The sequence below is a fragment of the Photinus pyralis genome, unplaced genomic scaffold (assembly GCF_008802855.1).
Source record: "Photinus pyralis isolate 1611_PpyrPB1 unplaced genomic scaffold, Ppyr1.3 Ppyr1.4_LG5, whole genome shotgun sequence".
NCBI lineage: Eukaryota > Metazoa > Arthropoda > Insecta > Coleoptera > Lampyridae > Photinus > Photinus pyralis.
Genome location: NW_022170596.1, coordinates 26,706,373 through 26,775,214, shown reverse-complemented (window position 1 = coordinate 26,775,214; position 68,842 = coordinate 26,706,373). Strand labels below are relative to the sequence as shown.

Sequence of the window (68,842 nt, the reverse complement as noted above, 5' to 3'; positions counted from 1 at the left end):
TTATTATTATTATTATTATTATTATATTATTATATAGGAGGTACCTACCAGGACATTTCTTATACCAGTTATATCCTTAAGAATACGTGTACCAGTTTTCAAAGCGATCGTACGCCTTTCTGAAATTAATCCTAGAGATTTTGGAACAGATCCATTTTTGACCATCCGTTTGTCCGTGTGCATGATAGTTTGTTTAGAAACGTGCGATCGCTTTGAAAATTGGTACACATGGTCTTAAGGATATAAGAAGGGTCCCTATTGTTTTTAAGTTACGTAGACTATCGAGTTCGGTATTCAGATGTATCGGATTTTTATATTTGATTTTGTGACAATGGAAACTTTCCCTAAACATTTCTAAATTCTTCTCAAATATTTGAATAACTTAAAAGTACTTCCTTTTTTTGAGGCCCGAAAAAAAAATTGTTTCAGATCGACCAGGAAAAAAAATTTTCTTATAGAATGTGGCCTGTAGAATCCATAATTTCAAGCAGTTCCAAGATTGGGCTACTAGTTCAAAAGTTACAGCCCTTTGAATTTTCTTTCGAAATTGGTTTCTAGTCTATAACTTTTGATTGAGAAGTCTGATCGAAAAAGTACGAATTGTTTAGGATTCTACGCACCAAAATTAATAAGAAAAAGTGTTTTCCCGAGAAATTTTGGTGCAGTCGATTTTTGGTAAAAAAGGAAGGTTTGTACACTGCCTTTTTTTGAAGCCCTCAAAAAAAATTGTCTCAGATCGACCCGGAAAAAAAATTTTCTTATAGAATGTGGCCTGTAGAATCCATAATTTTAAACAGTTCCAAGATTGGGCTACTAGTTCAAAAGTTACAGCCCTTTGAATTTTCTTTCGAAATTGGTTTCTAGTCTATAACTTTTGATTGAGAAGTCTGATCAAAAAAGTACGAATTGTTTTGGATTCTACACACCAAAATTAATAAGAAAAAGTGTTTTCCCGAGAAATTTTGGTGCAGTCGATTTTTGGTAAAAAAGGAAGGTTATACACTGCCTTTTTTTGAGGCCCGAAAAAAAAATGTCTCAGATCGACCCGGAAAAAAAATTTTCTTATAGAATGTGGCCTGTAGAATCCATAATTTCAAACAGTTCCAAGATTGGGCTACTAGTTCAAAAGTTACAGCCCTTTGAATTTTCTTTCGAAAATGGTTTCTAGTCTATAACTTTTGATTGAGAAGTCTGATCGAAAAAGTACGAATTGTTTTGGATTCTACGCACCAAAATTAATAAGAAAAAGTGTTTTCTCGAGAAATTTTGGTGCAGTCGATTTTTGGTAAAAAAGGAAGGTTATACACTGCCTTTTTTGAGGCCCGAAAAAAAAAAATTGTCTCAGATCGATCCGGAAAAAAAATTTTTCTTATAGAATGTGGCTTGTAGAATCCATAATTTCAAGCAGTTCCAAGATTGGGCTACTAGTTCAAAAGTTACAGCCCTTTGAATTTTCTTTCGAAATTGGTTTCTAGTCTGGATTGAGAAGTCAGATCGAAAAAGTACGAATTGTTTTGGATTCTACGCACCAAAATTAATAACAAAAAGTGTTTTCCCGAGAAATTTTGGTGCAGTCGATTTTTGGTATAAAAGGAAGGTTATACACTGCTTTTTTTTGAGGCCCGAATTCAAATACTATGCGAAGTATTTGAATACTTCTCAAAGTATTCAAATACCTTGCGAAGTATTCGAGTACTTTACGAAGTATCCAAATACTTTGCGAAGTATTCGAATACTAAATATTTGTGAAAGTATTTGAGTTACAAATACAAATACTGCTTCCATAAAATTACAAAGTATTTGAATACTTTAAAGGTTTTGAATACTAAAAGGTATTTACAAAATCGAAAACTGCCCAGCTCTGTTTATAGATTATTTAAATGTAATTTATCAGAGAAATAAAGATGTTTGGCGGACTACAAAAGTTACAACCCCCGCAATGATGGACTGATATACATGTCAAGTGTGCATTCTCTAAAAAATTACCAAAAGATTAATTAGAGGGCTATTTAAACATAATTTTCCATAAAAATAGAAATATTTATTTTACTGCAAAAGTTACAACCCCCTCAAACGAGGACTGCCATACATGTCGCTGTGAATGAAATTTATCTTTGGGGTTGCAGTTTGAGGGTTGGATATACACTACTTAAACATCCTCTGTCAGAGAAATAAAAATATTTGTTGTACTGCAAAAGTTATAACCCCCGCAATCGAAGATTGTTATACATGTACGGCGGAATTTAAAAAAAAATCCGTAAACCGGAAGGAAAATTATTCTCACATGATCCCCCAGCAGGGGTAGTTATATATTATTATTTCAACATAAAGACCAGAAGAAAATCTATTTTTAGAGCGCAGTTTCAGGGTTCGTTAGAGATTATTTAAATATAATCCGCCAAAAAAGTAATATTTTTTCTACTGTAAAAGTTACAAACCCTGCATACGATTATTGCTCCTACATGTACGTGTGGATTCTCAAAAAAATTCGTAAACGTAGACTAGAACGAAATTTATTTTTAGAGTGTAGTAACAGGGTTTGTTATAGTTATAGATTATTCAAACACAATCTACCAAAAAAATAGTAATATTTGTTGTACTTCAATACGAAAAATTATGCATTTTTTGTAAAATGTTAAAATTCAAAAAAGATGGGGGTGTGGTTGGGTGTTTATTGGCCCTAAACTGTCCTTAGATGGTAGTTGCAGTAAAGTTTTCGATTCATTGTGCTAAATAAAGGACGATTTTGTTTACATAGAAAAACATTTCTATGATTCTTCGGAATTTTCCGATTTTTTTCAAAATCTCCCTCTTCTTTAATTTTTTACACGCAATTCGGATTCTTAACTTTTTTGAAGATCTTAGAATTCAAATTCTTATAGTATTAAGGATGTTTCCGATCCTTATTTGTTAAAATAATCAGGATTCTTGGAATTATTTCGAGTTTTTGTATTATTCCATCTTTCATCGTGTTTCGATTCCTCTCCAATTTTACGTGCTCCACTTAACCTGACGTAAGCAACAATTGATTTGATGACTTTAGTTCTAACACACGCACATCTGGAAAAAGCCATAACAACCAATAAGCAATTTGTATGTGATATATTCCAGTCGAGGTAACCTTTCCTTTCTCATTGAAAATATCGTAACGTAGATATTCCCTCTGTCAGCTCTCATACATTCAAATCAGGGCACACAGAAAGCAGCACCGTTCGATTTTCTATTCAATTCCATACCAAACACACAGACTTTGTCAACAAAAATAATCGTAAAAAGTGACGCGGGCGTTACGATCGTCCCATTTTCTCTATTCTTAAAGCGTGCATAAAGTCGCGAAATATACTACCAGACCAATTTTGCAATCATTCCCCGTCGAAGTACAGTTTTAAAACCACCCGAATACTTTACAATGGAAATACTGCAACAAACAACGACGGAATAAAGACTTTGGCTATATGCGCCGGCGTTTTTTTTCCAATTTAATTTTATTGGCAACGACGCGTGTAAATTTGAAAATTGGTTTTATTTTGTGTATTGTCCATGTGTTTAGTGGCAGCGACTCAGCGGCTACATTTATATACAATTTCAGACTTTTTTGTCTTCCAACCCGTCGAATTAAAAATGTAACCACTTCCATTGCCACTTTCTTTTATACCGAAGGACCAAGCAACATTTTTCTCTATCTAGATGCAGTTTGTGAATTAATTACAGTCAGACTCAGACTTTTAAGAGGATTTCAAAAGAATATTGACACAATTTCAGAAGTAGGAATTACGTGTATTGTGGTAGTTTACGTTTACACTGCGATACATGTTAAATTTGCTACCATTTTCATTATTTTATCGCGTTTTGCTACATTAGCTGATAAAACATTCGTTAGTTTCATTGTATAACCCAGAAATGCCATCGAGTTTACCAAGAAAAAGTAAGCAACTTATTCGCTATTTTGAACAAGCGAGAGATAACGGTGGTTCACTTTTAACAGTGGTTACTTTAGTAATACATATATTCGTATACGTAACAAGTTTTATTTCACAGAGAGTTGTGGATGCCTTAGATGCGAATAGTGACTTCTATTTCACAAATTTCTAAATCGAAGGTCCTAAAAAACAAGGCAATGTAAGAAGAGAAAGAGAAAGAGAAATGCCAACTGTGCAAAGATTACATTGTATTAAATTATTATTTGGATTTTCTTTTGCTGTTGTCGTCTTTGTTAATTTAGTTCGTGTATTTATGTGGGCTATGCCAGGGTTTTTGTCCCGAAGAAGGTTTCTCTGACATCGCTTGGTTGTGTGCGTAATATATTTTATATGTTCTCGTCTTTTTCATGCCATGGTTTCGAGTGAAATTTTCAGGCTACCATGGTCTTTCTAACATTTTTCAAAATTTATGTTTAGAAGCTTAGCATGAAATTGTTTTTGCACGTTTCCGCGTGCATATTTTTAACTGGAAATTAATTCTTATACACGATAAATTTTTACGACCACTTGTGCACTACACATTTTTATATCAATTTGTTTTTTTGCATAAGCAAATGGCACATCAAATGAATAGTAAAATAGTCGATAAAATATGGAAATTCCAAAAATACCAGCATTTTAAACGATGGGTAATTCAAAAGAAATATTGGTACGTTACGTATTTCGATGGGTACTTCAAGAGAATGTTTTGCGTTAATTTAAACTAATTTTTCAGCAGACTTGCACGAAAAAGGCACCATTTTCCGAAAATTCGCTATTTGGACCACTTTGGATCATTTATACTCATGCTATTTTAATTGTTTTTGATGATACATAAAGCTAAATAATTTAAATCAAAAGTCTCATTGCTGCACTTATTCTCCAGTAAGACAAAACCATATGTTAACAATTTGCACATTGTTCTTAAGGCAACCCTAGGGGCTAGGATCACATAAAGCCTCCTGCTGTTTTTCAAAATGATATTTTCTGTAACCGTCGGATACCAACATTAAGCTGGGTGACTTTAAATGGAACTTGTAACGAAATGTTAATATTATACCGTCATAAGCACGCCAAAATGTTAAATACAACATTTGAAACAATTTGGTAACGTAATTAAATTACTTTAAACTAGTTTGGAACGGTGAAGTTCGCCGCAAAGAAAATTTAAGATGAGCTCAAAATTTCTCCCCCTAATGTCTAAACTTACCTTATTAAACTTGTCCCCAAGCCGTACTTAAGATCATTAGTAAGACAATAAAATCTACTTTATTTGCGTGTACCAAGAAAACAGTTTTCCTACTCAAAACCACCGGGAGACTTTAAGCTCCGTTAACTCCAAACCTGACATATCATCTTTTCCCATTTATTCCATCAATAATTGCTCTATTAAAATCGTGCACAAAGACGCAAACCGGTAAAACGGAAATTAACGCAGAACTTAATTAATGTGTCTAAAATGCGAATTCAATCGATAACCCCCAGTTATACACACTTTTAGCATAGTGATCGCGTTCGGTGTAGGTACGTACATTAAAAAGAAATGGAAAAACTCACAATATTTGCTTTTCTCTGCGGCGGAAAGGGTAGCAATTCCCAGCAGGAAAGATATGGAGATTAAAAACATTCCCCAAGGGGGTCCGGGCCCCCTATTTTCCCGTTGCATTTCTTCTACTCGCCACTAAAGTCACATCACACTATATACACGGTTCCTGGCGGCACTCAAAGAATATTTTCAATAACATCGCAAGCCCCGGCGGCGAGGTTAAAAATTCGATAAACAACACCGACACGTTTATTTCATCCTGCGAACCAAAAAGGCGTCTCGCTCACCTCAACGATATGACTCATTGCTATTTAAAATAACGATATTTGCACATTTAGTTCAACGTTAACTGTATTGAGTTCAGATATGTGTGTTTGTAACGATGTTTAACCCGAATGTGATTTTACACGCGTTTTTCGCGCAGGACTCCTGGAAAATCGATGTCTCCACCGACGTCGCGACTCCTTTCGGTACTATGTGGGCTATCTTACAGCAGAATCTTTAATTACGTTTAGGAAGAGAGCCTTATCACTGACTAAAATGTGTTGTAAAATTTTGAGGAACCAAAGAAAAAATATACTTTTTTTCTTGTAGTTATAATTCGTATATTTATGGGCGTCATGTTTCGTTGCTAACACAATAGGAAAGCTGAATTTGGTGTACAGAACATTTTTCATGGATATATCCCGGCTACATTGTAGAAAGTGTTCATTAGTTATAATTATTTATTTATTATATTAAAGATACAACTAAAGCTGAATGCTCAATGCGCACAAAAAAGACCGTTTAAAATTTGATGAATTGATAACGCTAAAAAACGTTTTTATTCATACAATATAGAAAACCAAATTCGGAAGATGAGTATCAAGGAAAGATTACATACATAGGAAAGTCAAGGTATTTATAAAGCACGTAACAAGATCGATGAGGACACTTACGTATTTTAACTGACGAAATTTTAAACAATGTTTTTAATAGTACACTTTGCAAGTAACTCAGAAATCCGAATAAACATCGTTAGTACGAAGGCGGATGTGACGCAATATTTCCGGAAATATGACGCGTTTTATTCGAGAACATTCTAGAACACTCGGAACTTTCGAGAAAGAGGGGCGTTTGCTACATAAGCAAATCGAATCAGACAATTACAATTTTCACACCGACGTAAAAATAGTTCGCGCTGTTATAAATTGTTTATATGTGAGCGATAAATAATATTTTTAACTGTTATAATTTATAAATAAAATTCATTTGAAGTGTTATAAGTTTATTGTTAACTAATTTTTGGAAAAAAAATCACTTTTTAACACTTACAAATAGCGCACCACTGGTTTGTATGTGATGTACTTCAGTCCACCATAGCTCCCAGCAGGTTTCATTAAATCTTCACTTCACAATTTTCAACGTTTGCAATGAAAGATTTTCTGAATAGTCCTGGCGAGTTGAAAGACTAACACTGCATCTGAAACAAACTAAAGATCTTCCCATAAGCTTGAAAACGAAGTTCATAAACCATTTTAGCCTAATTTTCCACATCCGTATTGGAAATTTCTGAAACTGAAACAGGTCTAGCGGGTTGAAAGACGACCAAAATTGTATCTAAAACAAACACAAAACTTGAAAAAATTGTTCATTGAACTTTTTATCATCCATAGTGGAAATTACGGCCTTTAGAAGGTCTTCGGAAACTCTGGCAGACTTTGTGGGTTGACGGATGCTAAAAATTACATCTGAAACAGGCTTATACAATTTATAAGGTCCTCTAATTCCCAGATATCTTAAAAACGAAGTTGATTTAATCTTTTCCAAAATCCGTAATAGAGATTGTAATTTTGAGAAGGTTTGAAAAGTGAAAGAGGAACTTGCTAGTTGAAAGAAGTCTTAAATTGCGTATGAAACCAAACTTAAGCAATTTAAAAGGTTCCTTAGACCCAAACTTTCAAACCGAAGTTCATGCAACCTTCTATAATCATTTTTAACATACATAAAGGAAAGGTTTCTGAAGCTAAAATAGACCTGACTGTTGAAGAAAGCATCTAAAACAATTCTAAGCAAGATATAAGACACTCTAGCCTCCAAAACTTGAACAGAAAGTCCAAGCAGAGTTCTATGTCCATTTTCCACACACGTAATGGAAATTCTACTCTTCTGAAGATTTTTTTAAGCTTACGGAGTCTTGGGGACGCCGCGAAATTTCACCTGAAACAAGCATAAGCAACATAAATGGCCCTTTAAGTCCTGAATAATTGAAAAATGGTTCATAAAACCCTTTTATCGTCATTGCCCTGTTCCGAAATGGACCTAATAAGATTTTCTGAACCATAGGCACACCTGGCGCATCTGTAACAAACTTTAATTTATAAGATCCTCCAATGGTAAGTTTATACAATCATTATCATTAGTTTGCTATCATTAGATCATTAAGAAATATCAAATAGAAACAAAGGTATAGTTTCGTTGGTTAGAGACGTAATGATCTAATGATAGTGAACTGATGATAATTATTATGTTGTGCTATGGGTATAGTGGAGGTTATTCTTCTATAACCAATAATATATTATTATCCTCAATATATTTTTAGTATAATGATTTAATGGAATAAGGATAATCAAGTAATTAATAATTTTAAATATTTCGGGAATATTTTGTATTTGGGTGATACGCTGTCCAATTTTGTGGACAACCTTTTGCGATTTGATATCGAGAAAAAAACCAGTATTTCTTTTGGTATCTGAATTGATTTTATTGTTATTACTACCCTCGTATCTGCTCAATTTCACACGGAGGGAGTTGGAGGGGGGGAAGTAGAGTGGCGCTTAACCCCATTGGTAAGTGGTAATGGAGGATGAAGATCTCAAGCTTTTATTTTATTTTCTATCCCTGAGCTAGTTGGCCGTTTATGCGGCGGGTTTGAGTTTAAGCATCAGTGCGAACTCTGACTACTGTTATACAATGTGAGCAAAAAAGGAGCCCCCCCCCCCCTCCTCGCCCGGAAGTGCGCGACGGCCTTAAATCTTACGATGGTAGACCGGAATCAGGTGTTCTGTGACCGGCATTCTCTCCTGGCGAGCAGAAGACTCGTCCCGACGGTTTATGTATCACCAAAAACCAAAATCGCAGACTTAGTGAGGATTTCTGAAGCTCAAGCAGACCGTCTACTTGAAAGCAACTAAAATAATTCCCTCCACAGTCCCAAAAACTTGAAACTTGAAGGTTTATTAAAACTTCAATCATCATTTCAAATATTTGTAACGAATATTGCACAATTTAGAAGATTGAAGCTAACGTAGCCCTTGCGGGTCGAAGAAAGTCACACATTTCAGCTGAAACCATCGGAATTTCTGGATTGCGGCCGACCTGCAGTTGTTTAGTCGCCTCTTACGACACGCAGTGCCCTCTGCGGTAGGGGTATTCTTTCCCGCCCCTACACGGGGAAAAACTGACATATCTAACTATTTTTACAGATCTTGTAGAATAACTGAAACCGGTAACGATGAAGCATATAAACTATTTTCATTTTAAGAAGGTAGCGGGAGAAAACATGGGAAGCTTTGACATTCACTGTGATTGGTTAAAGCACGAGTCAGTGTTACGGTGAAAAATAAACTGAGTGAGAAATTTTGTTAAGTTTGTAATCTGTTGCCAACTAAACTGCCCTACCGTCATTAGTTGTCAATGTCAAAGATCCAAGCGTGAAATCGTTTGATTAATTTCTGTTTTTTTTTTCAAATATGGTGCCTAAAATCACTAAATATAGAAAGTACCGCAATCCTTGGGCTCGTGTGTTAGAGAGAGAACGCATGATTTTTGCCCAAAAATGGCGGAAGTTACCAGATTCTAGTAACTTTAATGTTAGGGATTGTTCCACCTGTTTGGAGATATCTGTACCTATATATTTTTATAAAACATGACCGTACTATGAAGTTAGGTTATACAAAATTACAGCTATTCAGATTTTAATTGTCAATTTTTTTAAGTTGTCAGCAAATTTGCCCAAAAATGGCGGATGACTTTCTATATCTAGTGACTTTAATGGTGCCGTTTTATATTTTTCCTGTGTGTGATTTTCTTCAAACACTGCGCCACCCACTAGCTCAAATAATTAATGCAGTTTAAAGTCAAAGATACTAAAAGTAAAAGAAGTAGTTTGCCGAAAAATGTAATGCTAAAATTGCAAATACAATAGGACTGCTTCCTCGGTAAGCTTTCCATACCTTAGGCTAGGGCATTAGAGGGACAAAAGATGCCCCCCGCTGTAACTATGTGTACCAGGATTTCTCGTAATTTTTAACCACCCGAAAGTAGTTTCAATTTCAACACGTTCTCTCAATTGCACGATTCTTGGGTAGACGGTAAATGACCAAATTATTAAATCTTTCAAAAAATAGGGTTTCCAGTGCAGGAAAGGAAGGCTTTCTAATCATATGTTAGTTGTCTTATCATGGTACTTACAGTTTTAGAGATAGTAACGTTAGAAATAAGAGAGGAAATTAGTGAGGGATTTCTCCTCCTCAAATTTAAAATTAAAATTTTCGAGCTCTGTTTCGTTTTCATTGGGCCACCTATCCTAAAAGTACTACGACGATGTAGCCGTATACCTACCTATTCAACTAGTTTTTTGAAGAAGCATCTAAAATGTGTAGTTTCCAGACTACCTTTTTAAAACTTAAAGAAGAATCATCTGGTACGATGGAAGAGATCGATATTCTTCTGTCAACATCTGCCGGTCGCTTTTACTAATTTGATTGTAGTATTATGGAAAAGCAAGTCCCACAAAGTAACATAGGTATAGGCCATGGGGCCAGTAAAAAGAATGGTTACAATTTTCCACGTACCAATAGCCAATTATTTTGATTGGGATTAACAAAAACTGAAACCAAAATATCTAACAAACTACAATATGGTTTCAGTTTTTCTCACTCATGGGCTACAAGAGTTTCAGTTCTTCTACTTCTAGGTAAAGGGAAACTTAGATTGCAATGCCATCCTGGTCACAATTTCCAGTGGTAATCAAAACAATGAGGTCTTTTGGAGAAGTACTCCAGTTTGGGGCCACTTCTAGATCCGAAACTGGTTTTCCACTGGGTATCTACTGTGATTCCATGTTTATGGCTAAAAAATTAAACAAAATTCACACTCATGAAACTTACCCAGCTACGACTATTTTACCAAACCGTTTTTAACCATTTCTTGTGGCTACTGTTCAATGCTACCGAGCTTAACGGTTGTTCTTCGACACTATCACCTAAAATTACTAAAATCCCCTACGCATATGACAGATTATCAGCGAGTAACAAAAAAACAAGTACATTTATCAATTCAACCAATTCAAAACCTAGATTAATTGCGATAACATTTACCTGTAATTGGTCTCGCGTACCTTAATATGTGAAGCGATTATTGAAGTTTTTGTGTTGGTATTCGAGACCCATTAAGGTTACGGATTTTTTTAGTCTTATCATATGGGTGTATTATAATTTTTTTTGTTAACGACTCTATTTTGGAAGCTTCACCGGACACCATCCTACCATTAACTTGCGGTTGGGTCATACATTTTTCGTGTTTTTTTTCAAGGTGCGGGCGGGCTAGTACACGTGTATTTTTATCTTTATATCACTATACACGATTAGGTCATTTGAGGACCTTTGAACCGAGTAGCAAAATTTATTAGGTACACATTACAAGTATCACTCATAGGAAACGCTAAACGGTCTGTAGCGTAATTCTTCATCAAACGGAAGGGCGAGAACTTCCTTTTCGGCGGCTTTTTCGGGCAGCGCCGGAGGTGGTTTGACAAGCGGGGACTCGTCCTTCTGGACGTCGCCCAACTCCAAACTTTCGCGTTCAATTTCGCCTCTCTGGATCAAAATCTCCTTCTTCAACTCTGCCGAAATCAAATCGACCAATTCTTTTGATTTACACCCGTGCATTACGTTCACTATCTCGCCTTCCTGCCGAAAAAAACGAATTGGCCGAAACTCTTGAATGGGTAGAGATACTTACACTAAGAAATAGCCATGTCGGTTCGCTTTTGTCGCGAAATGGCGCTAGATGCGAAATGTCGTCCGAGTTTGCCTGCAACGCGCAATTGTTGTTACTGTGAGAGCTAACAAAAAGGCTTACCACGGCAAAATTGGCATCGTCTCCAACTTGCTGCTTGATTCTTCGTATGGTAGGTTTCATTGACGTGCAAGGCCCACACCAGCCTGCATGAACCTCCACGACTAAAGTGAACAGTTTTATTTACGATATTGTTGTTAGAAAAGCTTACCAATGAGCGCTTTTGTTTCCAATAGCTTTTCCCATTGGTAATCATTGATAATTTCATCTTGGGCGGGAAGCTTTAGACGTTTAGTCATGACGTATAAAAACGTTTTGTGAATAATAGCAGTTGGCCATTGATCACATGATCGGTAAAGTGGCAGTACTTTCAATGGCTCAAGATCTTCAATTTATGAAAAATTGTTGAACTTATGACTTATTCAGTCGTTGAGGAAAACCCCCAAAAACAGTCGCGTTGTAACAACTGATAAAAGGCAATATGCAGATTTTAATAACTAAAAAATTGCTTCTTCTTAATAAATTATCAACCGCAAGCTTGTTCTTCATGTGTGACTAAGCTAACCTTCTTGAAGGAGAAGAACGTTCAAGTACCACTTATAGATATTGGATGAACTAGATACGGTTTATCGCTTTGGTGATGTGATCTGGTGTTTATCGCCCAGAAATCTATGAGCAGGGCATAGTAATAAAAATTGATGATGTTGAGAATTTAATGTCCTCTTAAAACATCTGGAGAAGTATGGAGATTTGCGATAAACGTCTTATGGATAGGTCCCTGTAAAAATCTGTACCTAACATTATTTATAGAATTTTTGAATATTTATTTTATTCCGGACAACATTTAGTGCCCTTCTTAAAAGATTACTTGGAGATTACCTGTGGGGGGTTGATTTATCTCAAGAACAGTCCAAAAATCTCCCAAAAATATTAATAATTTTAAAAAACTTTGAGAAATCGTTGTCTGAGATTCCTGTAGTTGTGTCACATCCTGCATAACAGTATGTAACAGTAACTCGATTTGCGGATTTAAATTTTCCGAGTTCATATTTCATTAAAGTATAGGAAAATTTTATGTACCGCTTCATATGAAAGCTGAACTCGAGATTAGGTACAGCAGTAAGACGACGGTATTTAGAAAAGCGCGTTGGTTGCATAGAATCGTTCGGTGAGAGGTGTAGGGAAATGAAATACGGGTAGATTATTCGATTACAGGGCAAGCCATCGGGGCATTTGCTTTGGTTCCATTTCTGTTTCTTGCTGGGCGACATGCGTATAAAAAATAAGAAAAATATCGCAATAGCGTGCGAGTTCTCCGTTCAATTTTTACGATCGTCCATGTTAAATCGCACGATTTGAAGAGCGATCATCGCGTATTGCAAGATATAAAGAACTAGACCTAAGAAAACCTGGGATGAAGTGATTGGCGATCTACTAAATAAAAAAGTGAAAACTTGACGTGGAGCGATAGAAATGGCCGGTGGACAGGAGAGTTTGGAACAATAGTGTACATAGAGTGCCAGTCACCCGAAAGGTAAAACGGGCTTGTTTTATTATTATTATTCTGCTATCGAAAAAACTCAAATATTAGGCGGAAAAATGAGCATGTGCATGGTTTATAATTTGTTTTTTCAAATCCTGTGCACCAACAACACCTCAAATTATTTCTTTCAGAATTTGACGAAAGTTTTGAATGCGGTCAAAGTAAAATAACAGCTTCATTATCTTGAAAATTTCCATACACCGAGAGACAATTTAGCGAAGTAATATAATTCAACGTTAAACTTTAATGAAAATGATATTATTGATTACAAGATTGTGCGTTATTACATGTGACAGTTACGGTAAAAATTCTAATCTTTCTAAACTATGAAATATGCCGCCTATTATTTTTTATCTAACACTAACTTTAACTGACTTTAACACTTTCCCTTGTTTGATAAAAATTAATAATTATACAAGTCCCATCTTTACACAAAGGATATGTAATCTTGTTTGAGCGAGAGACTTGGTCATAATGTCAGCTACCTGATGTTCAGATGAAACCTTTTCTACAACCAAAGTGCCTTCACTAACATGCTCACGAATAAAGAAGTGTTTCCTTTGAATGTGCTTGGTTCTGCGATGATTTTCGGGATTCTCATAAAGTCTAACGGCTGCTGCGTTGTCAATCTGGATAACTGGAATTTCCTTTAAAAATGTAATTTCTTGCAAAAGTCGAGTAAGCCAAATAACTTCCTTTGCGGTTTCACTTGCAGCTACGATTTCTGCTTCAGCTGTAGATTCTGTTACGGAACCTTGTCGCTGACTAATCCAAGAAACAGCTCCATTGGCATATTTGACCAGTACTCCTGATGTTGAACGACCTGTTTTACTACAACCACCGTAAAAATGCAGTTGAGACATCAAATTGGGCCAAATGCATTTTCTCTGTTGCAGCAATACCAAGTATCAAACGAATAGTTTGCAACTTTGCAACTGGACTGAAAATATTATTGTAATCAATACCTTTCTTTTGATTGTATCCTTTTGCGACCAATCTTGCCTTGTATTTTAAAATACTTCCGTCTGGATTTAATTTTAATTTATAAACCTACTTACAAGCAATTGCTTTACCACCTGTGGGTAATTTTACTAATTCCCATGTGCTATTTTCCATCAAGGAAGCCATTTCATTGTCCATGGCATTTTTCCAAGATGCACGATTTTTATCTTGTATAGCTTCTTCATATGTTTGAGGATGGAGCTCTGTCATCATCGCCATAACGTAATCTTCAAGATACTTTGGAGTGCGGATAATTTCTCGATTACGTAACGATCTTTCATTGTTATATTCACTACTGCACTCATCATCACTTTCTTCTTTGCTTTCTTTAGTTCTTGTGCTGCCTTCAGGTTGAGTAATTTCTGGTTTATCAATCTGGTCTTCTTTTTCTGATTCATCTTCTTCTGACAATCTATTCCTGAAAAATACTTTTTCTTTTTCTTCGCATTCTTGAGTTACTTCATTAAATTTTACATCTCGAGATAAAACAACGCATTTCTTCTCTGGAACGTACACTCGATATCGTTCATCTCCATCATAACCAACTAAGTAGCCTTTTTCAGCTTTTCTATCCATTTTTCGTCTTTTCTGATCTGGAACATGGATATAGCAGGCCGAACTGATGATTCGAAGGTGTTTTATCCTGGGTTTCTTCTTATACCAAATTTCATATGGAGTAATACCATCTTCTGACGACTTCCCAGTCCTATTCAGAATGTAGATCGCTGTTGTAACTAACTCAGCCCAAATCGCGTCCGGAAACTGCACATCAGAATTGGAATACTTGAACGTACGTGCCATCTCGACAATTGTTCTATTTTCTCTTTCACTACCGCCATTTTGTTGTGGTGTATACGGTGCTGTCAATCGCTGTCTGATACCCCGTCTCTGCAAGATTTCTCGAACATCTGCGTTGTCAAATTCACCTCCATTGTCGCTGAGTAGCTCTTTAATGAAGTGACCCTGAGTTTCTGCATGCGTTAGCATTTGTTCTAAAACTACTTTGACATCAGATTTATACTTAATAATAAAACCGTAACGATATAGCTATAACTGTCCTTAAATACCACTAAATAACGTTTTTTCTGAAAAGACTCACAAAAGGGTCCACAAACATCGACCGAAATAAGTTCTCCCGGTTGTGAGGCACTTTTTCTGTTACCAAATGGAAGTCTATGCGCCTTACCATATACGCACGGTTCACATATTGTATCATCAAACTTAACTTTAAGATTAAACTCTTGTTCAAGCTTTTTCTTGACGTAACGCTTATCCTGATGACCCCACCTTTCATGGTATAACTGTAAATGATCGTTTGCTTCTACTATTTTTACTGATGCCCTGTTTTGGGACAAAATTGGACTAATATTTGCCTTATACAATGATCCAAACTTCTCTCGAATACCACTCAACACTATGATGCCGTTTACCAAAAACGAGCAAGTGGTTACGGTGGATCCGAATTCACTGTTTAAATTTTTATCATGGGCAGCCAATGGTGAAAATAAATTTCTCGAAATTTTCGGAACGTACCAAACATCTTTCAATAAAATATGTTGGTTCTTCCCATTGACAATTGAAGAGACCTTGATAGTACCGCTCCCGATAGCAATCAAACGTTCTTCTCCAGCTGCTTTAATTGTGCGCGGATCTTTAAACTCATCAAACGTACAATACCAATCAGAACGACTAGTTACATGCTTAGTAGCCCCATTATCCACAAACCAATCCTCTGAATTTGGTTCAGTAGCTAAAACTTCATTATCTATTGAGACTAAAGCGACCTGAGACTCTGCAGCATTACTTTCAGCATTACTACTGCTACTACTACGTTTAGGACGACCATCTGCGATCCATTTTCTACAACTTCTCACCCAGTGACCCTTCTTTTGACAGTAATTACAGGTATCTTCTTTCTTAAGTTTCGATACAAAATTGAAATTGTCGGTACCCCTCTTTGTCTGCTTATTTGACTTAACCAACAAGGCTACTTGTTTATCACTATCATTACTTGAAGGCTGTCTTATATTTCGTTCGAAAATAATAATCTGCATGGTTAATTCGTCGAATGTTTTAACCTCATCTTTCGTTAACAGCATCCAACTCGATTTAAAATTCTCAAAACTACTAGGTAAAATATGTAAAATTTTACATACCAATAGTAGATCTGGGAGTGGATTTTCATTCTTAGCTTTTAACCCGTTATTCAGCTCGGTCCATAGACTCTTGAGCTTGGCTACGTGTGTGGAAACATCCTCGCCCGATGTCCAACCAAATGAAAATAGCTCTGTACAAATCTTGAACAGCTGATCTTTGGATGTAGCTTCAAACTGCTGTTTTAACGCCTCCCAAGCATCATGCGCCGTAACCTTGTCCATGATTTTCTGATAAACTGTGTCAGAAACTGTACTTGTAATCATTGACTTGGCATAACTATTAGCTTTTCGATACAGATCGCTTGTAGCTTTAAATGCTTTTTCTTCATCTCGTGTTGGATTAGCACTAAGCGGAGTCGGTTTCTCTAGCTTCTTATCCATCTAATGCTCCCTCATGATAATCAAGTAAATCACGAATTTTCCTTTTCCAAATTGGCCAGTCTGACTCACCAGTCAATGGTTTAATGTGCTTTGCTAAATCCATTCTGCTGCTGATGTGTGGATTTAACAACACTTCACAAATACACAATTCGAAACGGAAAAAACACTAAAACGAAGGTCTGCGCCCATAACCTAATATAATTCAACGTTAAACTTTAATGAAAATGATATTATTGATTACAAGATTGAGCGTTATTACCTACATGTGACAGTTACGGTAAAAATTCTAATATTTCTAAACTATGAAATATGCCGCCTATTATTTTTTATCTAACACTAACTTTAACTGACTTTAACACGAAGCAGGTCACAAAAGGGTTCCACTCCAAAACGATCTAGTTTTCAATTTTTCTTGGAGGCAGCCTTTTTCAAGGAAGCGCCGTGTCACTTGTGTCAGCTATTCCAGTGATATCCGTAAGTTACTTTGATTTTTTAATGGTATAAAATACTGGTCGGTTACCAGTATTTGCAGCGGATGTTTATTTAATGTAATCCCTAAAGAAACCGATCTGCGGAAATTATTGCATGAAACATGTATTGCATTTATTTATTATAATTGGATCCATAGAACGGAATTTGTTTATTTTTAGTGATATAATATTCCTTTGCATAAGTTCAAATTTTGTTTAGCTTTAAGGTGTTTTGTATACAAACCGCTAGGAATGTATTGTGTGAATTAGAACTGATACGTGGCCACGAGATAGACTGTATTAATAGGAATCTTTGGAAAAGGATAAGAAAATTAGGAAAAGTGTAAGGGGGGCTGGAATTACTCGACCAAAGTAACATCATACATGTAAAATTGGACAATCCAAACCCCTTCTTCGAACTACCGCTATACACTATTCAACAGCAATTTGTTGGAACGTTTGGAATAATGGAGTATTTTCATTTATCTTGTGCAAAAATAACCCCTCTCAAGTACCCAGTAATTTTTTAAGGCCCACTCAATAGTGAAAGCTATGGCGGCGGTATTTTATCAAATTTCATTGGTTCAACTGGCTTGCAGGGCTATATTTGACTTTCAAATTCTGCGATGTCAGCTTATTTTTTATCAAACTGTATTTAATGTGATGAATTGTAGAAGTAACATAACACGACTAATTTCCAGCCTGTAATTTAAAACCGTAGCCAGACTACGAGGCAAAAAATACGATTTAGAACAAATACCCCCTTGGAAAACGTGGGAAGATGACGAAATCTCGCTGTTAATCCAATCGACAAAAATGACCATGCCCAATATTTGTTTGGGGGAATGTTTTTGAAACTTTTTCAACTTAGAAATTTTACTTCCCCCTAATTGTACGAGAAAAATAGCAAAAAATTTAACTGAAATAAATGCTCGCGTTACAACTTGCAGTCTCAACCACGGTTATGGCGCTGTTCTCTTCGACTTTGACACAAGCCAAGAGAAGAGCAACATTCTAACACCCAGAGGTTTATCATTTTCCAAAAAAACATAAGTTCTTCATAAAAAAAATGATGAAAATCATGGACATAATTACCAAAATTATAGCAGCCTGTTCGGGTTCTATACAGCCGTAAGCTAAAAACAAATCAATGTCTGGAGAGGTAGGTGATACTTTATGAAATCCCCATGTATAAATAAACACTAAACAATAACGACAATTGAACTGAAGTTCCGATAAGAAATGATAAAGAAAACGAGGTTGCCCGTTACTACATCGCCAATTTTATTTTCGTTTAAAGTGACTAGAAATGTACAGTGTGTCACACTTTATCATCAATGGCATTGCTTATAAGTTTGCCTTGTAAGCGATAGTAAATTAGTTTATTGATATTAATTAAACGAATATATTTGTTTTTAATCGGTTTAGTGATACTAAGTATTCAGAAGCCCATAGCAAGGCGTGCCATGCCACTAATTAGATTAAAATCTTTTAATTCGGCAGCAAATTAGTGCGGAAGATGAAGTTTTATAATAAGGACGGTACGTGCAAAAGCGACGAGGATTCTTCCTTCGGTTGGTGGTTGGACGATATTATCGCCTGTAAACCGTGCGATGCGAAAATCGCGATATTTCCAATTAAAAGTGTGCAAGAAACGCTGCTGGATCCCGAGGGATTCGTCAAGAAGGTGGAGAGGTGCCAGGAAGATTTTTATTACGAAAATTCGAGCGCTCTGAGAGAAAAGTTGACGACTATGATCTCGCCGAATGTATGGGAAAACAAATTACTGTTATCCGTTATAAATTTCTCCCTTTTCAAGAAATTAAGCGAAAGCGATCCCTTGGATGAAAATTTAATTAAATCCAATGAAACGTTACAAACGGCCAACCGCAGAATTAAGGCGAATCCGGGAGGAGCGCAAAAATTAAATTGCCCGCAATCGGAACTACTGAAACTTAGCCAAAAAACTACGTGCGCGGAAAAATATCTCGAGTGTATCGCGTTTTTGCACCGAAATTTAGACATACTCAATTGTAAAATAAAGGAGATGCAGCGGGAAGTGCTTCATATAAAAGTATTTCTGGAGGTGAGTACAAATTAGGGGTTTACCTCGTAAATTTGCCCGTTTCTTTGTAGGAGGAGAATGAGAGATCGAGGATACTTTTAAGGGAGTGCCGTAAATTTTCTCAAGAACTTAAAGAATCTAATTATTTAAATGAAATTGTGCTACTTTTAATGGGAAAGGCGGAAAAAATTAAGTCTAACAATTGGCCTTTCAGAAATTGTACTAGTAATAATGATAATAACGAATTAAACTTAATTATTTAACGTTATAATAATTCACGGTTGCAACTGGAAAAAAGGGGATCGATTGCGTTTGTTCAATAGTTTGACGTTGTCATGTAATCCAACCCCATTAAGTTTAAAGCTGGGGGTTTCTTTTCGGTGCTAAATTTACAATTCCAACATGGCCGGTAAGAAAGGTCAGGCTCAGTTACAAATTGAAGTGGCTACGGATGAAGAATGGGAAAAGTTACTGCTCAAGGATGGCCTTATAGGTTAGTTACTTCCCTTAGATGCTAATTTTTCATGACGGCTGGATAGTTTCTAGCTGTATGTAGCAATACCATTTCTGGTGAGATCATTATTTTCATACCTATATTTACTTTACGTGCTTGATTAATAGTTGAAAGGTCACATAATATGATATAATCAAGCTTTCACTTTGTTTATTTTTTCGAACTCGTTTGCATAGTACTCAAATTATCACATGGAATGTGTAAATTATCAGTGGAATGGCACTGATCAAAAGTTCCATGATTCTTTCTTGCTGGTCAAAATCACTTACTTATCAATGACCCCTAAACAAATAAACAATACCGCCTCCTTGAAGCCAAATTTAACGTGTTAAAAATCCTGATTCAGTTGTAGACATATACTCGGAATGGTGCGGACCATGCTCCGCCATGCTGAACAATTTGAAAAAAATAAAGCTCGAGCTTGGCGGTGATAATCTTCACATTGCTCAAGTAAGTCTATTTTTCAATGTCTACCCGTTCAACTACTGATGGTTTTAGGCAAAATGTGACTTCATATCTGCACTAAAGCGCTTTAGAAACAAAAGTGAGCCCACCTGGATGTTCATCACCGTAAGTACATTTCGGAGATCCACGAAGTTGCAGTAATACAATAATTTTGTGCTCATTTTGTGCTACGCTTAGCCGTTACATGCCCAATATGTGCTCATGTGGTTTTTTCCCTATTCAGTTTTTAACATTGAATTCAAATTTGCGCTCATTTTGTGCTACTTTTGCCAAATGGATCCAATTTTGGGCTCTGAAACAACATTTAGAGAATGCAGAAACATTTTTTAAGATGCTTCACAGAAGTACCTATTCATCAGATGGTATTTTAGAGATTATTCAGTTACAGATTATTATGGACTTTTCGGGGGTGGGGACATTTTGATCAAAGAACCTTCTAATGGCTTCGAAATGTTTATCAAAAATACTCTCAAACTCAAAAATACTTATTGATTTATCAGATTTATGATAGATTTTCGAAAGCATGTTAAGAACCTTTATGCTCCCTAAAAAAAGTAATAAAATATCTTTAAAGGATCTTGGAGAAGCTTCTGAAGACATCTCTCTAATGAGCCAGAGTTCCTAAACTCTTTAAAGAATCCCTTAAAATTTAATAAACATTTTATAAACATTTAAATTGTTATCATATGTTACCATCTGAAGAACATTTAGGGAAATCTTTGAAAATACAGTGAAAACATAGGATTCACATTCGAAAAAGGAATAATTCAAAAAGCACTAGACCATTTAATGTAGATGGCACAAAAAAAGTCAAATTGAGCACAAACTGAGATTCAAAGTACTTCTAATTTTAAAACACAAGTGACGTTGGAGCCCTATTCGGTTTAAGTACTAATTCATAAACCATAAAAGCATAAAACTGGTATGAGACGTCTAAAATAGCACCAAATTGCATGTAGCCATCAAAGATAACACGATTCCTTTCAGAAAGGAAAAGTGGTAAATCTAATGTTCGGCGCAAACTCCCCCAAATTACTAGCGGCAATAATCGAAGAATTGGACAGAGAAGCGCAAGCTCGAGAAGGGCTTAGGGAACGTGGCGGATGGAATGTAACCACACTGTCACCTGAGGAACAAGAAGTGTTCGAAGCCGAGCAAGCTATTGAGCAGGAACATTTGAGGATCGAAGAAGAGGATCGCCAGCAGAAGATTCGCGAGCGAAGACTGGCGGTGGCGAACGTAGTCCTCTCCAATTTGTCAAAGAACGGTGTAATTATCGTCTTCCCGCAAGCGAAGGATATGGTTAAACCGACCCTGGCCGACTTATGGGAACCGAGCGGTCTCGCGATCGGGTACACGGAACGGCCGGTTTTTACGGAGGCCATGCTGGAGGAGTTGCTGTACTTTGCTGAAGTAGAGTTTCTCCCTCAAGACAAGGCGGATTTAATGAGCGGCCCCGGTCTGGCGTACCTGACCAAGCCGTCGTCTTCCGACTTTGAGGGGGACGTCGACGAGGCCGTGCTGAAATTTATATACGGGGAGATGAAAGCGCCACCGGGCAGTGAAGAATCGCCGGCCCAGTCTTTGAAAGGCTACATCGTCGCGCCCAAAAGCGGGCCGGTCGAATCGCAAATGGGCCTAAAACCATCCGCGACTTCAATTTCATCCGGCAGCTCGATCCACGCGACCCCGTCGAAGTTGCCTGCGTATTCGCGCTCCGTGATCCACTCCAAAGCAATGCTAGACGACGTATTGTCCGCCGCCAACTTGGTCGAAGAAGGCGAAGGAGTAGAGGTTACGGGGATCTGGGTTCCGCCCAACAGCCTAACCAGAGCGACCGCCATCAAGTTGCTCTTTCCAAAAGTGTATGATCCCATCGCTCTGCCTGAGCCCGTTCCGATTCCGCCGCACATCGCCATCGCCTTTGACTCGTTGAAAAGGCGCGACGTGTTTGAAACGCTCCAAAATTACGAAAACTCGATCATGCGCTACGGATACTTCGACAGCGACAAGCCAGGAAAAGCGCAACTAATTGCTAAGACCACCGAGGCATACGTGAAAATCCGCAGTAGAGATCCGTAAGTACAACTCGCTCGCTTCCATTCACTACAGACGCTACTTCCAGAGGAATCAAGTTAGTGATTCAGTTATCGAAGAAGAAGAGCGACGCCTGGTGCGCTCTCTCGCAGTTGAACCCAACTTACATGAGTCACAACACCGTGGACGGGGAGAAAGAGTGCAAGATGTTCTTCCCAGAAGACTACGATGTGCCTGAAGATGAGGTGGTTGACAAAGTCGTTCAGGTGAAGAAGAAGAAAGGTAGGAGGGGTAAAAAGAAGGAGGTCGCACCTGTGGCGGGTGAAGTCGTCGAGCATGGCGCCGAAGAGGAGGCGGACGAAGAAGATGAGGAAGAAGAAGAGCCTGAGGAGGAACACTCACCGTCTTAGCCAGTTGGAAAGATGTAACACTGTTGCGGGTGAATAAATATCTTGTGTTTTTTGTACCTTTCATTAGGTTAGAAGAACCTTCGTTATTTTCCAAAGGAATTAAGTTTCGCCACAAGAGCTTGGGTTTTAGAGTCGTTTAAAGATTTTGTGGGCCCTTGAAAATTTTTGCGAGTTTCTAAAAGTCCTTAAGAGCCTTAAAGGGTTTTGAACACTTCCCAAAAATATTAAATAGATAAGAGCTTTCCAGAAGCTTTGAGAGTGCTTACGATTTTATCCTCTGTTTCAAACCCGAAACGGTGTAACCTACTATGATTCTTTGAGAGTCTTAAAGGGCATTGAAAGATCTTTAAGACCGAAAACAGCCATTAAGGTATTTCCTTAATATGTGAGAGTATTTTCATAGGTTTTCAAATTTCTCTAATAGACATTTAATTTTTTAAGACCATTCTTCTTTCATAGTCTTTAAAAACACAGCTTTAAGGCCCCTTAAGGGCTCTTAAGGTTCGTATTGAATCAACCCCCTGCCTTCTAAATGGTTTAGAGTCTTTACGAGGCGTTTAGTGCTTAAGAACCTTTGAGCCTTTAAGGACCATTATGCGCTTTCACCCGCTTTTAAGAAACTTTAAGAGTGTTAGGACTAGTCTAGTTGGTTTTAGAGACAAGGTCTTTGATCTTTAAAAAAACAGGGAAAGATTAAGACCCTTTAAGTGCGCGGAAAATACGCAAAAAGGACGCGAAGGCGAAGATGGAAGGTAGGTTTAAACAAGGGAAAAAGGAGGAGAATGATGTGGCGGTAGAGGTACAGTGGAAGAAAATGAGTTGTTCTGCGTTTCTTCGGGAATTAATAATTGTCGTGAGGATCTATTGTTGCGTCAGTTACGGTTGAAGAAAAAAAATGTTAAAGTAAACTAATTTCTAACATGCAAATTTACAAGTTGCAGCTCGTTGTCAATTTTCCTGAGCCATTATCGCAGTAAGGAGGGTTGTTTCCAGGGTAGTATTTTGTATCAAAATCATTCCCTGCAAAAGTGTTATGTAAATGAGATACTGTAATTCCATTTATGTAAACTGAATCTTTAAGAAAATCATTGTAAATTATATATTTGATTCGTACATTTTTTGTATTGCATGTAGTTTACCACTTAAAAACCCGCTCAAATGGGATTTGATAGATAAAAAGTCAGCTTCTTATTTTAAGTTAGTTTACAACATTTTGATGAGCAAAAGAATGGCCAGTGAGCTTAAATAGATTTCAAAGCGAATCCACTTCTTTCCCATTTGCGAAAAATAACATTGGGAAGTCTTTTACATAAAATACATGAAATACATTGTTAATTAGCCGGACGTTCTCTAGTCCAGAAGGTATCTGAAGGTCCTGGGTGCGGTAACCTTAGACTAAAGTTGTATTTCGAGATGAATGCTACAAAGTAAGTAAATTAATGACACTCAAAAAAGGCAGATTCGTACACAAAGAATTGAAGTCGCAAATTAACCTAATGAGTGTAAACAATAAAATAAAAATTAATAACTGGTCAATTAAACAAATCAAAATAGGAATAAAATTTACATTGAAAGCAAACAAAACCAAATTCAAGGATCACCTACCCTGAGTTACAAACAGCTGAAGGCAATATAATTTCAATTAAAACTAACAAATTGAACTATACTGATTGGATGCAGAAAGTAAAGTGATGCTAAATTTTACCATGAACAAAATGCAAAATCAACAAAGGTAAATCAAGACCTTCATATAACATTGTTGGACGTGTCTCTATATACGCCAACGGTACTTGTCGTTTAAAATTTTGATAGCAGACATCTCAGGGTGGGTTCTCTAATAATAGGTAAAGATCCATAATAAGGAAAAATTATTCGGCTTTTGCATTCACTTAACTAACCCGACCTGCTGTTGTTTAGTCGCCTCTTACGACACGCAGTACTTTCTGCGGTAGGGGTATTCTTTCCCGCCCCTACACGGGAAGAAGTTTCCAATTGTCGCTGAAGACAATAAGTGGAAGCGAACGTTGTGAAGTATTTTATCGCCAAAAAAATGAATAATATCACTTTCTAGAGAAAATAACCGAAAACCTGAACAAAACGAGGGACGGGGGATGAATGCGTTTTCTACTAATGACAACAAAAGAAAGTACAAATTGGGAAAAGAATTTTGCGAAAAAAAAATGTTGGTGAAGATAGTGAAGACAAAAGTTGGACCATGGTCATACAATTTAGAATACAATTGACTCATTTTAATTATGAACAATTTATCCTAACCCATAGCTTTGTGTGCACCATTTTAATTAACAAAATGCCCTTGGGTTAATCACAATTTCAAGTTCTAAGTTCACAATTAATTACAATGACGAATACATAGTTCGGTAAATACGCTTTTGATTAAAACTTTATTTAATATTCCTAACAATATTCTTTTCTATTTGGCCGCATTGGCTGTACAGTTCATAGGTCCGCAGTTTTGAAACTGTGCTATCAGCGCATGAACGAACCTTCTGAACAAAACATGGAACCCGAAACTAAAGAATTGCGCTAATGTATCAAACAATAAAATTAGATTACGTGACTAACGCTATTAATCCTCCTCGAAACCATTTATAATTTTATATTGCTGTGTCTGTCTGCTCGTTTGTCTGTCCATGTCCACGATAACTTTGTTTAGAAACGCCCCATCGCTTTGAAAATTGGTACACATGTTCTAAAAAAGATATAATATAAAATTTATTAATTTGTTGTCTGGTGCGCATTCAGTTTAAACGTCCTACGTCGATTTACTCTCTCTATCTTTATAACATTATGACGATTATTCCTACTTTAATTGGGAGCTGCAACTTTGAAGTATCAAGCAAACTAATAAAAACTCTGAATTTCGATATTCACGAAATTTTTCCGTGCAGATTCTAAAGAGATCTAATTGGATTCTTAAAGACGTCAAGGGGATGGAGTAGCTCCTAAGAAAAATGAACATGATTCTTAGAGCGTAAGAAGGTCCTACTATGACTCCAGGAGAAAATTCTATAAGGACTTAAGAACATTTTTAACGATTCAAAGGTTCTAAAAATATCCTCAAAATAACATAGGTCATGGTTTACAATTGCAGCTACCAAACAAATTAGGATATGTAATTTTAATCACAAGATTTGAATTAATTTAAGGCCATCAATAACAAGTTAATTGTTTACCTCAATCATCCACTGACGCAGGTACCAAAATATAATATCAAACATTAATTATGATCATTTCAAATTTAGCGTAATTACCATTACGCGGAGCGTAAAATATAAGACAATTGGAGATAAAGTACAATTTGATATCCTGGAAACGGACATGTGTTTCTCAGTCTTGTGACTGCGTTTATTACAATTTGCTAAGGAAAAATAAGTACTTACGCAAAATGTACAAAAAAAACTTTCATTTATTTGAAAATAAATATTAACATTTTTTAATGCATTATATCTAAGGAGTTATAAACGACCAGCGTCATACACGCAGTTAAATTATCACAAACTCAAATAAATCGATCAGTTCTATCTTCGTACCCGCTACTCGTTAGAAAAAGAATTACCTAGCACAGCCATTTTGTCCTTAATTAATTACCTAATAGGCACATGTTGAAACCTTTGTACTTCGTTTGATGCCCGATGCATTGCAGAACTTTGGCACATCGTTATTTGTTTCCGATTCTTTAATTTTTGACTGCCAAATTCAAGTTGGGAGTCTTGTATATTTGAAACAGTTCGGCTACGGATAGCCTGGACATTGGGGATGGGGTCGGCGGAGTGTGCGGCGTCCATGGGCCGGCGCCGTCGATCCTCGGGGCGCTCTGCTCCTTAACTTTCTTGAGCTGCTCGAGCGCCTCGGCGTAGCTTGGAAGACCGGAAACTATGGTGTAGCTTGGTAACGATTCCAATTCACCGTTACCATTTTCGACGTTGGCGTTGCGGGCTTGTAAAACTGCAAGCAAAAATGCCACTGTTAGATTTCTGATTACGTCGACCCATAAATCAAAATTTGAGGTGTCAAAACTAAAAACAATATGATTAACGAGTCCTATTTTAACAAATTGATTTTAAATCACCATGAGCGATAATGCAAATTACCTTGTCGTGACAATTTTTCCAAATTCCCACATTGGCACACTTTCGTTGTGAAAAATATGTGATATAATACCTATATGGTGCTTTTATTTTCTGCATGACCCCCTGCACAATATTGTGCCAGTTTAGTAGGTAACTCGCACCATAAACTGCATCGTTTATGTAAGAGTAATTATCAGATTAGTCTGAACTCATGGCTGCATTGCTTCATTGTACTAATTCCAATCCCGGTTAAAACCTAATCAATAAAAAAACGTTTCATTTTAGAAGTCGTGAGTAATGACAGTGAAGGACTTTCTCAGCCAAGTTTGCGGTGGTGGATTTATACAAATGAATCATCGAGAAATCATGGCGTCTCCTATATGCAAATTTCGGGGATTTTCGTAAGTGATTTACTGTACAGCATCCCGAACCAAAGTTTCAAAATTCTTCTAGGGCTTTTTCAAAATTCAGAATTCGCCATTTTGGATGTAACACTTTCCGAACGAATGAAATTCAGTTTCGCTCAACGGGAATTTATCTTGGGGAGAATTCCCTGGTGGAATATTTCTGCGATGGCATATTTTTCTTGGTAGCGAATCTCCTCGGAGCGGTGAGCAAATTATTAATTTGAATGTTAATCGGGCGCTATTTTCGGATTACACGAAAGCTTGAGGAAATGTAGAAAATAAACAAAAACACACGCAGGCGAATAGTCTTGGAGCTAATTTACCAGAGGGTGGGTTTTCTCGGCGTTGGATTTTTGTCTGTAGACCTAGAGCCAAACGTTCAGAGCTGGGTAGAATACTTTGAAATAGTATTTGAATACTAAATAGTAAATACTTTACACAAATCAAAGGTATTTGCATACTAAATACTTTTACGTCCAGCACAAGCGAATACTAGAAACAGATACATTGAAAAGTATTCAAATACTTCACTGTAGAATCCATAATTTCAAACAGTTCCAAGATTGGGCTACTAGTTCAAAAGTTACAGCCCTTTTAATTTTTTTTCGAAATTGGTTTCTAGTCTGTAACTTTTGATTGAGAAGTCTGATCGAAAAAGTACGGATTGATTTAGATTCTACGCACCCAAATTAATAGGAAAAAGTGTTTTCCCGAGAAATATTGGGGTAGTCGATTTTTGGTAAAAAAGGAAGGTTATACACTGCCTTTTTTGAGCCCCGGAAAAAAAATTGTCTCAGATCGACCCGGAAAAGAAATTTTCTTATAGATTGTGACCTGTAGAATCCATAATTTAAACAGTTCCAAGATTGGGCTACTAGTTCAAAAGTTACAGCCCTTTGAATTTTCTTTCGAAATTGGTTTCTAGTCTATAACTTTTGATTGAGAAGTCTGATCGAAAAAGTACGAAATGTTTTGGATTTTTCTTGTGGGAGTTCCCAAGGGTTCACACGAACAAACGCCGCACACTGGACAAGCTGAAAGGTGCCATAAGCCAAAAAATCGCGAACCTTCCTCTTTAATGTCAGAGGAGGTGTTCGACAAGTTCATTTCAAGACTGGTAGAATCTGGGGAAAAATGCTTGTTCAAAGAAGATTTAAAGAACTTCAGATCTTAAATGGAAGAAATCGGTTGTTCTACATAAAAATCCTTCTTGGTCGCTCTGCTCTGCTTGACACCATCATACCGTGCTTTTCTTGCTATCATCAGAACCTTTTAGGAACTGCTAGATCCATTCAAGTCCTCTAGGTAACAACCACTCTTTCGGGCTCCACACAATCCTGATTTATTTGTGACTACCAAACCTTTTTCCAACTTTGAATACGAAATTTCGATCTCAAACACGATATTTTGACATTACGTACTGGTACCGGCACGTAGGAAGGCGAGAGCGAGCTATGCGCAGATGACCAATTTAGACTCTGAAGGAGAAACTCCGTGGCGCGCTAGTAGGTGCAATTAATAGAATATGAGTAGTGGGAATGCGCCATCTTTCGCCTTCTTACGTGTCGGTACCGGTACTTCGATATTTGGACATTTATGTGATGGGTCACATCATAGAATAAGTACCTATTACTTAATATAAAACAATGGTGGCCTCAACTGTAGGCTGATGGCACCAAGAGGAACAAGTTTGCGCTTAAAAGTCCCCAACTAGAGCAAGGTGGAACCTTTCCTTAGCTATGAGAGATTCTTCGGAACTGCCCTGCCCTTCAAAGATGATTTTTTTTTTAAATTCTATGTCAGGAAAATGTAATGTGTGAAATCTTTGCACTCTGTTTGGCACTACGTAACCCCATTTAACGCCATGAAAATCTTTCGAGCACTACCATCCCCCAAACGCCATCAGTTACTTTTTGGACCATCATTCTCTTGTTAAAATTGTTGTCCCTCTTGGGGCCACCAAGTACTTTTCCCAAAATTTCGAACTTTTTTACTTGTAATAATAATAAACGAGAAATTTCACGTGTAAAAGTCAAAATGTGCAGATGAAACGATTTAAAAAAAGCGCCTTTCTAAAAAGGTGCCAGCACTGTGATAGCATTTAATCCTTTCCTCAGACAAATTGGAGTTTGGATCAAGAATTTGGGTTTCTCTATGCAGCAAGCATATAGGATTCATAAATACAAAAAGGGCACAAGGAGTGGAAAAGATTGGTTGTTTGTTATAACTATTTTAATAAGTCGCGCATTCCTGCCTTGGTGCAAGACTAGACACCATAATGAGACAATTAGCAAAAAAGGTACAATAGATTTTGTGCTATTATTTCCGTTTTGTCCGCCCGACTGTCCGTCTGTCCGTGTTAACCTATTTTTAGATCGTAGGGTCCTGGAATTTGTTGCAATAGGTAGCCTATACCGTGAAGGTGTGCCAGACGGCCATCAAATTCCGCTATCTGAGGGAGTCCCCCCATGAGCTTTTTCCTGAGATGCTGTTTTAGAAAGTGAAACGTGCGACTCCTTTTCGAGATTAGTGGATGGCCGAGGAGGGGAGGGAAGATTAAAGGAACTGTTTTCTACCAACTCCCGCCCTTCTTTCTGACCCCATATCAAAAGAGGGTTGCTGGAACTGGTTTTATCCTTCATGGTACTCTAATGAAAGGTCTCAACGAAAGAAATTAATGATCGTGATCGGATATAATTCCTTATATCTCAAGAACAGATTGTCGGAGGAGGGTACTTACATAGGCAAAATGAATGCTCTCAACGAAAAATCTTTAAATGTTTAAATACCTAACTTGAATCATTTGATCATTGTCATTTTGCTACCAGAATCATATGAGCCAAGTATCACACTGTCTCCAAAGCAAGGATGAATAGGATCATTTGCTTTAAATAAATAAAAGTAGATCTTTTCACCATTTTCCTCACAATCTTTGTAGTTGGATAAAATATCTGTTGTCAACTCTTGACGATATCGACGTGTTCAAGAAATGGGATTATAATAATCGAGAGGTTTGAAGATAACGCTTTTACTATCCATGCACGTCCGATTGATAAATCTATCAGCATGCCAGTATTATCGTATTGTTTTAAAGTTTTTCGTAGCGAAGGAGGAATAATATGTCACGTCTCTAGCCTTTTCTCAAACAATTACTGGTAGGAAATCTTCAGAGAGGTAAATACAGCACTGATCTGGACAAAAAACTAACTGGGCTGTGTAGTGAATAATTAAAAATTGATTAAGCCAAAGATTTTTAGAGTTCAGTTTGAAAATGTCCACCAGACGAAGAAGAAAGTGGTAGAACAGATACAAATGTGGTGGCAGACCAACACTTCCACACCTCTTTATAATCACAACGTTTTAATAGGTACAATAATTAAGGTAAAAAACCATGTTTATTCAAGGTTGTCTATCGTCACAATTTGTTTGCGAAAACTGTTTACAGTTTGATACGTTGAAAATGCGTCCCAAAGATCGCTGCAGGTCACGCGGGAAACTGCAAAAATGAGTTTTACTAAACCAATTTTGACGATAAGTACTTAACACAAGATAGGGGGTCACGCGATGACAAAGTTTGTGTATTTAGGCGATAAATGCACTAGAGAATAAAAATGATACGCACATTCTGATGTTTATGAATTATTTATGCAGATTAATTACGAAGAAACTGACTATTTATATCGAGTGTCTAAAGAATTACCAAGAGGTGTGTCACCGCAAAAATATCTTGGGCCACAATCTCTTGGTTTTTGGAAATGCGGATGATTCACGTGGGTAATTACTAAAGTACCTAACGGAAATTGCACGAAAAGGATGTGCCGGTTGACTGACAGTTCATTGACAGTTTTAGACCTCATGGTTTTTGAAGACTCAATCATCTGGTGTAATTAACACGCGGTAAGCATATTTTAGAAAGTTGGTAATTAGATATTCGATACTTACTGTGCCTTTTCCACTGCTGGAATTTGTGGTACAGCAGGCAGGAGCACATGCAGCAAACGCAGCTGAGGACGATCAACGTAAGGATAATTCCAACCCAAACGTCCGCCAAAAATTGTTCGTAATCTGGATCGGTTTGTGCAGCAATCACTTTATCAACTTCCGTCGAAAGTAACACCGAAAAATTCTTCTCCTCGAAGGGATGGATGTTGTCGATTTTGTTGAAGAAGTACTTCTCCATTTCACTCATTCACGAAACTTGCACACTACTAAACTGAATGCGGTGAAGTGACCATGAGCCGAAGGTGTAATGATAAGAAGTTCTAGGCTTTCACTACTATTGAAATCTCCCACCTTAATTTGTAATTGAATAACATTATACCTGCGACGACGTTTAATCAGGTGAACAAATACGGAACGAATGCTGCCGCAAAGATGCGTTTACGTACACCTGCTATGGCGAAGGACACTTTTGCCCGATGGGTTTTTTACCCTTCTTCTGCAACTACAAGATGACGTGCGGGAAATGTACGAGTTTCCGCGAAGATTTTGAAGTTTGCAATTACACACGTGTCGTCTATTATTTCAGAAAAGTTCTCACGATCTCCTTATCACGTAATACTATCGTTTTTTCCGCTAATTTTTGTAATATGGGATGACGGTAGCTTCAACACACATACCCATTTAATTATCACCAAAAAGTGTTAGGCGTCTACGAGATGAGAAAAACGTCTACGAATTTTATCAATAAATTCCAAAATAGTGAGGTCATTGGAAGCAATTTTTTGTAGGTCAAATTTGATTGTAAAGCTGTTACTAAGTTCATTTACGATTACGGCTTAATTGTAGGTGTGACGCAGCATGAAGTTTCTTCTTGGGTCTGATGACTTTGTTAGATCTTTTTCATTGTGACTGTGCGGTTGCACAATGTTATTGTCATCGCTTCTGGGAAAAATGTCAGTAAATAACTCCATTCGCATCTAATACTGCTAAGATGGACAAAGAAAATTACAGTTTATGGTTAAATCTGCAAAGATGCACGTATCCTGAAAAGCAACATACTGTGTAGCAATGATTTTTCCATGTGAGTTTGTTATCAACTTTGTAACGCAAAAATCCGATACAACCGAATAGCGAACGACCCACAATATCTTCATGCATCCATCATTTTTATAAAAATTTTTTGGCTCCATAGTCTAACGTAGCTGAAAAACAATAGCGACCTCGCTGAATCCCATTTTGTTCATTTTATACAAATAAACTTGGTCCCCCAACTCTGTTATTGTTTATAGAATTCATTTTGGAATTCTGTGAATCGCCGATGACAATAATTTGTCTTCTACATTCGACGTCGATGTGAAGATCTATTGATGATTCCATTATCCCCTCATAATGCTTTCCAATTCACGTTTTTCATTGAGCAAAATACTTAGATGTTAACAAATACTCATTTGAAAGCAAGTTACCGATACAAAGTCAATTTTACTTTTTACAATGCACAAGTACAATCCAGTCTCTCGTAGGGGGCCATTCACTGGTGTACAATTTCAATGGCAATTACTAATTACAAAAAAATTAATCATTAATGCTATTATGCACGACCGACCACTAGAATCATGTAAAGAAAAACTAAAAAACTTAACCGCGAAATATGGACTTGTTTTTTTGCGAATATTCTAGAATATTCCTCCCTCTCTGTTAGAAATCAATCCTTTTGAAGACTGATTTAAATTTATTGTTAGTTCATTGTAAATAAATAAGTCACGTAATTAAATTTACGTTACGGTATTTTTATTGAGATCAAATATAAAATTTAAAAAAGTTAATTTTTTGTTTAACCTGCTCCACGCATTCGTCAGCATCATCTGAAATGTTAAGAAAAGACCTCTAAACTGGCGTTTTGAATTTTAAATTACTTTGTGTTCAAAAGGAACTTATAAACATATTAATTTATCAACTATTTAGTTCTTGGTTATATTCCAGTGAGGAATTTTGGGTTTTTTTTCCATTATAAAATGTAAAAAATTTAGGATCCCAATATAACAATCTTTTGAATTTACGACTAATTTGTACCCGCGAGGAAATTGTACTTTTCGGCGTCGCCATCTCGGCGCAAGAAAACATCGCCGGAAACCAATTTTATCCGAAAAAAATGTTCTTGCGAACTTCGCAATTTATTAATTATTAATTTTTTCTCGCAGACTAATCCCTACTATTTGGTGTTAATAACGTCTAGTAATTTAAATCCACCATGTTTTTCATTGTGCCAATAGGAATCGCTATATTCACGAAAGACCAAAAGAAAAAGCTGTGATTTCCTATTGAAATTCAGCTAAATTAGCTTTTTTTACAATTGTGCAATTATAATCAAATAACACTAATTAAGAAGACGAAATATGGTATAAAAGCCAGGCATACCAAAGGTTTCCGAAAGCTTCATTGAAATTAAACAAGGCAACCAAAATGAGCTTCATTTCCATAACGGTCAACTTGTGAAATATTAGCCAATCAAATTTGTTAACCCACAACTTAACTATAACTATAAACTGAAGTTTAAACTAACATTGTACTACTGGGTCTTAGAATCTCAAATGTTTCTAACTTGTAACACAACGAAATTTCGAAAAAATTTAAATGCAAATTTACAGCTACCGTTGCGTGGTGTCTGTATCTATGTGAGATTTGTCCCGAATGCAAACCGATCTGTCTGTCTGCCTGTGAACACTGGTTTATTTTAATTGACATTCCTCGAACTCATTTTGAATATACCTATAGTAGTAACGAGCATGGTATCAGCATATCTATGTACTCTACTAACGTAATCCCTTTCATCTAAATTAACTATACGTATCTTAGTAGTTTTATTGGCCCTTAAAACAGTCAGATAGAACATAGAAGTACATAATCCTTCTTACTTATGTTTTCTTTACCTTTTACAATGTATTAACTTAGCTGCTCTGTATAGCTACGAATTGTAGTTGTCACTCTTACAATAAATATGACACCGCAACTGAAATGCTGGGAAAATCCTGCTGATGACAATCTTTTTTGTCTCTTGAGGTAACTAAAAAAATTTAGACTGAATAAAAAGGTGAACTGGGCTAATTACCCGTAAGATGAAGTAGGTATACAATTCAAAATTGAGGCAAAACTGTATCTCATTGAATAGTTAGGTAAGTCTAAAAATACCTAATGAACGTTACACATTGACACAATATTAGAGATAGCGCCGCAACGGCATTGAACTTTTTTTTTTCAAAAAGCAACCTAACATATTTATTAGGGTATTCGAAAGACCGCATTGCCGTTGTCGAGACAGTTACTGTTCTAACGGAAGCAATTGCAGAACGTCTTAAAAAAACAGCACACGCAAAGGATATAAAAGCGACGCGAATTTCGCGATTTGGAGCTTTTAGCACTTGTTAAAAAATCGTTAAACAATTTTCGCATGCTTGACGGAAAGTGTGTCAAGATCGCAGAGGGAAAATGCTTTGGGCTGCACAAAACAATAGAAGGAATCCAAAACAAAGCAATTCTCAATTATGTACCTACCAATAAAAAATTGCCCAGAATTAATAATCGTTTAAGATAGTATAACATCCAAATAACATTGAATTCTGTAAAAGGTCAACAAAAATTTTCCTTTGAGAATTTGAACAATTTAGTGTCTAAGTAGTGATAAAAGGCACATACAAAAAATTAATAAGACTTTTGGCATAAAGGATGTAAGCTAGGAAGCTATTCTATCAAGAATTTGGCAACTGGTTTTGCTTAGGTTTCCTGTAGAAAGAAGATCCGTCTGTAAAACCAACTTTTCTTTTACTGTCGAACTTTCAAGAGAACAGAATACTCACAAGTAGTATTCACTAGGGAATGCAATCCCGCAGCAAAATCTCAATCCCGGTATTTGCGGGATTATTAGATGTTAATTCCGCGGGATCTCGCAAAACTTTAAATAAATTGGCAAATAAGCAATTCTGTGCGGTTAACTTCTGTATTAAAATAAATCGCTAATTATCACAATATTGAACAAAAAAGTACCTTCGGCCTAACTTAGAACTCAAAAAAATCTTACCTGTAAAGTACAAAAAGTCTTCTAAAGTGCATCAAAAATCATAGTACATTTTTAACGAAAAAAGTTTAACAATTATTTAAAAAATAATTCGCCGTTATCAGTTTCATTAACAAAGTAAACAGAGTCGTCCCCTTGGTCGACAGATTCCTCAGTCCCGCAAATCCCGCGGGATCCCGCTCCATTTATGTGCGGGATTAATCTCGCAAAAATGCTGCGGGATCCCGGTATTTCGGGATCCCGCAATCCCGGTATTGCATTCCCTAGTTTCTAGTCTATAACTTTTGATTGAGAAGTCTGATCGACAAAGTACGAATTGTTTTGGATTCTACGCACCAAAATTAATAAGAAAAAGTGTTTTCCCGAGAAATTTTGGTGCAGTCGATTTTTGGTAAAAAAGGAAGGTTATAACCTTCCTTTTTTTGAAGCCCTCAAAAAAAATTGTCTCAGATCGACCCGGAAAAAAACTTTTCTTATAGAATGTGGCCTGTAGAATCCATAATTTCAAACAGTTCCTAGATTGGACTACTAGTTCAAAAGTTACAGCCCTTTGAATTTTCATCCGAAATTGGTTTCTAGTCTATAACCTTTGATTGAGAGGTGTGATCGAAAAAGTACGAATTGTTTTGGATTCTACGCACCAACATTAATAAGAAAAAGTGTTTTTCCGAGAAATTTTGGTGCAGTCGATTTTTGGTAAAAAAGGAAGGTTGTACACTGCCTTTTTTGAGGCCCTCAAAAAAATTGTCTCAGATCGACCCGGGAAAAAATTTTTCTTATAGAATGTGGCCTGTAGAATCCATAATTTCAAACAGTTCCTAGATTGGGCTACTAGTTCAAAAGTTACAGCCCTTTGAATTTTTTTTCGAAATTGGTTTCTAGTCTATAACTTTTGATTGAGAAGTCTGATCGAAAAAGTACGAATTGTTTTGGATTCTACGCACCAAAATTAATAAGAAAAAGTGTTTTCCCGAGAAATTTTGGTGCAGTCGATTTTTGGTAAAAAAGGAAGGTTATAACCTTTGAGGCCCTAAAAAAAAATGGTCTCAGATCGACCCGGAAAAAATTTTCCTTTAGAATGTGGCCTGTAGAATCCATAATTTCAAACAGTTCCAAGATTGGGCTACTAGTTCAAAAGTTACAGCCCTTTGAATTTTCTTTCGAAATTGGTTTCTAGTCTATAACCTTTGATTGAGAAGTCTGATCGAAAAAGTACGAATTGTTTTGGATTCTACGCACCAAAATTAATAAGAAAAAGTGTTTTTCCGAAATTTTGGTGCAGTCGATTTTTTGTAAAAAAGGAAGGTTATATACTGCCTTTTTTTGAGCCCCGAAAAAACAATTGTCTCAGATCGACCCGGAAAAAAATTTTCTGATAGAATGTGGCCTGTAGAATCCATAATTTCAAACAGTTCCAAGATTGGGCTACTAGTTCAAAAGTTACAGCCCTTTGAATTTTCTTTCGAAATTGGTTTCTAGTCTGTAACTTTTGATTGAGAAGTCTGATCGAAAAAGTACAAATTGTTTTGGATTCTACGCACCAAAATTAATAAGAAAAAGTGTTTTCCCGAGAAATTTTGGTGCAGTCGATTTTTGGTAAAAAAGGAAGGTTATAACCTTTGAGGCCCTAAAAAAAAATGGTCTCAGATCGACCCGGAAAAAATTTTCCTTTAGAATGTGGCCTGTAGAATCCATAATTTCAAACAGTTTCAAGATTGGGCTACTAGTTCAAAAGTTACAGCCCTTTGAATTTTCTTTCGAAATTGGTTTTTAGTCTATAACTTTTGATTGAGAAGTCTGATCGAAAAAGTACGAATTGTTTTGGATCCTACGCACCAAAATTAATAAGAAAAAGTGTTTTCCCGAGAAATTTTGGTGCAGTCGATTTTTGGTAAAAAAGGAAGGTTGTACACTGCCTTTTTTTGAGGCCCTCAAAAAAATTGTCTCAGATCGACCCGGAAAAAAATTTTTCTTATAGAATGTGGCCTGTAGAATCCATAATTTCAAACAGTTCCTAGATTGGGCTACTAGTTCAAAAGTTACAGCCCTTTGAATTTTCTTTCGAAATTGGTAAACAGAGTCGTCCCCTCAGTCCCGCAAATCCCGCGGGATCCCGCTCCATTTATGTGCGGGATTAATCTCGCAAAAATGCCGCGGGATCCCGATCCCGGTATTTCGGGATCCCGCAATCCCGGTATTGCATTCCCAAACGCAAGAACCCCAAGAAAATTTGCTGGAGGTTTACTTTTCACGCCAAACACAGTCCCCGATAGCAAGTAAGTAGGTACTTCTCAAAATCCTATAAAATAGCTGTAGAAAAGGGAAAATAACAGTCGGTAACGCTAACAGAAAATCGTTCGCCTTCCACTTACCAACTTCCCAAACCATTCCATCTTTGAATCACTGATAGTTGTGGCCGTTGTTTAGTCGCCTTTTACGACACACAGTGCCCTCTGTGGTAGGGAATAGGGATATTTTTTCCCGTCCCTACACGGGTTGTATGTATGTTCAGCATATAATTTATTGGGACGACTGACTGTTTTCCGTACATCTGCCCATCGGTTCACGCTATTACGTACTATAGATCGTATCATCTAAAAAAGGAATACTTTCGTATTGTAACTTCCCACCAAGTTTATTGGTCATCTCAATATCGCTGGGCTATATGAATGAAGATAGAACTGGCAATCAAAAATGAGTTGCTGTCAAGTGGCCTTTGTAAGTTCAAGTTAAGTACGATTTCTCATGTAAACAAAAATTCCAAAGGTGACTTGACAGCATCTCATTTTTGATCGCATAGTATAAATCTGGTAATCATGTGCGCCGTTGGAACCACCTTCTAGACTCCCAACGAATGAGCGAAGTGTTTATAAACGCATAAACCTTTATAAGTTGAATGGTCCACTCTACAATACACTGGATCTACACAATAACTTCATTTAATGCAGTCATTGTGAGTCTACAGGCTGGTTCCATTGAGAAAAATTTTCGCCTTATATCCTTAATATGTCACCAAAATTCTGGCCAAAATTTCATAAAAATATAAAACCATTTTTGAGATATCGCCTTGTAACACTTTACCTTTTACCCTATATACCTAAGTTAAAACTCAATCATGCCCATTTTCCAGCTAGGATTGGTGTAATTGACTCCCCCCTTTGTACTTGTGATAATGAATGAATGAAAGTATCGCCGGAGATGTAAACCACATAATCTTAAATTGCAAGTTGAATGAAGATTCCACATCTCTACTATATCATAGCATTGAATAATAAATATTTATTCAATGATCATAGAGTAAATCAAGAGCTAATTGTTAACACCAATTCATACTATCCAATAATAGTTCTGTGGCAAATAGACATGGTCTAATGCTAAAAAAAGAACAATAAGCGGAAGTAGAGGCACAACTTTCATATTTTCAGACACCTTGCCCGAGTTTTTTATTGTTTAAATGCTTTCCCCACCCCTAAAAATTGAACAAAGAAAAAAATTAGAACATATGTTAAAATTTGTCCCCCCATGTCGTTAAGTCACCAAAATTTCATAAAAATATATACAACTATTTTCGAGATATCGCCATGTAACTCTAAAAAGCTCATGCTTATTTTTTACTGATCTGGTCGATCAATTTACATAAACACATTCAAAAGCATTTTTCCTACACAAATTTGCCCAAAAATAGCGCGCAGACTAGCAAAACAGAAACAAAAATTGGCAAAAGAAGAAATATGAAATGTACGTGTCCCCATATCTTAAGAGGCTTAAGTTGGTCCTGGAGTGGATGTGCGGCAGGTGATCCCTTTGTAAAACACCAAAAACAAAACAACGTAAAGTTTCAAGTATTCGACCATGTCACTTGTTCTTGATTCCACAGCACATTGTCCCATTTCAGGACGATCCCTGTAAACTTGTATTCTTGTGAGAATTGGAAAAACAAGTACTGTCGACGTAAGAGCGAAGAACACCGTCATGGTCACAAATCGTGAAGAGACGAACAGAATGGACAGTTTTTCTACAGCTTTAGTTTGTAGCTTGGTTTTGTATGAATGATTCTCAAGAATCCACTACTGAAATTACTAGACATACTTTTGGCCCCGAAAAACACAATTACATGTTACTATACTTGACGCCAATTCCTAAGTCGCCCATGCATAACATAACAAAGGTATATTTTTAGATTATTTTGATGTATATTCGTTAAATTAAGGTACCATGGGTCTGTGCAATCTGCTTTGCACTTGTTATGTAATAATATAATCATATTAGGTAATAGTAGGTATTATTCGAGGTATTATCGTTGTTGACAATACAGTATGACGACGAATACCATTACCTAGTTCAAAAGTGTCTTGGGATTCTTCTTGGTAACCAATGCAACACCATTACCAAAAGTTGGTACGGGCTAACCCAAACACCTTCTCTTACCACAAGAGTTTGGAGTGGTACGAGGTTTATCAGAACTCTCATAAATACTGAAATCAATTAACGAAAGCTCCAACGTTTGATCTACGTGACCGAAACTTGGTAGCTAGGCTAAATTCAAGTAAATTGCTGAAAGGCGCACTTCGAAGGGGAAAATCCGGTCACGGCAACTCGTTTATTTAATTAAATCTCATATGACCTGCTATTTTCTCGATAAATAGTAGGTATATACCTAAACATTGCGACGTAAACACACTGGTGTAATGAAAATTGAACTTGGACGAACTCGCAAAGGTTTCACTTTCTGGCATTTCCTCAAGAACCTCGTCCCAAAATCGATCCAGCCTTTAAGTTTAACCTTGTCTGATGGTTTTGCACGCGATCTGCGTTATATTGTAATTGCATGGATGAGTTTTCCTTTTGCCTAAGAGAAATTTTCCAATTAATAATGGTAAAGTTCCACTAATAGTTGTCGTATTACCGGCGTTTGTAACAAAATGAGGTAATTGGAATTATGAACATAACAGTTACATAACGAAACCCGTGCGTTGTACGATCATGACCTACACCTACTACGGTTGCCTGGTACGGCGTTTACTTTCTCTCGTCGAAGTGGTTAAGAATGAACTTTTTATTTCGAAAACCAATAAAAAAGCCAACGAAAATGTGTACCTACCCTCACCAACCTCCAAATAATTATTTTGAGCGACTGTTATTGTGGAATCGATTGTTTTAATAATCATCTTCACTGATAAGGGTAAGTGAAATATTGGAAACGGTGGTAGCCAGGTAGTAGGTATAGCTTCCACCCGCGGTGGAAGGTTTTGGCAGCTTGACGATCGCTTCTGCCAATGGTTTCGAAGGTCTGCTAAGTAGTACTTCTCTGGTGCCAGATTAGTGGAACGTAACTTCCAGGTTCTTCTCGTTCGGTTAGTGATTAAAGACTCACATTAGCGGAGGGTACGTACTTCTCCTCGGCTTTTCTTCTGAATGCGGCGATAGCTGTAGTGGTTAGACGCCACTAAAATGATCATGAGACTTTTTCTAGCACGAAGTATAAAGAATAATTCTGTACGTGTATCATTAAGAATAGCATAATATGCAAATGTAGTAAACGAAGCGAGGTTTTTACGGGATTACTCATTCTTACAGAATTGCGTGACTTGTACCCAAAATAGCGGGGTACGCGATTTTAGAAAAAAAACCAGAAAAAACATCAATTTTACACACGAAAAGTTAATGAACTGACAATGTCTTAACCTTGTACCAAAAATAAAGATCGAGGTGATTCATGAAATTTGACTTCATTTAAGATAGATCCATCCATCCAAAACTCAAAACAGATTCTACATTTCAAACAATTAGCGGAATCTTTATTTTAATCACAAAGAAGGTGGTAATGCGTATCCAATGTCGCATTTGACGTTTTCACATCAGCACTAATGCGGAGTCTGATTATTTAGGTGGGAGATTTTATAATACATAATTGGATGTTCGTTGATCGATTGTATGTAGGTAATTGTTGTTTTTGAAAATTTTGATTCCGGTAGTGCGTAAGTAAGAAAAAATTAGGTAATTAAGAGCCGATTGATGAAGTGTCCTTGCAATGAAATTATTTAAAATTGTAGTTACCAGGGAAACTGGTTTTTGTTAAACAAATGTGTACACTTTTAATAAGCAGTGTAGTAAAAACTGGTTGCAAAGTCCATTTTCTTGAAATGAATTAAACAATTTTCGATACCTCGTGTTTATAATTTGGACGTGGAGGACCCTTTGGTAGGTATAGGTGCGAGGATCAATTCTACTGCTCTTAAATAAATAACAATGCTACATATAAGAGTCAAAATAAGCTTTATTTTTCGACGTAGTCCCCACCGAAGCTTAACACACTTCGGACACCGCTTCTCCAACTCATCCCTAACGTGCTTTTGCTCGGATTTTCAAAGTAGATGTTCTCTGTCACCTGTGACATTCGTACAGCATTTTTCTTCACTCTTCAGCCAGATAAAGTTTTAGCTTTGGGTCCAGGCAGACAAAGCCATACCAGCTAGGCGAATAAGGGGGTTGTTAATTAATTAAAATCGCCAATCGACCAAATGAGTCACAGATGCATTGTCGTAGTGAAAGAACATTTTCTTCTTCACAAATCGACGCCCTTTCTCAGCGTTTGAAGCCTGCAAATGGGTCAAATGTAATAATAAAAATAGTACCCCTGTTGATTATTTTACCCTTTCTAAGGTGTACCTAGTGGACTAGCAGAATACCCTGTGCACCACAGACAAATAATACTATTACTTTACGGAAGACGCAACCACCTTCGCCTTCTTCGGAGCCTGTTCGCCTTTCTTGGTCCACATGGTTTTGTTTCGGGGGTGTACCTAATAGTGATTGTAAATTTCGTCCATATAGTAACAAAACGACGCACAAAGACTCCTCGATTCTTTCGCAACAAACTCGCCCTCATCGTACTTCAGGGCCCGAACAGCAAGAGCAGCACCTATCGCACCTTTTTGATTTGATGTGCAATTCATCATGCAGTGCTACGAAAAAAAGACATCAAACTGAAACTACCCTCGTACCTATCGCAGTACCCAATGCAAACTGTGGAATAATCTGAAAATAAGTACCTACTATTGCTAGATGATTTTCCATACAAAGCGTAGGTATCAAATTAAAATATTCATCAATATTATAAATGAAAAATGACATAGATTCTGTAACGTGACTAAATGGCGAACTTTGGTTAGGAAATCCTTACATAGATCAATTAGAAATGGTTGCCCTTCAGATTTTTGGCCAAAGTTCATTAAAGAACCCCCTTTAAACCAACCGAGACGCTAAAATTGCCCTTCGAATTGTTGAAACAATAGGAATTGTCAATAAAAAAATAAAGCATATAAAAACATGTACTATAGAAACGTTTCTATGCAAATTGTGAATAAAATAACTAATTTAGAAAGCTATAAATAGGAACAATTTAAAAAAAAAAAGTTATTTTGGGGTGAGATAGGATTGAGTAGTAATTTTGTGTAGAGCACACTTATTGTAACGTTAAATCATTCATTGGGAGGTCATAGGTCATATGGTGTTAAAGTTAAAGGATGCGAAAACCAGCAGGAATTAATTAATTAATCGCATAAATGCTAATTACGCAATTATCCGCTAATATACCAGCTGGAAAATAAAAAAAATCCCCAAAATCGGTCGATTTTGTAGCACTTAATTTTAGCAACAACAACAAAATTGGACTGAAAAATGTAGCTTCTTAGGGAATCTCTAGATAGGGTCGGGATGGTTAAAAGGACCTTATATATATTGTAAAGGCGAATCTCTTTTCTAGGGTCGGCATATTTAACAGGACCTTAGATATTTCCAGATTAGTTCTTACTTATTTGAGGAAACGCGATTTATCTTAAAAAATGTAAGGTCTTTTTAATTATCTTGTATAGTGGGTTGAATAAAATAATTATTTTCTCCAAATAAAATAACGCCCCTACACTCCTGTAGAATTAAAATTATTTTTCTACTGAACTTACGATAGTGTTACCTATACAAGCGATTGTAATTTTTGAGCGCCACTAGCTCAAATGGATATAATCGTTGTGGCGGCCAGGTCCATTCGAATTTAATGTTTCCCTTTGCTTATTTGAAATTTTAATTTCAATTTAGGGAAGATAAAAAGGGAAGGGGTTACCTATTTGTAAAAAAAACTTGGTCAACCCAAATACATTGTGTCTTTTACTTTTTAGTGGTGAAGCGTACAAATTAGAATTGATTATATGCGAAAGTTCACTTCAAATATAAAAATTAATTTGCAATAAGTAAAATGAAACAGAAAGGCTGCGTGCTGCGTCTAATTTACTTGGCAACCGAAACGATTTGCTCTTTTAAGAGGTGGCGCTCAAATATTAAAATTTCTTGCAGGTATAGGTAAGTGAAAACCCTTCAATCATTCGTACTGTCAGTACAGAATTTAATTTGAAATCCCTTGGGGGGGGGGGTGCTAGTAGCCTCAGTCACCCCATATAAGTAGTATAAATGTTAAAAGCCTAGTGATTTAAATGAGCTCTAAAATATTGTATCCTTGCTAAATATTGAAAGCTCTACAATAGCTCATAAAAGGGATACGAATTCTTGAACTGATTCCCAAAAGGGGTGACTATCAATTCTCTTAATATTTTTTACTGCATACCTAGATTTTTTTTATATTGTTCACTTCACACCACAAAAACCTGCAATAAAAAGAGGCACGTGTTTAAACATCTAAGGCAAGGCCCCCTTACGTTAGTTATTAACAACGGTATGACCTAAAATACAGTAGGGAACACAAAATAAAACAACATAAACAGTATAAACCAACCGAAGGGTTTTTGTTAGCTTCGAATCTCGCCCCCCAGAGATAAGTAACTTGCCTCTCGTATCTCACTCAACCTACAGTTGAGAGTTGAGATTAATCGTCTTAACTCATTTGGTTAGCAAGTAGATGTACAATAAACAATTCATACAAATCGGTTGAGCCGTTTAGGAGTGCGACCACAAACACCGTGACAGGAGATTTTTATATATTAGATTACTTTTAAGGATTTTTCTAGAAAAGAAAGCCCTAAGGTTACGTTATCGTGGTCTTATTAATTTACACCTATATTTTTCAGGGTACTTTTCATGGAGAATACAATTATCTACTTCAGTACGTATATCTAACAGAGAAATTGGTTCTAATAAGGCGTACCTACTCACTTTAATTTTCGAAAAATTTCCGTGCTCGTGCAAGAGCATTTCGTGTTTTTTTATTTTTTTTTAATTAGGGTACCTACCTAATAAATGTATGTAAAGATTCCTTGGTTTCCAATTTTTATATTACCATAAAGCCTAAAACAAAAACACCCAGTGTATGAAAGTTTTAAACCATTTGAAATATACTTCACTTTTTCTTCACTCATTTGAAACTTGTAGATTCGTCCTGGGGCTTTTGTGAAACCCTATATAAATACATTTTACTGGTTTTTTTTTAGTTACATATACCTACAGAGTGAAAATGTTGTCTGGAACCCTGAATATATCTTCAAAGCAACATATTTTTAAAATAAGTGTTTTATGGCATCCAAAATTATAAAAAGTTTGCTACAAAATCTACATAAGTACCTACTTTAAATAGACGGTCAGTGGAGTACTTCTGCATGGTCAAAGGGGTACCTATACTTTTATAAATAGCAACCACTAGTTTTAATTAGGTACCTATTTTTAATGAATACTTTTTTTGGATGTAGCAATATAAAACACTTATATAAACCCAAATTAAGGAAGTTTGTTTATTAATTTCATAACTTTACTAGTTTGAACATGTTTTTTATGTTGCCATTGTTCATTCTTTAATAATACATCACGAAAAATAGTTCTTCCCATTAAAAAAAGTGGCCCTCTCAGTTCTGTAGACGCCTCTGCGCGCCATTATAAATAAATTATTTTTAAGCATGTAGATTTACTAAAAATTGTTTAATGATTTTTGATACAATAAATTGCTTTTAAATAACTAACAAATAACGTTTTTTTTTCAACGCAAACTAGTGAAATTATTAAATTAATTAACACAACCGCTTTCCTTAATTTGAGTTTTACGATTAATTTATTTTTTTTTGCCTTTATTTTTGAGTGGGCGAGGTTTCAGCCAAGGCTGCTCTACCAACCCAAGCCACTATACATTTACAAAGATCCATGCCCGAACCAGGGATCCTTAACACCACAGGGACCGGCTATATAATAGCGTATTTTAGTTCAAAAATGCGCTAAAAGCGCTCTCCTTGGCCATGCAGAATTATACTACTGACTGATTTAAATACGATTTCAATACCATAAAAGCTCCTTTAAGAAAAATGTGGTTTGCAATTATATTCAATGTTCCAGGCAAAATTTTCAATGTGTAGGTATACAAATAAAGATTCTGGTAGTCTTATCTTATCAATAATGTTTGAAATCTGACATCATGGGTCCCAGGTCCCGCTGTAGCTCTCGACGACCTTGGCCAAAATTATAATAAAAATAATACCTATACATTTAGTAACATGTGCGTAAATCATGACAATACAATAGCGCTTATAATTATAAGAGATTTATTACAGTCAATAAATACACACATACTTTTAACAATAATATTAATATTATTCTAAATATAGACAACAATTACTCCTTGTTATTGACAAAAAAATTAAAAACACTTCCAATTGTTATGTAGATTTTGTACTCGCATAAATATTTATAAGTTTTAAAAAATGGAATGAACACTATTAAAAAATAATTGGAAGAATTTATTACTTATCAGGAACACAATGCAGTGCACAAATTATTCAAATCCAAATTTGCAAGTTCCAAACCACGAAATGGCAACATTTATCATAAATTTGACCTAGAAGTTCACACAGAGGTAAATACCATAATTCCTAGACTCTAAACATTGTGATGGGGATGAGGGGAATGGGTCGATGAGAGAGGGAACGGAGAAACATCACCTTCATTGAGCATAATGAGACCAACAAATAACTTCTAAAAATTACACAGTCTTAAAGCGTTATAATACATAATTAAATAAAAGCTACCTACTTACTTACAACTTGCAAATCTCACTAGTATATAAGAAACCATGGGAAGAAATGACTTATATACAATATTACTAATATACAATAATTATGATCGGAAATAAATATACTGTAGGTACGATATGTGTTTATCTATCCCATAATTAAAACCGTAAATAGTAGGTGAACTAAGTCAAACGTTACTGTCAAATACTGGAGCACCGGTAAAACTAATGGGTTGCGCATTCTCTACTAAATTGGAACGCATATTTGAAACGGGTTTCGTGGGAGTCTGAGGAGGAAAGGACTCTGAAGCTGCGGATGCGCGCATCTCCTCCGCGGTTGCCCTAGAAAAATTCATATTTAGACATTAACATCATAAATTTTAATACAAAACAATTCTCGTTTTATAAGAATAAATGAAAGGAAGTGGTGGGTTACGAAAATTTATTAATTTATTTGTTGCATACTATTACATCGTGCATGATAATATCCTTGCATGGTTTCACTATAATAGCTCTCTCTAATCGTTATTTACCTTCAATTTGAACTATATACTATTGTAGCCCCTAGTATCTATAATAGTATAGGGACCATAAATCAACTCGCAACAAGCAATGTGACACGAATGGACCACATGGGCTCGACTATAATGATTTCAGTAACAAACTATTTTTTGTTGTATTGAAGAAATTAAAATAGAGATAAATAGACACTTCAAACTATTGACTGGGGATATCAACAAATAGGTAGGTCTTGAAGTGAGTTGAGAAATTAGTATCTATAATGGAAATTTGATGAATTAACTTCCTTTTGTCAAGTGTTTTTATTTCAGAAAGGCTCATGGCATGGTTCTATAAGCAGTTAGGATCGATGTTAGACTTTTACTTTGAATTGAAGTGGAGGTTACTATATCGCCCATAAAAAAAAAGGTTTAAAACTACACTTAAGCTAAGCCTAGCTTAAATTTTTCAGTGGTCATTAGTCATCGTCGTATCTAAATAAACTCAGGTGTGTTTCAAATCGTATGACTGAGTTTATTTATAACAGAAAAATGTACAGCAAAAATGACGAGGAAAAGATTTGATAAGGATAGAGATAGAGCCATTGTTCGAAGTGTTATCCATTTAGATTTGATTGGGCCAATCACCCCTGTGACTATACAAGATAAAGTACCTATATTTTATCTCTACTTGACGAGTATACCCTATGTAGATATCTGCAAACCAAGATTCCAAGATTTGTGCAAATTAAAAATCCATGTTTCCAAATTACCACTTTAAAACTTTACGATGTGATGACCATAATGGAATTATTGAGTAAGGGAAAATAGAACAATAATAATTGAAGAAACTTGTTGAATTCAGGTTTTCAACAGCCATTGTGTTACATACAATAACACTGCTCATTCTGCTTTACATTTCAACACACCTCATGACAAAGTGTTTGATAAGGCACTTGAGCTGAGATATGTATCTTAAAACATTTCAATCCTGCTACCATAAAGGCAAGAAAATGACCTCTAGATCTGTGATTACACACCCAGTAGGTTTTTGACCCGCAGGCTACATAATTCCTCAACCGAAGTAAAATTATAGACTTAAAATGTAATGAGCCAGGGTAGAACAGTATTGAGGTGGATAAACCGCGGATTGGGTTGGTTAGTAGGGTTCGACCGATGTTGCTATGCCTGAAGGCTGCTACTGATAAAATATTGGCGTATCGGCCTTTTTTAAAAAAAGTAATAGTCGTATAATTACCACCCGCACGTTTCTAAAGGGAGATATTGCATTAGGCCCCCACTTTTTTCCGAAAATACACGTTTTGAAGTCACAAGAATCTGAATCAAACAAAATCTCAATGATGTCAGTATAGTTCTGTCTGTCTGTACTCTCATTTACTGTTTACGATATTTAATATTTCACGCGTTTTATTTAAACATTTCCATAAGACAAATAGTCCTGATCACAGTTCTGGATCACCCTACATAAGGGGTAGGTATAGAATTTTGCTCTAAAAATAGTCAGTATTGGGAGTTTTTATTTCAGAACATTTGACAAGGTCTTTTGTATGTGATTGACCGATACCCGATATTACTATCGGCTGCCAATGCGGGATAATCGGGAAAAACTTGAATTGTGTCAGGGAATTTTATGAACTGGAAATTGTCCAGGATTAAAAATGCGCCATTCCCCCGTATTTGCGAATAAGCGTCCAAAAAACCCTAATTAGCGACTCTGTTTATGTGGACATTTCCACGCACGCATAATCACGTGTGCTATGACTGAGGGTGCTTAATTGATGAAAGTTATGGTTTGCTTCTAGGGCTATAGATCTTTTAATTCAGTTACAAAACTTGCTTGTGGTTTATGGCTGTGATAAGACGCGCTGCCAAAGAGGCCGCTCCGCTCCCAGGTTCCCAGATGTGAAATGATTATGTGAAATAAATAATTGTTTATGACTTAAATGTGCAAACTTTTTCTAAGATTTACCAAAAACTCGAGAACCCTAATTACAATAATAGCAAAATTTCAAAAATGAGGGGCTAACTTCACAGGTGCATCGTTTCTTTTGATTTGCACAGCTCTGTTACAATAATGTAATCTTCATAGTCATTAAGGAATGTTGAGTAGCTCATAAACGGGAGAATATTTATATATCTTGTGTGCCAAATGAATTACAAACGTTCTAAATTCTGTATGCAAAAATTCCAAATCGAGATAATGAAATTGTCTACGGTTCATTACAGATTCATGTATAACTAAAGAAGGTAAAAATTGACCATTCAGTACTAATTTTTGTTGATAGCAGAGACATCTACGTTTTCCAATGTAAACTATTAAAAAACCATTAAAATTCTTGCCATATAATCCACTACAGTGACTCTATACAAGACAATGGTGACGATAGGTGTTTCATTTCTGATTGGTTGCTGAAACACGTGGCAGGCGGCAGCCATTATGTGGCAAACTTCAATATTACTAAAGAATTCCAGTGGTAATTTTTTCTAATTCATGTTTAATCTACATATAATTAACTCAGATGTTTAAATTTGCCACAACATGGCGGGTGGGCGAAGTTTAAGCTCAATTGTCGCCACTGTCTTGTATAGCCACTATATATAATCCAAATTTCTGATGAGCCATCTAGTGAATTACCTACTTCAAACTAACAAATGCATGTGGCAACTTGCAGATACAGTTACAAACAATAGAAATACGAGATTTTCAAAAATGGTTGTAGATGTGATCCCATTTTGGCAATCGGCCGATAAGTTTAACAGACACTAAATTAAAATTCCCTCTCTTAATAGAGATGAGAACTGTCTACATTACTGGGATTTTACGATAATTCAACTGGTTTGATTTTGCTATGGCTAATTGCCACAATTGTTACCAATAGGTTGAATTTCGTACATCCCCATTGAAAAACAACACAACAAAGCATTTATTTACAAACATAGAATACACTACACTAATGACGAAAGCACAACTCACTACAACAACTACAATAAAAAGCCAAGCAACACCAAGCAAAGAAGCAGTAAAGAAGATCTTTACACCATATAATCTACAGCTGAATAAATAGAAGCAGAAATGCAATGATCGACAAAGGAGAAAAGTATTAACTGTACTTTCAGGAAGACTTATGTAGGGCGCCACACATCGGGATCTTCCATTAGGGTTGAACGTTGATCTATATGTCCTCCCATTCCGGTAGGCGATGTAGCTAACTGCGGTGAAGCCATCGCAGCCATATCCTGTCTAGATCCTCTATGGTTATTAAGCAAGATGTTAGTTGCTTTCAAGCGTTATTCGCAAAACATCACAAAACAAAAACACAATTTTAGTCACCCCCTTGCCAAAACATTAAACGGATGATAAAACTCTTACTTTTTCCCTAATGCCATCATTCCATAGATAACACCCGTCACTAGGATGAGACCACTTCCAAATATCGAACTTAATGTCGCACAAAGACATATGGGAGGAAGGGATAAGCTGAAAAAATACACTAATTCATTTCGAAAAGTGTGAGGTGCCCTACCCAATGTAGGCCACAGCTTTGTTCCAATACGGACGTTTATCCACCCAATCGCTGAGGTTCTGTACGAAATCGACAAACAGACAACAGCAAGGTGCTTCTATGCATAAAGTACTAAAGCCGAGTACCATTTGGAATAAGCCACTGAGGAGACACTTAATATCTCCCGTTATTATGCTGACGCAGTTAAGAACACCCAAGAAAATTGCCACTGGAAAGAAACTTAAATTAAAAAATTGTTCGTTAAGCAATTTGTCACTTACGAAAACCGCCCAATGTACCTAATGCCCTTCCACCATACCTCATCCACCAAGGAACATCATCTTTAGGTACCTCCTGGCCGGGTCTGGCCATTAGAGAATTTATTTTGTCGGTAAATGACTGTAAAAGAAATGGTTTTTATTCAAAATCGGCTTATTTGATAGAATTGTTACCATATTTATTTGTTGTACCGAAAAGTGACCACTTAATAAAATTATCAAAACACCTACGTAGGCGTAATGACAGCTGTCAGCTGACACTGGCAATAGCATGGATCACAACCATTTGACATCTTCAGCTTTAGTAGCGTTCAATATCCATATTGGCCATATATAGGGTGCAACATTTAAATATTTTTTTTAATTTAACTTCTTGAATAACGGTTCCGGTTCCAAGTGAAGGTTTATAAATGCAATCAGGTTCCGTTTTCAACCCCTGCTTTGTGTTTAATAAGAGTGTGTTTAAAACAAGAAGTTTTGTTTGAAGATAACATAAATAAACAGATTATAACGGAATGTACCCAAAGTAAAGTTGCAAACCATTACTACCAATTTGACATTTAGAGGTTATTCATCTAATTGTCAAATGTCAAAGAAGAATAAATAACTCTATAAACATTATTCACAACTACAGCAATATTTACGACTATAAAGTAGTAGAATTCATGTGATTCTATGCTAATTAGCCAAAGTTTTCAAGTCATATAATTAGAATAAATTTTCTTAATTAAGCAATTAAAAGTCGTAAAGGTAAATATGGTCACAAAATAATAACAGTAAATATTGTTTATATCTACAGATAGACTCAGTGTGGGGTTGGGCGTCGCCGCCCTTACGCCTTCAATTGGCATCTCACATTAGGGCAACCTGCAGAATGGGTGAGATGTCGGTCGGCGAACGTCCACCTTCACCAGCGAGATTGTCACATACTTCCGATAAACACCCCAAAAGCACACTAACCGAACTCAATCTACTAAGGAGACACCGCGAGTTATGCGATGTCGTGTTAAATGTGGGAAATAGGAAAATTTTCGCTCACCGGGTGATACTGAGCGCTTGCAGTCCGTATTTTAGGGCGATGTTCACGGGTGAACTGGCGGAATCCCGTCAGACTGAAGTAACAATACGTGATATAGACGAAGTAGCTATGGATTTACTAATAGACTTTTGCTATACCTCTCATATTGTCGTCGAAGAGTCTAACGTCCAAACACTTCTACCGGCAGCTTGCCTGTTGCAATTGACCGAAATACAAGACATCTGCTGTGAGTTTTTGAAACGACAGTTGGATCCGTCGAATTGTTTAGGCATCAGGGCGTTTGCGGATACGCACTCGTGCAGGGAGTTGCTTAGAATCGCCGACAAATTCACACAGCATAACTTCCAAGAGGTTATGGAGAGTGAGGAGTTTCTATTGCTTCCCGTTAGTCAATTAGTCGATATAATATCGAGCGACGAGTTAAACGTTCGAAGTGAAGAGCAGGTGTTTAACGCAGTAATGTCGTGGGTCAAGTATAACGTGTCCGAAAGGCGGCAGCACCTTCCACAAGTATTACAGCACGTCAGGCTACCATTACTCAGTCCTAAATTCTTAGTAGGTACTGTTGGGTCGGATTTGTTGGTGCGGTCCGATGAATCTTGCAGGGATTTAGTGGATGAAGCGAAAAATTACCTGCTGCTACCTCAAGAGAGGCCCCTGATGCAGGGACCCCGAACGAGGCCCCGTAAGCCAACTCGAAGGGGCGAGGTTCTGTTTGCTGTCGGCGGTTGGTGTAGTGGGGATGCGATAGCTTCAGTGGAAAAGTTTGATCCGCAAACTATGGAGTGGAAGATGGTTGCTCCTATGAGTAAACGGCGGTGTGGTGTCGGGGTTGCTGTGCTCAATGATCTTCTGTATGCAGTTGGGGGGCACGACGGTCAAAGTTACTTGAACAGTATAGAAAGGTATTTTTGCTAGTCCTCTTTGGAAGTCCTTCATGAAATGTTTTTAGATACGATCCGCAAACAGATCAATGGTCATGTGATGTTGCCCCAACTACCTCATGTCGTACAAGTGTAGGTGTGGCAGTACTTGACAATATGCTGTATGCTGTTGGAGGTCAGGATGGAGTACAATGCTTAAATCATGTTGAAAGGTAGAACTGATTTTTCGGGCCCAGCCCCTTAGAACATTATGGTTAGACCACACACAATACACTAGGCAAGGGGTGTAACATTACCATTGTACATGTACATGAATTTTCCGAATAATTTCGTGTAATCTGGAAATTTTAAATGCATTAGTACAGTCTTGAGGCTTTTAGACTTTAAAAGCCGTCAGGAGTTAGAGCCTTTGAGACCTTAGTAATGTTTAAGGGTATTTGATATCTGAATTTTGAAGAATCTTAAGAGTCCTTTACAAGCCATAAGAGTCGCTAACAGTTTTACAGGCTTTCAAAATCTCCAGGAATATATAAAAGTTCTTAGAGGCTTTTAGACTTTAAAAGCCGTCAGGAGTTATAAATAGGAGTCTTTTGGAGGTTACTTGAGGCTCTAAGAGACTTTATAAGCCTTTAAGAAACCTTAAGAGTTTTCATGAGTTACAAAATGTGTTCTCTTCAAGAAACGTCAATAGTCTCTATGACCTAGTGGGCTTTGGGGGCCCATTAGAGCCTTTGAGACCTTAGTAATGTTTATGGGTATTTGATATCTGAATTTTGAAGAATCTTAAGAGTCCTTTACAAGCCTTAAGAGTCGCTAACAGTTTTACAGGCTTTCAAAATCTCCAGGAATATATAAAAGTTCTTAGAGGCTTTTAAATAAGAAAATATTCGCCGGGCACACGGTTCGAGTGGGGGAGGGGGTCGAAATTTTCGTAGTTCTAAAGATTTTGTAATTATCCGGTCCCCATTTGATAAATAAAAGTATAGCAATGGCTTAGAAAGAAGCTAGAAACTTGGAAAAGGCCTTAACAGTTCTGGAAAATTCTAGAATGCTCTGGAAAGCTCTGAAAAGGACATAATATTGTAACAAACACGTCCTTGGGGGCTTTTCCAGGGCCTAGAAACAAAACAATAACCCTCCAAGGGCTTCTAGGACCTCTCCAGAACTATATTCTATTGATGGTGTGGTCTAACACTCGCACTAAAAATTGAGTTTAATAACTACTGTGAACAGGTATGATCCAAAAGAAAACAAGTGGAGTAAGGTAGCTCCTATGACAACCCGTCGACTAGGAGTGGCGGTTGCAGTACTAGGGGGCTACCTGTACGCCATAGGAGGCTCAGATGGCCAGGCCCCACTAAACACAGTGGAACGTTACGATCCTCGCCACAACAAATGGGCGCCCGTTAGTCCGATGTCCACCAGAAGAAAACACCTGGGCTGTGCTGTATTTAACAACCTTATATACGCCGTGGGCGGACGAGATGACTGTATGGAGCTGTCAAGCGCGGAACGTTACAACCCGCACACAAATACATGGAGTCCAATCGTTGCCATGACCTCTAGGCGAAGTGGGGTAAGTGTACCAATTTCTCTGTGGAAAAATTCCAAGATGAAATTCTAGGTTGGACTTGCGGTGGTTAACGGGCAGCTCTACGCTGTGGGCGGTTTCGACGGTACAGCGTACTTAAAAACAATCGAAGTGTACGACACTGAACAAAATCAGTGGCGTTTGTGTGGTGCTATGAACTACAGGCGACTAGGTGGAGGTGTGGGAGTGATGAGGGCGCCGCAGACTGAAAATCGTATTTGGTAAAAATGGTAACACTTAGTCAGCTTCAATTCTATTGATAATGTGATTATTCTCGTTAATGATTAATTTATTTTATATGTACTTGGAGAATTTTACTGCCGAATCAAAGAAGATAGTTATTTTAGTTTTAAGTGTAAATTGCATTTTTTTTATTCCATTGTGGTACTCTGTATGTGACTAGCATATTATTATTGTTATTAATGTCTATTAGAATAAAACCCATTAAATTGGTGATGAGTCTTTAATTTTAAATTTCATTCACCTTTGGGAACTGACAATCCCACGACTATTACAAAAGAAAAACCTACAATTTGAATTGCATGGTATCCACAAACTGAAATTTAGTAAAAGTAACTCCATTATACACTACAAGCCTTTATTTTTTATTGAACCAAGGCGATGGAGAACTTAATCAGCTATAAAATGCCCCATCTAAGAGAACGAAACGAGTATGATTTTTGTTAAATTGATTTACTGCCAGATGCAAATATTAGTTGAAGCACCCTGTGCATTGATTTGATTGTGTAATAAACGTCACTTATTATGAAATCTGAGCTATGGAATATTTTATGCCTACTGAGAGTCACTTTCCATAATAACCTAACAATTTGCAATTTTATTCCAAACATAAACAGCGTAAAGAAAAACGTACGAAATGGCTGCAGTATTAAAAAAGAGAGCTTTAGCAGAATATAGTCAATCTATAGTTCAAGTAAGTCATAATTTCGTGAGCAAAATTGTATACCATAGTTTCAGGAGGCCCCTTTCGAACCGCAACTGAAGCGGTTTCGCTTAGTCAAAAAGCAGGCATCCGGTCGTCCAACCTTAGCCTTAATCAGTTGCTTGCAAAACTGCAAAAACAGCAACGAGGCGCTTCAAACATTACTTCGGTTAATCGACACATTTGAGTTCGAGCCTCCTGATATTATCGAGGCGGTTAAGAAGTTAAGCGAACATTTCAAATCTGAACCAGAGTCGGCAGTACGCGTTAAGATCTTGTCATTACTCGCCGATATCGGTCACGAGCAGAAGGCCGATTTACAAGCGATTATCGATGAAACTTTGCTGTTGCTTAAAAACGAACGTTCGCATAAAGTGATCGCGCAAGGTATAAACACGATACTCAAGCTGGGCAAGTTGAGCGTCGACAACGGAGTACTGCATTTGAAACTGCTCGAAATCGTAAAGCACTACCTTAAGGATGTCAGTCACAGTGTAAAGTGCAAGTGTCTCGAGGTGATCGGGACACTAACACCAATAACTGCAGATCTGAACACAAACGAAATTGTTCACCTGATCAGCTCTTATTTTAATAACGAGGACGCGAGGGTGCGCAGTCAAGCTTTCTCCACCCTGATAGTCTTGCACGAGCGCGGTATGACACTCAACCCCGACATTTACATGAATGTGTGTCAGGCTTTAAAGGATGACTATGAAATTGTGCGGCTGGTCGTAATCAAACTCATCAGGTCACTGGGGGAGGCCCATCCGGAGAAGTAAGTGGGAGGTTTGCAGACTTGGGCATGACTCTTAAAGTAAAGGGGATGACTGCAATTTGGGCTTAAAAGCTTTTTGATAATTAAATTTCAATTTTCTTAATCGCATCATTTCTTGTGTCTAGTTTGATAATGCTGCCGGATAGTGAGCAGGAGGTGCGGCTGATCGACGACGCATTCGGTAAGGTTTGCAGTGGCTTGACAGATTTGTCGATGCGAGTACGCACCCTGGCGGCCAAGTTGTTGGGGAGCATGACGCAGGTTAGCAATCATTTCCTCAACCAAACGCTGGACAAAAAATTAATTTCAAATATGCGACGAAAGGTAAATAGCATTGATAGCATTAGGGTTTTGTGCATTAAATACATTTTGGCAGAGAACTGCTCACGAATTGGCATGGGAGAATGTGACTAGTGGCGAGTGGGCTAGCGGGAAGAAGTGGGCCGATGATCAGCCAAAAGAAATGGTTGATGCAGATAGCATTAATTTGATGAGTAGCGGTGCCTGTGGCGCTTTTGTTCATGGACTCGAAGATGAATATTTGGGTAAGTCTGTGGTAGGTATATTTTCAAAAAGTGCCATATGGTGCAAAATTCAAAATAGAACTATCTAGCAGCATCTGACTAACACTTAATCTAGTTTATTTTATAGCATTTATGTTAAATTGACATTTTAATAGGTTTGAATGAGTAGGCTAAGCCGTTCTTTAACTATAAGGATAGATAAAGTGAAACAAATGACTGTGCATTATAATGGCATCTGTCATTCTTATTATTAGCATATTCTGCACGTATTTGACACATTTTGCAAAGAACAACATACAGTGAGAAGTGTAATTGTCTATAGATGCTGTAAGTAAATATGATACCGATATGGATAAACATATCTCCAAAGAAGTATCACTTTCCCTTTCTGAGTACTTTCCTTATCTTAGATACAGTGTATAAACGCCTCCTTTACCTTCATGATGCGTCTCTTTAAAACAAACAGAGTTTCAAACCTAAACCGTACAACCTAAGATCGTATGCATTTAAAAGTAGGCTGCGCTAGCTACAGGAGTAGAGTTTACGTTTCCCCTATGTCATGAGCTATCTGGAGTATATTTATATCTGCGACCTTATATAAGGATATGTGTAGCACAAATTTTGAATAATGAATTTTGGAAGCAGTCCCTAAATTGGATTTGCTTTGATTGTAGTCCACTTCGAAAAATGGTCACCTCGTCTTTTGATTGAGAAGTCTGATCCAAAAAGTACGAATTGTTTTGGATTCTACGCACCAAAAAAATTAATAAGAAAAAGTGTTTTCCCGAGAAATTTTGGTGTAGTCGATTTTTGGTAAAAATGCCTTTTTTTTGCCCCGAAGAAAAAATTGTCTTAGATCGACACGGAAAAAATATTTTCTTTTAGAATGTGGCCTGTAGAATCCATAATTTCAAACAGTTCCAAGATTGGGCGACTAGTTCAAAAGTTACAGCCCTTTGAATTTTCTTTCGAAATTGGTTTCTAGTCTATAACCTCGATGGTCACGTTCTTTGAAAAACTAAATTATACAGCCCATCTTTATTCTGCTGATCATCATCGGCGAATAATTTACTTAAACAAAGAGCGAGCGTCTATACAGTTTCTTAATGGCCAACTTGATATGATTGTAGAGGTGAGAACGGCAGCAGTCGAATCCCTTTGCCAATTGGCGATGAAAAACCCAGACTTCGCAAACCTCTCACTGGATTTCTTAGTGGACATGTTTAACGACGAAATCGAAGAAGTCCGGCTGATGGCCATCGACAGTCTGAGAAGAATTTCCGAGCACATTATTTTGCGCGACGACCAATTGGAGACGATACTAGGCGCATTGGAAGACTTTTCGCAGGACGTACGCGAGGGCCTCCATCAAATGCTCGCGTCGTGTCGCATGTCTACAACCGGTGGTTTGAAAATGTGCATAGAAAAGCTGCTGGATAACTTGAAGAAGTATCCGCAAGACAAACGCTCGACGTACAGATGCTTGCAGAAGGTTGGGGCGCAACACCCCGAATTGGTTCTACCGCTGATTCCACCGTTGTTGTGTATTCATCCGTTTTTCGACACGTCTGAACCTGATGTCGATAATCCACAATGTATCCTTCCCATAGTTGCAGTAGCCCTTTTCTCTAGCTCTTCGTTCATTGGTTCTAAATTCAGATTCACCACGACAAACAATTTGGTTGACCACCTTTTGATTGAACTGATTTGAAGTATTTTTCTTAAAAGTTTAGATATTTGCATTCTAATCCTGATTTTAAACGCCGCCAAGTACTCGCCGACAATCAGCCCCCTCCTGGAACCTCACACGTTACGTCACTACGCCTATCTGCGAGATACCATGCCGAATTTCGTACCAGAATTGAGGCTCTCCGAAGGTACCGGCAACACAATAATAAAACCCGCTTCGGTACCCGAAAGTTTCGATTTTCTGAAAACCATCGTCAACAGTCTGAATGCCAGCGAGGTCTCCTACAGGTAACTCGACACTTTGTAAGGCAGTCTCTTACGTTTTTAGTAGGGTACAAACAAATTTATTGCAAATGGCGAAAGAGCACCTGAACCGCCTCAGTGAAATGGATTCGTCCATCGCCGGTATTGCGCAGTTTACTTCCCTGTACATTGGAGCGCAATTACTTTACGCGCAGATATTCGAAAAGGGCCTGTGGAAGAATCCGAGCACCCTAGCGACGCAACAGGCCAACATTCTCAAAACTAATATCGATCAATTACTCGAAAACTGCTTGAAGATGCAATACCTCTTCGTCGGTCTTGCCGCCAACGAGCAGTGCAGCATCAAGCAATTCCGTCTCAGAGCTCTGGCTCTAAACCTGATCTTCATTGTGAAAGGTAACTTGATTGCTCCCCGTATATTATTACAAATCTACCGTAGCTAGTAATTCGTCTGCTCTTGCTCCGTGCCATCACTTCCTCGGAGCTGTTGAGGAAATGCAAAGGGAGCTAGTAATGCACGGCTTGGAACCGGACTCATTCGCCAGCAGTGTTTTTAAAGAGCTATCAGTATTAGAGGAACCAAAACCGGGCGCTGTGGCCCGCCTCCTCATACCCATTCTGTCGGAGTCAAAGTTGGCCAAAATCCCAGTACCGAACTCCCAGGTAAGTTCGCCATCATTAATCACATTCCGCAACAGTTTTCGCGCAGGTTCGCATGAGCTCGGCGGTAATAATCGAGCCGAGCAACCAGACGGACTCCACTTTAAAATTCACAGCCGGACTTACGATGGCGGTTCCATTGGAAGCGGAACTATTCAACCTGTCCGATCCCAGTAGGTTAAGATTGATTATTAAGTACCCCGATCAGCGGACCCACGTTGTTTTACCGCGTCCTGCGCATTTAAAGCCGCTATTTTTCGACAATGACAAACAAGGTGAGTAGCACTCTGCGAATAGTCTTTCTCTAAGTCTGTCCGTTGCAGATTCGCACAGTGGACATAATCTGAGACTGTTGACCACCGTCCTTATATCTCACCAGGTTTGGTCAGAGGCGTGTAATGTTGATATAAGTATTGCGTTATCGGTACCAGAAGCTGATATAGCGAAGAAGAAGTTCAACGATTCATCAAGTATACTGCACCTCTGTAAGCCACAGAAGATCAGTGTTGCACCGAAACCGATTAAAAGAGGAATTTAATTTTATGTGTATTTTTTCAAGATCTATATAAATAAAGACGATTGTTATGTATATGTCTTTTCTGTCTGCCTAAATCGTTTATGTGTGATGAAATCAGTATGGAGTTCACCGGGCGCGCGAGGAGAGGCGGCGCACCCGCCAACACCCGAGCGTATGTACCATCCAAGAAAACAAGATTTCCCAAAAGCGGTACAAATTCAGTTGTTTGCATTATGCATACACAATACAGACATTGTTTTTTAGAAATCTATATGCACCAGATCAAATTCTACTATTAAGATATACTGGTTGGTAAGTAAACGTAATTGTCTTGTATCCAAAAATCCGATATACATCTATATCAGATCAAACCTCCTATCAATTTTGCGTTAAAAACCATGGACCTTAGTAAATCTATTTATCAAACTAAAAAGACCTGGACGATTCCTGAAAAACACAAATTGCCAGTGGCGTATAAATCTATAAGCCGACAAAGCTCGGGCTTAGGGCGTTGGAATTTTAGGGGCGCAAAAAAAAGAGCGAACAAAACACTATCTGAAAAATCAAAAATGCTCAACAAAAATCAATGTATCGCAAGGCAGGGGCGCGAGACAAGATACGTAGCAGTCTAGCACGCTCATCGATGGAAAGAGCATCCCCAATCCATGCAAGCCGGTTATCCAGCAGTACCACTCCGATAATTGAGACCTCTGAACCACAATATACCTGCATAATAAGTAACATAACTACAGTTTTTGTAGGGGGTGCGTTTCACCAATTATTTTGAAGAAACACAGTCCCAAAACATAGTTAGAATTTTGAACCCTTTGCAGCAGATCCCTAGTGATATTAGTGGTTTTTTCGAGTCATTTATTGTTTCTAGATTTGTTTCATACACTCTATTTTTTGCAAACCCCCACCACAAGAAAAAAAATCGAACCGGGAATGTGTTTCTGGTGAAACTGGACAAGGGCTGCAATTTAAGAATTTTGGGGCTATCACCCCCTAACAAAACTCCCCAGTGTATGAAAGTTCTAAACCATCTAAAATGCATTTTAATATATACAATAATTTCTCTCCATTTGTTTTAAAAGGGGAAAAGTTTAGGTAAATAGCGTAGCGAATATTTTAGAAATCCCGATAGACATAGGAGCGCCATAAAAGATTAGTAGTCATCGGCGATAAAAAACGAAAGCGAATGTGACCGTTTGTATTTATGGTGGTAACGATGTGACGCATTCTTTCTGGGAAATATGACGTGTTTTGTTCGAGAACATTTTAGAATACTGGTTCGGAAGCGTTCGAAAACTTTCTAGAATCAGGGGTGTATATGCTATATAATCAAATCGAATTGTGTTTCAGTCAGTTCCAAATTCAACGCCGAAGTAATAAATAGTTCGCGCTGTTGTAAGTTGTGTATATTTAAGTGATAAATAATATTTTAACTAAATATTCATTTCAGACTCTCATAAATTTATTGTTAACTAATTAATAAACCACGTAATTAAATTTACGTTATAGTACGCTTTGTTCAGTATGTAAATGTACCTATTTTAATTTGTCTTGATAATTTCGTAAAAGTTGGTTTATTATTGAGTATTAAAAAATCTTATATGGGGCGCAAAATCCGTTAGGGCTTAGGGCGTTGTTGACCCTTAATACGCCATTGCAAATTGCTATATATTTCATGAGAACTAATGTGATCATGGAAAGTCGGTTCAAATTAGCAACCTAGTTTTGACACGATCTCGATATCACTGCTTGTTAGTCTTAATTCCGTTAAACCACGATAATCATCTCATAAATGTGCATTTTTGGAACTAAAACTATTATATCCAATGGACCCGGACACTTATTGTAATATAAAATCATTTATTTATGTGCTTCTCTACATACCAGAAAAGAAATATCGCAAATGCATAAACATTTTTGGTGGTTGTCAATTTAAAAAGCACTTAGATAGATCACGTAAATTGGTAAAAATACCTATGTCAAAAATCATTTACTTTTGGCATCCAAACCATTAATTCTAAGCATAAAGATCGATCTTCGTATCTGGGGTGGCAGTTGTTTAGTCGCCTTTTACGACACGCAGTGTCTTCTGCGGTAGGGGTATTCTTTCCCGCCCCTACACGGTTTTTTTTAAGATGCGGGAGACTTCCGGGATAGTATCAAAGACCCACTATAAGCAGGTTACTCTTTGATAATATCGTGTCAATGTTGAACAAAAAGACTTTGCGTTTAACATTGCCACGATCCTATTCCGGAAGTCCCTCACAACTTGAGAAAAACATAGATTGTAGATCGACATAAGGTGTACTGTGACCGACAATCTTTCCTAGCGAGAGCAATATATAAGTATAGGCACAGACAACGTTGTCTGTGGTATAGGTATGATCTATGAAGAATAAAGGATACGAGACAGTTGGTTCCACTATTTTTGACAAATTAAGGGTCTATAAGAGACCATTCAAAGGTTCCAAAAGTAAATTAAACGGTCTCAAAGTTCCTTATTATAGTCGCGATCCTTGAAAACATTGAGAGGCCCATATGCTCAAAGGCTCTGAAAGCGTTTAGTAAATCTGTTTGTGTCTGCTCTTAAAAGCTCCTAAAAGCCGCCACGATGAACACACTTAGAAACCGCGTATGACTCTCCAAAATTGGGCATAAAGTGATACTTAAATCTTTTACCAACCTTTAAGAGGGCTTTCAATAGAGGCTCTAATGGTCACTATAAAAATCTGAGGATAAGTACTGGAGCGAAAACATTTAGTAACTCAAATAGGCTCTTAATTGCTATAGTTAACGTTTAAACAAATATCTTATACAGTCCCTAGGTTTCGTGAAGGACTCTGAAGACTAATTAATAATAATGACATTTATTGAGCACACATTATACAAAGAACAAGATATTATACATTACATTACATAATGGGTGACTCAATAGGGCGAAGTTCAAACTGGAATAAACCGTGTTATTCCGTCTGCTCTACCCCCTACATATGAAATTAACAACAAGAGACCAAGACATAAAAAACCTAGCACTTTTAGCAAGTAAAGAAAAAACTATATGATAATAAAAACCATTCAGTATGAAGGCACAAATAAAAACCTAAAAAATGTAAAAAGAAATTATAGCAATAATGATGTTAACGATGGAACTTAATGCTGTCTTGCAAGGAGTTAATTAGGAGTTAACTAGGAATTAATAGGTAATACTTTGAAGTGCTGACTTTAAAGTTTCAAGAAGGCCCAAGATACTCCTCATGATGATTGTTAAGTTTGCTGAAGGATTTTGAAACCTTTAAAAGACGTTGGAAAGTAAAAGGTTCGAGAATGCTCATGGAGACATTTTTGCGCTTTCAATAATTTTTTCATCTTTTAACATCTCGTTTCTCCACTTCTTGCGTCACCAATATCAGGACGAATAAGCATGTGACAACCCTCAAATAATTATCCATCAAGTTCTGCGCCCCCAATAATTTTTTTCATCTTTTGAGCTCCCGTTAATTTATCTTACACCACCAATGCCAAGTGTGTTACGTACAACTACCCTCTCTTAAGTGTAAACCTTTCTCTGCCACGAACAATTGTTTTCACGTTTTAGAAGTCCCCTTTCTTGCACCACCAATGCCAAGCAGGTACAGGTAGGTAGGGTCATTGTTTAAATACTTTAGGGTATATTACAACTACCCTGTGGCCATTTTTTCTGCGTTCGCCACAAGTTTTTCCGCCTTTTAAATCTCAATTTTTATACCTTTTGCTCCACCAATGCCACGTGTCGGTATGTTATAATTATAACTGCACTGCGCGCCCTCAACAATTTTTTTCCTTTTAGTGTTCCCTTTTTTCTACTTCTAACGTCACAAATATCTAAGTACCAAAACTCTCCCTATAGGAGAGAAAATGATTATTAGGTACATTACTAATATGGGTAAGGTACCTGTAAGTAATGGTTCCTATACCAAACAGTCACACCTCGCAAGTTCTGTCAAAAATAGCAAGATAAGACAAGCGAAGTTACAGAAATAAAATGCCCGGTTTCTCCAACAAAATATAAGCTGTACCTTAGGCAAGGCGGTCTTAATTGTAAGGCGTCCTTAAAATTAAATTACGTTGCACCAAAATTTTAAGTTCGCATCTTAGCTAAGCATCAGAATTTGTCTGAAACGATCTGGCAACACAGAATTTTATCAAATGAATGCCAATTTTACTAATGAATCGCGTTACCGAAGGTAGGTACCTAATAATTGCAAACTGTCAAACTTGATAGTTACTCCACAGAATAAGGCCTTATTCTGTGAGTTACTCGTCATTGCCCCACCGAACCGTGCACCGAACTTGTTAGACATCGGCCAACATGCATTCTAATAAAAAAAGAGTGAATTACACTCAAGAAGAAAAAAAACTATTAATTCATTTGGTTGATTCAAATAAAAATATCATCGAAAATAAAGATACAAACGCCGTTTCAAACCATCAAAAAGATGACGTTTGGAAAATTATTGAGCAAAATTTTAATAAAAAGTGTTTCAACGTCTTTCGTGACGCCAATTCTTTACGGAAGCAGTGGAGCAATATGAAGCAGGACTCAAGAAAAAAGGCGGCACTAGAAAGGCAGGAGCTTTACAAAACTGGTGGAGGAGTTGCTCCTGCACTTTCTTCGAAAAATTGTGAAGCAAATGAACAATTGGTTTTGGATATAATAAATAAGAAGACAGTCCTTGGTCTAAGAAATGAATTTGATTCTGATGTAATGAAAGGTAAAATTTACACTCGAATTTCCATTAATTATATTTTTAGTGAGGCACACATAGATACAAGTATTTTTATATTTTGTAGAACCTATATTAGATCATCCAGCAGAGGATATTCTTGGAATGCCAATTTTGATATCTTCCAAGCCCAATCAAGAAGAAATTAACATAGAAATACCGTGTACATCCAGTACACCTTCGATTACACCTTTAGAACAAACACATGATGAAACTGAACTGTGCAATCAAAACGTTCTGCTTACTTACGAAGAGCCCACGCCCACACTTTTACGAGGCACTCGTTGGTCTGCTCGAAGGAGACCTAAAATTAACGCAGACCTGGGACCTACAGAAAGAGCTAAAATTGAAGTACTACAAATTCAAAAAGAAATTCTTTTGCAAGAAAAGGAGCACAAGAAAATGTTACATGCCATGGAAGTTGAGCACAAGAAAAAAATTTACTTAATGGAAGAGGAAATTGGGAAGTGCTCTTGTTCCAAGTAAATGTTGCCATAAAATAAATCTAGTATTTTTTCGAAGAATGAATTCATTTAAATAAGTATAAGTACGTATTTTCAATTTTAATAAAAAATGTTTATTGTAGTAGGTATGTTAATATGTAATATAATTTATCTTTAAACTTGCAAAATACGAAAATTACAATCTAGAAAAATATATATCTACTAAATGTCTTCTATAATCATAGCCTAAATCATTTTCTTCGGCGGCTAAAGGAATATCTCCATCTCGAATTGCTTGCTGAAGCTCGTGTTCCATAATTAAATTTTCAATAGGTGGTTCTGGTTCTCCCCTCAAACGAGCCAAATTGTGCAAAACTGCTGTAGCCACAATAACACAAAGTACATTTTCTAGCTTCATTCTACATCCATACGCTATTATAGGAAATCTTCTTTTCCAAACACCAAATAGATTTTCTACCTTGACTCTACTTTGAACGTGACTTCTGTTGTAGTTTCTTTCACCATCGTTCTGAACATTCAGAAAAGGTGTAAATAGATATGAAAGATTCATATAACCGCTATCTCCTAAAAAGTAAGTAGCGATTGTAAATTAATATTGAAAAAAGTGCTATTTACCCAACAAGATACTATTTCCAAAGTCTCCATTATTGAATCTATGCATTAATCGTGAATTTCTAAAAATGGTGGTATCGTGCGTCGAACCTGGCCAACGTGCGACGATATCTTGGAATAACAGGTCAGCACTTGTAACGGCTTGCACATTTACAGAGAAATATCCCTTTCTGTTTCGATATATTTCAGCATCAGCTCCACCTTTAAATTAAATTCTTATTTGTAGAAATGAGCGAATGTAAAGTATAATACTAAAAATAATGTGAAAAAAATAGTGTAGTAAGTACCTTGTGATTGAATTTTTATATGACATCCATCTATTGCCCCAATGACTCTAGGGAAACCAGCAATGTCGTAAAATTTATTCTGAGCACTTGCAATTTCAACTTCATTTCGAGGCATGTATATAAATTCCCTTGCAATTGATGCTATGAGCCTTGAAACTTTTGAAACAATTTTACATACTGTTGACTTGTCTGCATGCACAAAGTCTCCAACAGCAACAAAATGCCCTGCACTGGCATAAGCTCTTAACGTTAGCAAAAGTTGATTCATGGGACTGATGGAATTATTCCTGAATTTCAAAAAACATTATTGTACACCTTGAATTCGCACTATACAATAGTCACAAAAAGCATTATATGTAGGTAAGTATACAAACGTGAAACAAACCTATGAATGATGTGTACTTACCTGTTATGGAAGTACTCTAGTCTATGTTCTATTTTCTCCAATAAATATAAAGCAGTCCCTTTTTCGAGTCGAAATCGTCGAAAAAATTCAACATTAGAATAAATATTAAATAAATTTCTCCTAATGTGAATTTGCCGTGGTATTCGAATATTTTCTACTATGTCTACCATATCAACCACATCGACATCATCGACATCGATCAATTCCATTTTGAAAAGTGACGTTTGAAAGACAAAATGCCACTCATTTTCAACTTCACTAACAATAATGCCGACTTAAGTCGCAGATTTTCACGACTTAAATGTAAGGCTGCCTTTGTGAATATAAGATGCAGATTTGCGTTGGTGCAACGTTTTAAGATAGACTTAAGATTTAAGGCGATCTTAAGATTCAAGTAGAGCTTAAGATACATTGGAGAAACTGGGCATAAGACATGTTCCTACAAGATGGTTATCACTTTTGCCTGCTATAGATCGATTAATGTATAGCTGGCCTGCAGTAAAATATTATTTTTTAGAAAACGCCGTGACTCGGGGCACGTTAACGTGCCGGAATTTTTTGACGAACGAGGCACGTTTGACGTTTGCAATCAGCTGATTTCTCTGCTTGAGATTTGTCAAGTGAGGTTATAGAAATAAAATCTTGGTGTTTCCTCTGATTCAACTATAGTGGTGTGGGTTAGTACCTATTATAGTTAATACTGTTAATAGTGCATGGGTAGTTACAATACAATACAAATATTTTTGAAAACAGAGTTGAAAACCGAAACTATTCCCAACATAAGTAAATTATTCTTATATCGACGAACCACTTGCCATGTCTGCAGAGGAAGACACATTATACAAAGGGCGTCGATTTGATACTTATGAGGAGTTAGAAATGTGTGTGAAGAGTTATGAAACTATCAATAAACAAAAGTTTTATAAAATAAGGAGCCGAACAATCACCAGTGCATCTAATTCTCTTAAGAGAAAACTTAAACAATCTCTCGTCTATTATGAGATTGAATATGCATGCATTCATGGAAAAAGACTTGCAAAAAGAGGTAATGGAATAAAAAAAACTAGGTGAGTTATCCTTTTTCATATTTTATAACAATTTTCATGTAAATATTTTTTCTTACAGCACTTTGCGCCAAGGATGTGAAGCAAACTTTAAGCTTCGTGTTTCATCTGAGGGACATTCTTTACAAATATGTAGCATTAACACGATGCATACAAAACATGAACTGTCACAGGTATGTACTTACTTATCCTATTTTATTAGTCTCATGTAGCCTTCAAAATATGGCTACTTACTACTTAGTTGGTCACTTTAACTACCTTTTAGGCTCATAAATAAAAGCACTAATTTGAATTCCACAATCATTCATTTTACAAAACTATATTAGAGCCCTTCAAATTATATTATTAAGAACACATTTCTTGAAGATATGCTTAAATTTTTTATTTTTGTTATTCAGAAGGTGTATGATCATCTACCTCAGACTCGCGCATTGAATGAAGACGAGCTCAAATCTGTGCAAACTTTTTTATCTTTGGATGCAAATAAAAAGAAAATTCAGAGTAAAGTGCTGGCAGACACTGGGAAGAAAACGACATTAAAGGACTTGCAAAATATCAATTATAGAAGAAAGATAGAGAAGAATGATCTAGATGAAGTTGTTTCTTTGTTGACAAAATCTTATGGTATTTATTTTTTATGCAAAAATATTTATAAATTTAATATATGATTATAGGATGTATGGTTGATATTTTCTGTGATGAGGATGAAAAATTCAAAGCAATGCAGTTTACAACACAAGATATGAGAAATGCTTTAAATGCTTGGCCAGAATTTATAAGTATCGATGGAACATATAAATTGATTGATATAGGTTGCACTGTATTTTTATGTCTGGTAGTAGATTCTAATGGACAGTCAGAAATTGCTAATGTCTCACTTATTTCTACCGAAGATAAAAAGACCTACCACTGGATATTTGAACAATTTAAAAAACATTTTGATTTTACAAAGGTGAAATCTTTCATGGGCGATAAAGATTTAGTAGAACGTCAAGTTGTTAAAGATCTTTTCCCAAACACTCCATTTTATCTTTGTATCTTCCATACACTAAAGACGTTTAGAAGAGAAGTGACTTGTGACAAAAAGAATATTTCCAGAGAAGAGCGTGATTTATCGTTAAATTATTTACAAAAACTTGTATATAGTAAAAATGAATCAGAATATGATTTATTATATTCTCAATTCAAAGAGTGTGTTCCACAATCTGTGATAGCATATTTTGAAAGGTCCGGCTAACAGTCATAAAGTGCTTTGGGAGTTTATTTCCGAAGGATGTGATAGTAATGATTTTAATAATGAGGAAGAGTGCCTGAAAGAAAGCCTGAATGACTGCTATCTTTTCTTTTTGCAGAATGTTTTGCCTGAATTCACCAAAGTAATCCTGATATTGGAAAGTGATACCTACTCTATTTTAGACCTCGATCGTGCAATGCGAAATCTTTTTGACCAACTAAAAAGCCGGTTAGCTGATAATTTTTTGGAAGTAAAGTCAAGGTTATTTTTAGAAACCTCTGCGAAGATAAAAAAAATCAGTTTACAGAGCAAGCTCACATTTTTCTGCAAAGAGCAATTCATTATCTAGAAGAAAGATACGACTTTGGACCAGATGGGATTTACAAGAAATTTGAGTTGCTTTCCCTTAAATCAGAGGATTTTAAGCTGACGTGGGAAGTACTGTCAGAGTTTCCTGATATATTAAAAATTGAAGACGCAGTTGACATTGACTCTCTTTATACAGAGTTTGCGTGCATAAAATCGGTTTTTGAGGTTCTTCCTAAAGATTTACCGAACGATAAGATATGGGCGCATTTCTTTAGAACAAACGACACAAACGATCTTAAAAACCTAAAAAAAATAGTTGGTTTTGTTTTATCAATTCCAACAAGCAACGCCTTCTGCGAAAAAATTTTCAGCCTGTTGAATAATGTATGG

At 36.8% G+C, this 68,842-nt stretch overlaps 9 protein-coding genes and 1 long non-coding RNA gene across 13 annotated transcripts; 5 read left to right on the top strand and 5 right to left on the bottom strand.

The window, feature by feature from the left end:
- Window positions 1-10,049: 10,049 nt before the first annotated feature.
- Window positions 10,050-10,742, bottom strand: LOC116170442. The gene is made up of 3 exons (XR_004145235.1): window positions 10,675-10,742; window positions 10,426-10,617; window positions 10,050-10,375 (listed from the first exon to the last, which is right to left on the bottom strand). It is a non-coding gene; the product is annotated as an uncharacterized LOC116170442 (long non-coding RNA).
- A 439-nt stretch (window positions 10,743-11,181) lies between these two features.
- On the bottom strand, window positions 11,182-11,881 carry LOC116170193 (thioredoxin domain-containing protein 3-like). The gene is made up of 4 exons (XM_031486421.1): window positions 11,777-11,881; window positions 11,629-11,729; window positions 11,509-11,580; window positions 11,182-11,456 (listed from the first exon to the last, which is right to left on the bottom strand). The coding sequence occupies exons 1-4, from the start codon at window positions 11,862-11,864 to the stop codon at window positions 11,193-11,195; spliced, it is 525 nt and encodes a 174-aa protein (XP_031342281.1). The 5' UTR covers window positions 11,865-11,881; the 3' UTR covers window positions 11,182-11,192.
- Window positions 11,882-18,396: 6,515 nt separating this feature from the next.
- On the top strand, window positions 18,397-19,445 carry LOC116170647. The gene is made up of 2 exons (XM_031487152.1): window positions 18,397-19,203; window positions 19,254-19,445. The coding sequence occupies exons 1-2, from the start codon at window positions 18,637-18,639 to the stop codon at window positions 19,443-19,445; spliced, it is 759 nt and encodes a 252-aa protein (XP_031343012.1). The 5' UTR covers window positions 18,397-18,636.
- A 24-nt stretch (window positions 19,446-19,469) lies between these two features.
- Window positions 19,470-22,664, top strand: LOC116170138. Its single transcript, XM_031486326.1, has 5 exons — window positions 19,470-19,675; window positions 20,043-20,146; window positions 20,195-20,266; window positions 21,149-22,239; window positions 22,287-22,664. Exons 1-5 carry the CDS (start codon window positions 19,585-19,587, stop codon window positions 22,606-22,608), a joined length of 1,680 nt encoding a protein of 559 aa, XP_031342186.1. The 5' UTR covers window positions 19,470-19,584; the 3' UTR covers window positions 22,609-22,664.
- Window positions 22,665-26,017: 3,353 nt separating this feature from the next.
- Window positions 26,018-31,509, bottom strand: LOC116172398 (protein commissureless 2 homolog). The gene is made up of 2 exons (XM_031489611.1): window positions 31,049-31,509; window positions 26,018-26,574 (listed from the first exon to the last, which is right to left on the bottom strand). The coding sequence occupies exons 1-2, from the start codon at window positions 31,293-31,295 to the stop codon at window positions 26,306-26,308; spliced, it is 516 nt and encodes a 171-aa protein (XP_031345471.1). The 5' UTR covers window positions 31,296-31,509; the 3' UTR covers window positions 26,018-26,305.
- A 14,314-nt stretch (window positions 31,510-45,823) lies between these two features.
- LOC116170597 (calcium channel flower) lies at window positions 45,824-50,748 on the bottom strand. 2 transcript variants are annotated; one of them, XM_031487100.1, is made up of 6 exons: window positions 50,590-50,748; window positions 50,419-50,536; window positions 50,159-50,366; window positions 50,005-50,112; window positions 49,746-49,884; window positions 46,320-46,458 (listed from the first exon to the last, which is right to left on the bottom strand). In XM_031487100.1, the coding sequence occupies exons 1-5, from the start codon at window positions 50,686-50,688 to the stop codon at window positions 49,758-49,760; spliced, it is 660 nt and encodes a 219-aa protein (XP_031342960.1). In that variant the 5' UTR covers window positions 50,689-50,748; the 3' UTR covers window positions 46,320-46,458; window positions 49,746-49,757. The 2 variants fall into 2 exon arrangements, with proteins under 2 accessions (XP_031342959.1, XP_031342960.1); XM_031487099.1 differs by lacking the exon at window positions 49,746-49,884 and having other exon boundaries at window positions 45,824-46,458; window positions 50,590-50,747.
- A 244-nt stretch (window positions 50,749-50,992) lies between these two features.
- LOC116170596 (kelch-like protein diablo) lies at window positions 50,993-54,383 on the top strand. Its single transcript, XM_031487098.1, has 5 exons — window positions 50,993-51,165; window positions 51,215-52,359; window positions 52,407-52,550; window positions 53,572-53,914; window positions 53,963-54,383. Exons 2-5 carry the CDS (start codon window positions 51,290-51,292, stop codon window positions 54,152-54,154), a joined length of 1,749 nt encoding a protein of 582 aa, XP_031342958.1. The 5' UTR covers window positions 50,993-51,165; window positions 51,215-51,289; the 3' UTR covers window positions 54,155-54,383.
- Window positions 54,384-54,704: 321 nt separating this feature from the next.
- Window positions 54,705-59,358, top strand: LOC116171744 (integrator complex subunit 4-like). Its single transcript, XM_031488725.1, has 10 exons — window positions 54,705-54,863; window positions 54,908-55,647; window positions 55,773-55,971; window positions 56,024-56,192; window positions 57,302-57,766; window positions 57,905-58,148; window positions 58,192-58,520; window positions 58,564-58,787; window positions 58,834-59,059; window positions 59,108-59,358. The coding sequence occupies exons 1-10, from the start codon at window positions 54,807-54,809 to the stop codon at window positions 59,320-59,322; spliced, it is 2,868 nt and encodes a 955-aa protein (XP_031344585.1). The 5' UTR covers window positions 54,705-54,806; the 3' UTR covers window positions 59,323-59,358.
- A 4,851-nt stretch (window positions 59,359-64,209) lies between these two features.
- On the bottom strand, window positions 64,210-66,269 carry LOC116172547 (putative nuclease HARBI1). Of its 2 annotated transcripts, none has more exons than XM_031489780.1 (4): window positions 65,618-66,269; window positions 65,440-65,567; window positions 65,156-65,353; window positions 64,210-65,104 (listed from the first exon to the last, which is right to left on the bottom strand). In XM_031489780.1, exons 1-4 carry the CDS (start codon window positions 65,674-65,676, stop codon window positions 64,716-64,718), a joined length of 774 nt encoding a protein of 257 aa, XP_031345640.1. In that variant the 5' UTR covers window positions 65,677-66,269; the 3' UTR covers window positions 64,210-64,715. The 2 variants fall into 2 exon arrangements, with proteins under 2 accessions (XP_031345640.1, XP_031345639.1); XM_031489779.1 differs by having other exon boundaries at window positions 65,440-65,726; window positions 65,846-66,269.
- A 9-nt stretch (window positions 66,270-66,278) lies between these two features.
- Window positions 66,279-68,749, top strand: LOC116172546 (PKS-NRPS hybrid synthetase CHGG_01239-like). Of its 2 annotated transcripts, XM_031489777.1 has the most exons (5): window positions 66,279-66,522; window positions 66,599-66,912; window positions 66,971-67,082; window positions 67,308-67,533; window positions 67,584-68,749. In XM_031489777.1, exons 2-5 carry the CDS (start codon window positions 66,662-66,664, stop codon window positions 68,144-68,146), a joined length of 1,152 nt encoding a protein of 383 aa, XP_031345637.1. In that variant the 5' UTR covers window positions 66,279-66,522; window positions 66,599-66,661; the 3' UTR covers window positions 68,147-68,749. The 2 variants fall into 2 exon arrangements, with proteins under 2 accessions (XP_031345637.1, XP_031345638.1); XM_031489778.1 differs by having other exon boundaries at window positions 66,279-66,912.
- The last annotated feature ends 93 nt before the right edge of the window (window positions 68,750-68,842 follow it).

Coding starts and splice junctions, on each gene's coding strand:
- LOC116172547 (XM_031489779.1), bottom strand. CDS start 66,054: ATGGAATTGATCGATGTCGATGATGTCGATGTGGTTGATATGGTAGAC. Junction 65,727..65,845: donor CTAGAGTACTTCCATAACAG/GTAAGTACACAT, acceptor TTTGAAATTCAG/GAATAATTCCATCAGTCCCA. Junction 65,105..65,155: donor TGGAAATAGTATCTTGTTGG/GTAAATAGCACT, acceptor CTTACTTTTTAG/GAGATAGCGGTTATATGAAT.
- LOC116171744 (XM_031488725.1), top strand. CDS start 54,807: ATGGCTGCAGTATTAAAAAAGAGAGCTTTAGCAGAATATAGTCAATCT. Junction 57,767..57,904: donor TGATGTCGATAATCCACAAT/GTATCCTTCCCA, acceptor TTAAAAGTTTAG/ATATTTGCATTCTAATCCTG. Junction 58,149..58,191: donor GCCAGCGAGGTCTCCTACAG/GTAACTCGACAC, acceptor CGTTTTTAGTAG/GGTACAAACAAATTTATTGC.
- LOC116170193 (XM_031486421.1), bottom strand. CDS start 11,864: ATGACTAAACGTCTAAAGCTTCCCGCCCAAGATGAAATTATCAATGAT. Junction 11,581..11,628: donor ACGATGCCAATTTTGCCGTG/GTAAGCCTTTTT, acceptor TGCGCGTTGCAG/GCAAACTCGGACGACATTTC. Junction 11,457..11,508: donor CGACATGGCTATTTCTTAGT/GTAAGTATCTCT, acceptor TTTTTTCGGCAG/GAAGGCGAGATAGTGAACGT.
- LOC116170596 (XM_031487098.1), top strand. CDS start 51,290: ATGGGTGAGATGTCGGTCGGCGAACGTCCACCTTCACCAGCGAGATTG. Junction 52,551..53,571: donor TGCTTAAATCATGTTGAAAG/GTAGAACTGATT, acceptor TACTGTGAACAG/GTATGATCCAAAAGAAAACA. Junction 53,915..53,962: donor TGACCTCTAGGCGAAGTGGG/GTAAGTGTACCA, acceptor ATGAAATTCTAG/GTTGGACTTGCGGTGGTTAA.
- LOC116170138 (XM_031486326.1), top strand. CDS start 19,585: ATGGCCGGTAAGAAAGGTCAGGCTCAGTTACAAATTGAAGTGGCTACG. Junction 20,147..20,194: donor ATAATCTTCACATTGCTCAA/GTAAGTCTATTT, acceptor TGATGGTTTTAG/GCAAAATGTGACTTCATATC. Junction 22,240..22,286: donor AAAATCCGCAGTAGAGATCC/GTAAGTACAACT, acceptor CGCTACTTCCAG/AGGAATCAAGTTAGTGATTC.
- LOC116170597 (XM_031487099.1), bottom strand. CDS start 50,688: ATGCTATTGCCAGTGTCAGCTGACAGCTGTCATTACGCCTACGTAGGT. Junction 50,537..50,589: donor CGGTACAACAAATAAATATG/GTAACAATTCTA, acceptor TTTCTTTTACAG/TCATTTACCGACAAAATAAA. Junction 50,113..50,158: donor AAAGCTGTGGCCTACATTGG/GTAGGGCACCTC, acceptor GTATTTTTTCAG/CTTATCCCTTCCTCCCATAT.
- LOC116172546 (XM_031489777.1), top strand. CDS start 66,662: ATGTCTGCAGAGGAAGACACATTATACAAAGGGCGTCGATTTGATACT. Junction 66,913..66,970: donor AATGGAATAAAAAAAACTAG/GTGAGTTATCCT, acceptor TTTTTCTTACAG/CACTTTGCGCCAAGGATGTG. Junction 67,083..67,307: donor CAAAACATGAACTGTCACAG/GTATGTACTTAC, acceptor TTTGTTATTCAG/AAGGTGTATGATCATCTACC.
- LOC116172398 (XM_031489611.1), bottom strand. CDS start 31,295: ATGAGTGAAATGGAGAAGTACTTCTTCAACAAAATCGACAACATCCAT. Junction 26,575..31,048: donor CCAGCAGTGGAAAAGGCACA/GTAAGTATCGAA, acceptor TTTTGCTTGCAG/TTTTACAAGCCCGCAACGCC.
- LOC116170647 (XM_031487152.1), top strand. CDS start 18,637: ATGAAGTTTTATAATAAGGACGGTACGTGCAAAAGCGACGAGGATTCT. Junction 19,204..19,253: donor ATATAAAAGTATTTCTGGAG/GTGAGTACAAAT, acceptor GTTTCTTTGTAG/GAGGAGAATGAGAGATCGAG.